This window comes from Mauremys reevesii, linkage group 1, assembly GCF_016161935.1.
Source record: "Mauremys reevesii isolate NIE-2019 linkage group 1, ASM1616193v1, whole genome shotgun sequence".
Classification (NCBI taxonomy): Eukaryota; Metazoa; Chordata; order Testudines; family Geoemydidae; genus Mauremys; species Mauremys reevesii.
This window is the reverse complement of record NC_052623.1, coordinates 157,373,874-157,445,962: the sequence shown is the minus strand read 5'-3', so window position 1 is coordinate 157,445,962 and position 72,089 is coordinate 157,373,874.

The following is a 72,089-nucleotide window of genomic DNA, read 5'->3' as shown; positions in this document are numbered from 1 at the left end:
GACTGGTTCCTGCTGAACTAGTAGCCTTCTCATATCTGCTCTTAGCTGGGCTCTCCACCATTCCTCTTTCTGGCCGATTTCTCCATGCAGGCACTCACTGCAGTGCCACATACTTGTAGCAGGTCTTGAGGCTGTCACTGAGTGAGTCCTGAAGGCAGAGCAGAGCAGACATGGGCTGATGGAAGTGGAGCGAGGCTGGCCAGGCCCCTGCAGGGCCAAGGAGTGCTGGTAAAGAAGCTGGTCCCACAGCAGTGGTGAGGAGGAGCTGTGCCGGCTGATGCACTTTCCACTTGAGTTTGGCCCGGCTGCCCCTCCGTCATGATGGAGGAGGTGGCCAGGCCAAATCTGAGTGAGTGACATTGTGACCTGGCACACAGAATTGCTGTGCCAATCAGGTTGGGCCCCACACTAATTTGGGACCTAGGTATGTGCCTAGTTTGCCTGTGCATTAATCTGGCCCTGGGTTGGGTCTTCTGCAAGACATTATAGCTCGGAATTTAACACAAATAGACCACATATTGTTTCTGCCCTCCCATCCTATTCAAGTTCATTGACTTTGTGGGGGAAGAATTTAGTCCAAACTGAACTGCCATGACTCTCCAGATCTAAATCCAGATAGATGACAGCCTTACCTTGGTGGCAAGAGGCAATTCATTAGCAGAAGGAAATAACGTTGGGGGGAGGGGGCAACCATTGTGCTTAGCCCCTGCCATTTCAAACTAAGGCTGATTTTAAAAATGTAGTTGTTTAGACTAAAAGCCAATGAATGTATTAAGCTGTAACTGGCAGCCCACTAAAAATATATTTCTGTATAAAAAGATAGAATCATGAAAAAAAAGTTCTAGTTTCTTCAGCCTGGAAAATCCACAGGAGCACTGTATAAATAATCACAAATCTGCCTGAGCACTTTCTGGAGGAGCCTCTTGCCCCAGCCTGACTCATCACAGACAAATGCTTAATAGGTTGTGGCTGGAAAATCCCAGGGAAAGCTAGCGATTTTTATGAGATGAGCACTGATTGTACAGGACCCTGCAGCTGTTGCTGACCTGTCTCTTCCAGAGAAGTAGGATTATTACATAAGAGACAATGCTAGAGACATTGTATGAAAAGTTGCATTTTAATATTTTTCCCTGTAAAAGAAAAAGATTTGCAAGAGAAATGACATGGGTAATTGTCAGTTCGCTCCTTCCGTAGCTTGTTTGGGAGGGATTCATTTTTATTATTTTCAAAATATTGTATATAGGGTCTTTACGTATACACCCCATACCCACACATGTATATATGGCTGCATTCCCCCCTCAGTTCCTCTCCTCCTATCCCACCCTCTTTGTCCTTAAAATGGACTGTCCTAACTGAGACTATTTGTCTTCTAAATGCTTCCTGTGTGTATCTGCAGCGGCTCTTCTCTTGTTAATTGTCTAAGCTTTTTGTTTCTTCAATATCCAAGGGTAGCATCCCTTCAGAGCGTGTGTTGAAGAGTGTGAATGTAATACCATAATCCCTTAATGCTTTTGTTTGCTAAGTATTGCTTTTTCTCTCACTCCCCTGGTGATGTCAGCTGCTTCTGCTCTCTATTTTTGTCTGATTTCTCCATAAAATCCCCCCTATAGCTGATGCGGCGCACTGAGCAGCTTGTTCGTCGGTAACCATGACAACCAGAATGACGCCAGCAAGAGGATTCAACATCACAGCGAGGACTCCAATCTAATGAAATGCTACTAATCCCTTTTAAGTGTAGTTAAAATATTTCTGATACAAAAAAGAGGGTGTGTGTGGTGGGGGGGTGGGAGGGGGAGGGAAAGTTCGCTTTTCATTTTGACTGTCTGTGCAGTGATAATACCAGGTTTTCCCCAGGCTCTGTAGGAGTGTCAGTTTCTATCAGAAAGCATTCTCTCCTAGCCCCAAAGCATTCATCTGCACCTGCCTCTCTGCAAGAACCAGCTGCAGATGTCTGGGTGGTCACTAATTGACTTGCAGCTGTGGGATAATAGTGGGACTCACCTATCCCAATTCAGTCTCAAAAGGAAGCACAGCTCACTTTTATGTCATCATTCAATCCAGATTTACCTCTCCATGTCCTGTCATCCCTCATGCATGGAGCAAGGGTTGCTCTGCTCCAGGTCACTAGGAGTGTAGAATGTCACATTTCATTTCACTTCCAAAATGCGCTAATGTGGAGTAAAGGTCAGAGGAAGCAGAGTGGGAAAATGGGACGAGCATTCCCTGGCTCCTGGTAAACAAAGGGTTAATGTACTCAGCTTCCCCTGTTCCCTTGCACAGGTACTCAGGGGAAAGGCTATATACTGCTTTGAGAAAGTGGGGCTTGTGGGACCGGGCTGAATTGCCAACTGAGGAATTAGTCTGTTGCCATGAAATTATTGGATTCTCTCTTTGTAAACCTTCCCCTCCCCATGCTGCATCATTCCACCAATTTACAGGGACTGTTGCCAATTCCCAAGTAGCATTGCTCCCATATAGAGGGCAAAAAATGAACTAAATTTACTGTTCAGTCCATCTCGAGCTCCTGCCAAGCCATATCCTTTCCCTTGTGCTAGGTGGAATGGAAAACCTGTCTTATGAAAGCAGCAAAGAGTCCTGTGGCACCTTATAGACTAACAGAAGTTTTGGAGCATGAGCTTTCGTGGGTCACCCACGAAAGCTCATGCTCCAAAACTTCTGTTAGTCTATAAGGTGCCACAGGACTCTTTGCTGCTTTTACAGATCCAGACTAACACGGCTACCCCTCTGATACTTGTCTTATGAAAGGAGACTCAAAGAGCTTGGCTTGTTTAGCCTAACCAAACGAAGGCTGAGGGGAGATATGATTGCTCTTTATAAATATATCAGAGGAATAAATATCAGGGAGGGAGAGGAATTATTTAAGCTTAGTACCAATGTGGACACAAGAACAAATGGATATAAACTGAACACTAGGAAGTTTAGACTTGAAATTAGACGAAGGTTTCTAGCCATTAGAGGAGTGAAGTTTTGGAACAGCCTTCCAAGGGGAGTAGTGGGGGCAAAAGAAATATCTGGCTTCAAGACTAAGCTTGATAAATTTATGGAGGGGATGGTATGATGGGATAGCCTAATTTTGGCAATTAATTGGTCTTTGATTATTAGCAGGTAAATATGCCCAATGGTCTGTGATGGGATGTTAGATGGGGTGGGATCTGAGTTACTGCAGAGAATTCTTTCCTGGGTGCTGGCTGGTGAGTCTTGCCCACATGCTCAGGGTTTAACTGATCGCTAAAGGAATTTTCCTCCAGGGCAGATTGGCAGAGGCCCTGAAGGTTTTTCGCCTTCCTCTGCAACATGGGGCATGGGTCACTTGCTGGAGGATTCTCTGCACCTTGAGGTCTTTAAACCACGATTTGAGGACTTCAATAACTCAGACATAGGTTAGGGGTTTGTTACAGGAGTGGGTGGGTGAGATTCTGTGGCCTGCGTTGTGTAGGAGGTCAGACTAGATGATCATAATGGTCCCTTCTGACCTTAAGTCTATGAACTGATCCACTGCTCGGCTCCAGCAAAAGAGGGGCACCTTTATCTCTTCCTTCCATTTTGCTGGGGATCAAGCAGAAGAAGGAAGTGTTGCTTTGATTGGGTTCTCCTTTCTCTGCCTGAGCCCATGCAGAATGAGCAAGGCACCAGTCAGCATGCTCAGACCTTGTGGTGTGGCAGCTCTGGTACCATGGGGAAGGTCAGGTTAATAATAAAGCGGTAAACAACTGGACTGGACTTTAAAATCTGGATCTGGCAGATGATAACCTTCCCTACCAGAACAGAGGCAATTCACTCACTAAGAAAGAAAAACAGGCAGTGCCTACCACCCAGGCTTGCAGAGTACTGGCCCCTCTTCCCCACATAACAATTCATGTCTTTGACACAATAAACAAATACAGGACAACATCAGTTATCCCAAATGCTGGTGGGACCTCCCAAATATTCATATAAGGGCAGCCAGCTCAGCAGACAGTGAAGTCCACGAGTGCTCATGTTCTTCCAATCCTAAGCACCGACTTCAAAGTCTGCTATTCAAGTTTCCTTCGTTCTGAGGAGCCAGACAACTTCCTCTAGGCTGGTCAGTTCAGCCGCCCTTTAGTGCACTGGCCTTTGGGCACTGCAGGCAGACTTCAGTGCATGAAGACCAATGTGCTGCTGAGCCAGCTGGCCTAGGGGAAGCCAGCCAGCTCTCTGTAATGGAAGGAACCCTGCTGCTCTTTCTGCTGGAAGCAGCTAGCTGGGATGACTTTGAGATGAGTGGGTGCTGCCACAATTATCTGAACTCACTTATCTGTAGCCCTCAGGGAACACGACCCTTTTATGGATAACAGGAATTTTCAGATAAAGGATGTTACATTTCCTATAGAACTCTGAAATGAGCTGGAGTAGATAGTAGGGTGAAGTGAGTGGTGCGGGTAGAGTTGACATCCTTTGGCCATATTACTAAGTTTTGGGTTCCTTTCTTAGCTGTCTGTGACAGATCGGTCAGCACTTGCAGCATTCCATCTCCTCACGGGCACCAGTCACAGGGGTGCCAGGCTGGCATAGGTGCTGGAACTAGGAGTGCTGGGGGTGCTGCAGCGCCCCCTGGCTTGAAGTGGTTTTCATCATATACAGGGTTTACAATTTGGTTCAATGGCTCTCAGCACCCCCACTATACAAATTGTTCCAGCACCCCTGCATGCTGGCTCCCCATATATTACTGGGTAAAGTTCCAAGTTGCTGTCCTGGTTTTCAAGTCCCTCCATGAAACTGGCCCTATATATCTTAGAGCAGGGGTGGGCCCAGGGGCCGCATCCAGCCCTCCAAACATTTAATCCGGTCCTTGAGCGCCCATGTAGGGGCAGCCAGGGGGCTCTGCACATTGCCCCTGCCCCAAGCACTGCTCCCACAGCTCCCATTGGCCAGGAAACACAGCCAATGGGAGCTGTGGGGTGGCGCCTGCAGCCAGGGCAACACACAGAGCCACCTGGCTGCGCCTCTTCATATAAGCTGGAGTGGGGACATGCTGCTGCTTCTGGGAGCTGCTTGAAGTAAGCAAGCGCCACCCGGAGTCTGCACCCCTGATCCCCTCCCATGCCCCAACCCCCTGCCCCAGTCCTGATCCCCCTCCCACCCTCTGAACCCCTCAGTCCCAGCCTGGAGCGCCCTCCTGCACCCCCCAACCCCTCATTCTCAGCCCCACCCCAGAGCCTGCACTCCCAGCTGGAGCCTTCACCTCCTCCTGCACCCCAACCCCCAATTTTGTGAGCATTCATGGCCCGCCATACAATTTCCATACCCAGATGTGGCCCTCGGGCCAAAAAGTTGGCCACCTTTCTTAGAGGATACTTCCCTCTCTGTGGTAATGACCTCCCTTGACAGCTATGTTTTTTTTCAAAAACTATCTGAAGTAGTCAGTCTCAGGGGTGAAGTGCATGAAAGCAAGCAACACAGCTTTCTCAAAAGTAAGACCAAGACTCATTACCGAAGGAGATCAGACACACCACAAATCTCACTGCTCTCAGTATGAAGTGAAAACCCACATCTTTGGCATGGCTTTCCTCCAGCCCCACCAACAAATATCAAAAGAGGGAAAGATGAAGAGAAGGGAAAAAAGAACTGAAGAGAGAGAAAATAGGAGAAACAGGATAAGGAAAGGCAAAAATATCACCCAATTGCCCTCGGGAAAAGAAGGGAGGAAAATTAGATCTTGGGCCACTCCTGAATTTGGTTTTCAGTTCTTTCAGGAGGCACTAAAATCGACAAGAATGGACACCTTTATAAAAACATAGATTGGTCTAGTAATCCATTCTATCTTTATATCTCTTCCGCAAATTTACCAGAGTCAAACATTTCTAGAGATGCTGCTGGAAACCTATTCCATGGTTTGATGTAGTTATTATCTTTCATCTTTCTAAGTAAGATGTCTAGCCATTTATCACTAACATCGCTTGTTATAGTTCAGTTAGATTTCTGACAGGAGCTGAGATATTGAACCACTCACTCATAATATAATGGAAGTTATTTTTTTTTATCCTACTGGGAAAGTAGCAAATTCATTTTACAATCCTTAATGTTAATTTACAAGGATTTACCTTGCTCAGCTCCATCTTATTTGTATGAACTCCTGTTTCTTATTATAAGGGTATCTGCACCTCTTGGCTTACAATGGGCTTTTATCTGCTCCATGAAATAATTTTAAATGAGTACTTAAACTTGTTTCTCCCTTGTGTTAGTGGGCCAATTACAGAAAAAATGAGTGTGCACAGCTCCTTTGCTGGTTTGTTTCTTCCCTTTGTAATCATTCTTCCATCAGATGATCTATTCAAGTGTTTGCATTTGTGGCTATATTATTGGGTTTGTTGGTAGGTTTTTTTGTGTGTGATAAACTACAATTAAACAGCACCCATCCAATATTCTGGGTGTCCCTGAAAATCTTTTACAACATACCAATAAATAGAGATCTGTTGGAAGCTGGTCAGGAATTTTTTTTCCCATGAAAAATTTAGATGAAGTGGGGGGGTTGCTTTCTGTGACTCTTTTCTTGGAATTTTTTCAGGTTTGCATTGCATTGGGGGGTAATTAATTGTTTGATGCCACATTTCCAACTAATTCTATTCATCAGTTACCCAAGATCAAATTAAATAACCCAATGACAACATGAATATAACAACAATTAATCAGCCTCCTCACACAATCGTCACAAAAATCCCACAGCACTGCTATGCAGTCCTGACCCAAGACCTGACTCCTCAGGGAGAAAAGATATGCCTTGCAATCCTTTCTCAAGCCTACCAAACTCAGGCTGTTGTGGATCAGGCAGGGAGAAGGGAGTTTCATAGGCCCACTTTAGAAGTTCAGATGTTATGAGTGGGCTCTACAAGTCTATGATTCTGTGACTCACCCTAACACTAAGAAACTCTGGGCAGTTTTAAAAAATCAACCTGTTTGATAAATGTTTTCTCTTTTACCCCAAAGGTGGTAATCATGCCAACAATTGCTCTGGCCAGAGGTGCAGTATGGTCAGTTTTCAGTCCTGAACCAGTGACAGGTTTAAAGGCCAATATCTCACAATCCTGCAGAACTAGATATGGGAGGTCCATGCCCTTGGGAGGAGGAGATTTGTAGCTCTTACTTCTCAACATGGAATGTCCCAAGATGTTGAACTTTAAAGCCATAACATTTTTATGCATAGAGAAGATATTTTAGGTCTCTGACTTAGAGATGTTTTAAATGCATTAGTTATAATTTCTTTCCTTCTGAGCTATGTACATTTGGACTCTTTGTGACCAAGATACATGGGTTTGATAGTACTGCCATACAAAAACAGTCCCAAAATGTTATTTTAAAAAACTCTTTATCATAGTCCTAAAATAACACTATACAGGAAAGATTACCTGCCTATAAGCCTCCTTGCCATTTGGGGGTTTGAGTAAAACAGCTTCCAGCAGTTCCCACACACAGCAGCACAGAGGCTGGGAGAACTGAACATGAAACTGCCTCCCTAGTTTTTGCTTGATCCACAAAAACTGCCTGAGGGGGCTGAAAAAAGAGCTCATCTGACCAGGGGCGGCTCTAGACATTTCGCCGCCCCAAGCACGGCGTTATGCCGCGGGGGGGCGCTCTGCCGCTCGCCGGTCCCGCGGCTCTGGTGGACCTCCCGCAGGCATGCCGCTGAAGGCACCCTGCCTGCCGCCCTCTTGGCGACCGGCAGAGCGCCTCCCGCGGAATGCCGCCCCAAGCACGCTCTTGGCGTGCTGGGGCCTGGAGCCGCCCCTGCATCTGACAAGCAGGGAAACCAACTGCAGGCCCCAGAGAGCCTCAGTTTTGTCATCTCTTGTATATTTTACCACGAGTCTTGCGATATTTTGAATTAAGGGATTATGTGAGAAAACAATTTTTTAGCCCTCATGATTGCAGTGAAAAGCTTGAAAATGTGAGGCGAGTTTACCCTAAAGGCTCAGAAACTAAATTGGGGGGGGGGAATCCCCAAACATATTAATTTTTAAAATAAAATCATGATTGTTAAGCCAATCTCATGATTTTTTGGGGCCTAGCTCATGGTTTTTGAATGGTTGAAGTTCATGTGGCAGACACGACCTGAACCTGTGACCTGAACCTGGACAGATCCTATATTTGGGAGGAAGAGAAGGAGTTACCAAGCCAGACCACGACCGATAGGTCTGAGTGATCGGCAGAAGGGACAGGTGTTCGGAGAGAGAGTGTTGGCTGCAAGGAGTTGGGTTACTGCAGCAGGTGAGGATGCAGCTGCTGAGTTGCTGTCTGCCACAGAGAACCAGACATTCCATTTTGTTTTTCTTGACCTGAAAGGGCTGCCTGTCAGCTGAGTCCAGGAGGCTTCTCCTGCACTGGGATTGAGGGTTCAGTTCAGACTTGAGACACCCGGGGAACCACTCAGCCTATACGGAGAGTTATTGGCTTCCCTCTCATCAACCTGGAACTCCACCCACCAGCTAATGCCTATGGAGGGCCATTCTTGTTATTATTACCTCGTTGTTTGCTTTTGAGTATTTAAGGGAGGGAGTGTTTGGTTATAGCTATGTGACTGGATAGTCACTCATTTCTTATTGCTAACTCTGCGACCGTTTCCTTTTGTCCCTAGTTCCTGCCCTTCCCCCTTTATTTTACCCCTTTCTTTTCCTGGAATAAATATTTGTTTAGCTGTAAAATCTGTTAGTCCCCTGTCATTCTGATCTGTAATGTCCTGTAACTCATAGGAGTTGTGTAACCCTTCTGCCCCTCTGAGTTGGCAGCAACAAGGGCCGGGTTCAGTATCCAGGGGTTCCGTTTCAATAACACAATGCAAAACCGTCTCGAGCCCCCACCCAGTGACCTGGGACAATTACATACCACCACCCTGGGCGCCTCTAGGAGGCAATACTTCCCCTCTCGCAAGCACAGAGTCTGAGTGTAGCAAAATCCTTTTAATAAAGGAGGGAAACAATGTGGCATCATATTGGAGAAACACCACAAACAGGATTCATAACATAAACCATGAGCAAAAGACCCACCAAGTAAGTTTTGGCAATGTCCTTTTCCCCTTAGAGTCTTAAGTCCAATCACCCCAAAGTCCAACAACCCAAAAGTCTCTGTCCCTGTTCAGTGCCACCCCAGAGTTCAAAAGTTTATCTGCAGAGTTTTACGCCCCCCAGCCTGGGTGGAAATGGGGGGGGCACACAGGGTGTTAAGGGGCACCTTACATGGGACGGGGCCGACTGCCCCGCCTCTCCGTGGAGTTCTGCTGCAGCCTTCACCACGACCGGCTAGACTCCACCAGCTGTGCCGCTCCTCCAGCCGACCCATGAGCCGCTCCAACCATCCCACAAACCGCTCCACTCTGCTCCACTCACTGTTCCGTGGGCCACTCCAACCGTCCCGCAAACTGCTCAGCTCAGCTCCGCTCACTGTTCCATGGGCTGCTCCGACCGTGCTGCAAACTGCTCCACTCTGCCAGCTACTTAGCGATAGATCTTCAGGCTCCCCCACTAGTTAACACAGCACTCAGTGAGCTCAGCTCAGCAAGTTTAGCTCTTTTAGTGATTTCAGCTCTTAGTGATTTCAGCTTGTAGTAGGGGAGCCCCAGTTCTGGTGCACTACTGGCCCAAAGTGAATTCAGCCCAGCAGCTTCTAGATGGACTCCTAATGCAATCAAAATTAGCTCTGCTCTTCAACAGTGGAGAGAGGAGGAGGTGCAATTGGTGTTCCAGGCCCTAAAAAGGGGCCCATACCATCAAGTACACACCAATCTCTCTCAATTCACTGGGTTTTGGCACCCATGTCCCTTGTCTAGCGAGTGCTACTTAGTTAATGGTGAGATCCTCTGTCTTAAAACAGGTTCATAGTCTCTCATTCACATAATCAGGGTGACAACACTTTATTCCTCCTGCCCCAATAACAAAGAAATTGGGGATCCCATAGCTGTGAAAGTAACCATTTTAGGCTGCCATGGCCTATGCTAGGCGGGGTGGGTGTGCCTATGCAAACACAATCAGCCTCTGAAATTCTTTTCCACACTCGCCATAATTCACCACCAGATGTCAGGGTAGAGCTCATCCTGACGATGCTTACAGTTGTTATCGATGTATGTGCTAGGTGGAGTCACTGAGCACCAAGAGCCCACGGCCCATTGTTCCTAAGGTAGGACACTGAGCTCCTGAGGAGGGAGGAATACAAGGCCCTAATCATCCTAGGGGATCATGGCTACCCCAGGAAGGGGCTACTCACATAAAGCTTTAAGTGAAATAAAGGGTCCCCTGGCTGCTTGGCTCCCCAGCTGTCCACCTGGCAGGCTCCTCAGATCCCTGGGATCCCCAACTGTCCACTAAGGTTTTTTGCAATTTTTTTCTGCAGAATGGAAGTTCCAGTTCCAGCACACATCTAAGAGATCAGTTAAATGCAAAATTAACATCCCTTCCACTTAGCTCCTAAAAGAAGCAGAGCGAAGAATGAACTAGCCTGGGTAATGGCAGTTCCTGTAGGTCTGGACCGATGTGAATCAGCTCATTGTTCTGGGTCTGGCTTACAGATAGATTAAAAACATCTAGTCTCCAGCTTTACCAGTTTGTCATTTTCCTGAACTGCATTTATAGCTTGTGTTTGAACTTCAGTCACACATTTCCTCCCTCCTCCATTCACCCACTCCCCAGTATTTATTAGCAAGTGCTTGGAATAGAGTATATTGTTCTGACAAGCATTTTTATCAGGGTAAATTGGCACACACTAACTGCTTTAATTGAACAGAGGAGTACAGGTTAATATGCAGATGTCTCTAATGGTTTACAAACACACGCATTTCCCTGCTGAAGGGTGAAAATATTTCACAGTGTTAAAGAGGAGACTTATTGATTCACAATGTAAAAAGGAGAAGAATGAGTTGTACCCACTACCCCCACAGGACATTCTTGAAAACCAGATGGTTGCGTTTTGCAGACGCTTTTAAAGAAAACTTTAAAGAAATATGCAAATCATGCCATTGCTTTTTAGCTTGCATATTTCCTTCTCATTCTCCCTCTCCATCACACGATTACAAATCTGTTTCCACCTATAAACAGAATATTTATTGTGAGCTTGTTTATCAGTAAATCTGTGAGCTTGGCTTTGTAATACCAAGATGCACATTTCACAGACTGAGTACTGTTGTTTATCATTTATATAGTGCCAGAAGGTGTTCACAATGCTTTACATTAGGTCAATGTGTCAGACAAAGAACATAATCCCTGTCCTGAGTTTACAGATTGAAAAGAACACCATCAACCCGAAAACCACATTTCTGTCTCAAAAGGTTTAGCTACTGTTGTCACAAGTAACACCCATAACTGAAAGAAGATACTATATATATGTATATAGGGTGTCTATATGTAAAGGAGACACCCTCCTAATCCCGTGTTGAGCAACTGCAGCAGCAATTCTGTTGTTCTGTTATTGGTAAACACCCTCTTGCAGGGCCTGAGGAACATTGTGTACATAAGCTTACTCCAGATCAGTGTATGAAGGTGCATGAAACAGGAAGTGCAACCGATCATCAATAATAATGTAAAATTTACTATGCACAGAGTGCTGGCAAATGCATACAGACACTGAAAAAAGGGAAAATCTATATCTGTATCTATATGTTTTCTCTCTCTCTCTCTACATATATGGCTGTTGTTGAGCATGGGCTAGGAAGTTGTCTCCTTTTCCTGCATAGAACAACAAGAGCTGAAGGGAGGTGGCGGGAGGAACTTCTCCATCTTCACTCCCCAAATCCATTCATAGTGCTGGGGAGCAATAGGAGCCACAGAGTCCCCTTTACTCTCCAGATCCCTGTACAGGTGCAAGCATAGGTGCTGGAACTAGAGGTGCTGGGGGTACTTCCACACCCCCTGGCTTGAAGTGGTTTCCATTATATACAGGGTTTACAGTTTGGTTCAATGACTCTCAGCACCCCCACTATGAAAATTATTCCAGCACCCCTGGGTGCAAGTGAAACTTTATCAGGCATAGGGACCCTTTCTTCGCTCCAGATCTCTGCATTGGGCTAGGAAGCAATGGCAGTTTGTCTGGTGGGGGAGGCACTGTATTTCGGAAAGTCCTCTGCAGCTGCCAATACATTGAGTCACAACTGGGAATGTCCATTTTACGTGACGTTTTGACATTCCAAAAATCTGTTTTTGATTCAATTCCAAAGTGAAAACAAATATTTTCCAAATTTCCCATGAAACAAAATTTCCAAAATGTTTTGTTTTGGAAAAATTAACAATTTAAGATATTTTAAACATTTTGTTTCAATTTTGATTTTATGTCCCCCCCTCCCATTTCTATACTACTTTGATTTTTTCTACCTCATTACATGATATATGAGTCGTGCACAACAGGACATAATATAGTTGAAATATTCTATTGTAATTTAATTTAATTTTTAAATGCGGGAGGGGGTGAGGCAGGGTGCAGGCTCTGGGGTGGGGCTGGGGATGAGGGGTTGGGGGTGCAAGATGGTGCTCCAGGCTGGGACTGAGGGGTTCAGAGGGTGGGAGGGAGATCAGGACTGGGGCAGGGGGTTGGGGTGCAGGAGGGGCTGAGGGATGCATGCTCTGGGTGGCGTTTACCTCAAGCAGCTCCCAGAAACAGCGGCATGTGCCTCCTCCGGCTCCTACACAGAGGCGCTACCAGGCAGCTCTGCGTGCTTCCCTGTCCACAGGTGCCACCCCACAGCTCCCATTGGCTGGGATTCCTAGTCAATGGGAGCTGCAGGGGCAGTGCTTGGGCAGGGGCACTGTGTGGAGCCCCCTGGCTGCCCCTACGTGTAGGAGCGCCAGAGCGGGGCAAAACCTGGACCCCACTCCCTGGTGGGAGCTCGAGGGCCAAATTAAAATGTTTGGAGGGCTTGATGTGGCCCCCGGGCTGTAGTTTGCCCACCCCTGACATAGGGTCTAACATTCTGCTGATGTGCAGCTCTTCTCCAAACATTTGTGTGAGCAGAAGCCAGAAGCCAGTTATATGAATGTTCATGGAAAAGCAAACAATAACAACAACAACAAAAAGGAAAACATATAGTTAGATCTAATCACAAATTGGATGTAGTGAACATGTATGTAAAAAAGTTTCTTACCAGATGCACAGCTCTGATCTTAAACTACCCCTGAGATGTTATTAATTTGCAATCCGTAAATGTCTCCCAGTATCTATGCAATATTTGAGACAAAGAATACATTGGTATGGGCACACACATAGAGAAATCTGTGTGCCAAAAAAAAATTCTTGGTGCCAAAGGTATCAGTGCAAACAAATCCTGATATAATCTAGCAAAAGAGAATCAAGGTTAAAATATCATGTGAATTAAACAGAGATCATGAAGAGGTGTACAACACCCTACTGATATGTATGATAAATCCAGGTAAGCACTCTTGAAACTCTGACCTCAAATTCTCTTCCTCAGAATCAGGTTGATTAGTCATAACTTAGCAAGTCTAGCAATCAGGAAATAGATAGCCATAATACCATTTTTAAATTGTTTAAACCCCTTGGTGGAAAACGTAATTTAAGAAAACTTAGAATAATCATCTCAATTTTAACCCCCCCTAAAATTTGTGTTTTAGGTGATGTAGAGGGCACACTTTATATTAAGGTTCCATTTATAAATGGTTCATAAAGTGTTAATAGATGTTTTAATAGATAGTTTGTCAATTTATATAGAGACCAAAAGATCAACAGGCAATTTACATCCATGGCTTAGAGCCATTTGAAACACCGTCTACTGATGAGTTTATTTCCATACATATCATATACTACTCATGTCTGTAAAGTGCTTATAACAGCTATTAATAATTTATTAACCCTTTATAAACAGAATCAACTGTTGGGAATGGGCCACATCCACCCTGACTGAATTGGCCTCGTTAGCACTGCCCTCCCACCCCAACTTGGTAAGGCACCTCCCATCTTTTCATGTGGTATATATTTATACCCGCCTACTGTATTTTTCACTCCATACATTTGATGAAGTGGGTTATAGCCCATGAAAGCTTATGCCCAAATACTTTTGTTAGTCTCTAAGGAGCCACAAGGACTCCTCGTTGTTTTTGCTGATAGAGACTAACACGGTTACCACTCTGAAATCTGTCACCATGTTAGGTGTATCTGGCTTTCTCGCTCCCTGTTTGCTGCTCCTGTTTGCTAGCTCCTTTGGTCACTTAGGAGCTGGCTTTTTAAATCCCTGTTCTCTCTGAATAGCTCCACCCTCTGGTTAAGGGCTGCTAAAAGAATTAGGGATCAAAGCCTCATTAAAAAGGTCTCAGCTTTGCCTAGTAGGCTACTAGGTTCAGCCACGCCCCCACAAACAGATCACTCCATAAACTTCTGTCAAGCAGGTACACAGCAAGCAAAAAGCACACAACAAACAAACAGACAACAAACTTATCCCAAGGGTCATTTAGTCACTCCTCCTTCACCCAGAGAACTCCCTCGCAAAACTCCCGTTTGGTACATCTGTTTGCTAGCTCCTCTACAGTGCTGGTGAACACTCAGTCACTGTAGACATGATCACAAAAGCTCATAGGTATGTAATTCATTTTGGAGTGTCAGTGATAGTGTTTTGATCTGAGGCGCTTCCATAAACCTGGGACACAACAAGGGCCATTTCCAAAGAGGGCCTTTTACAAGTGTTCGAAGGCTGAAAATATCAAAGGAGCCTTCATTGCTTGAGTCATTTTGAACTAGACTATACAAAGCATCTGAGAGTACAGTGTAGAGAACAATCCTATACTGACAGGATGGAGAGCAAAGGTGATTTAGGAGGCCTTCCTATGTTAGGTCCAGGATACTACAAATATGACATCTTTCCAAGACAGTGGACTGCTATTCAAGAGTAGGGTCATGAATTCATACATCTTAATCTTCAGACACAGTTTCCTGTGCTTCTTCTAATGATAACAGAGATCATCAATGCCTGCAGGGCTTTGCTTATTGACATCAAGGTAGGGTTGAGGGTGAGAGTGACTGATGACAGTGGCTGCTAACAGTGTACAGGAGAAATTCATTTTTGGCTTGGAACTGAACAGATGTTCTTGCCAGACTTGGTAAAATAATACAAGTGTAGCTGGAGATAAATTGGTATGGTAGGACATGTATCAAAAGCCCTTAGGAGTTCTCTTAAGTCAAGAATTGATAGGTCTTATAGGGGGCTAAGCAGCTTGCCAAGGCCACAGGAGGACTTAATGTTAGAGTCAGGGTTTAAATTCTGCAGTTCTTTGCTCTCAGTTTGGTATTCAGGCCATTAGATGATGCCTTTCCTGCCAATGGATAAGTCAATAATTAATGAATGTCCCTACTATAGGATTACTTAAGGTTCAGAGCTAGAGCACAAGAGGATTAACTAGCATTTACAATGGAAAATACAGATAAAGCCATACCTTACCTGCATAACTTAACCCTCAGTCCAATCCAAATAGTGACTATACATTTTAACTTTGACCTACAAAACTGTGCCCCATTCCATCTATAACTGATTTACATGACTTGCTTCTTCCGCAAAGTTAAACGACTTCTTGTATAAAAGAGGCTCAATCCACATGAATTGCTTATAGGCCATAAGCAAATCCTCGTCCTTATCGCCAAGCCATGACCTCTTGTATTTGTTTTAAGACATTAGCCTTTTTTTTTTTTTTTGCTGTGCTCTGGAATCCTTCTTGGACCCAGTGCCTTTTCAACCTTTAATAGTCCTTATTGCCTAATTATCTGTTCTAGTGTAATCATAAAGCCTTTTAACATTTTACTTTCTCCCTCAGGAAAATATATCTCAATCTCTGCAATATGACCTTCAGCTTCTATTGTGAACGCAGAGACAAAAAGCATATTCAGGCTCTTAGCAATATCAGCTTCATCTGTACTTTCCAACTGTCATCACTTACTGACTCACTACTTGCTTGTGGCTTCTTATGTATTTAAAGAACTTCTTGCTGTTTATCTTTATTTCTTTGGCTATTTCTATTCTGTTTATTAATTTAACAGCCCTTATCAACCTAATTTTTTCATTATCTTTTATCCTCCTCCACTGTTTTTAATGTCCCAGCAAGCCCTGTTCCTATCATAAGGTAATAATTGGAGATTTACCAATCTCCTAGAACTGGAAGGGACCTTGAAAGGTCATTGAGTCCAGCCCCCTGCCTTTACTAGCAGGACCAATTTTTGCCCCAGATCCCTAAGTGGCCTCCTCAAGGATTGAACTCACAACCCTGGGTTTAGCAGGCCAATGCTCAAACCACTGAGCTATCCCTCCACCTTGAAGGGACTCTTTAATCCTGAGACTCTTTATTCATTTACATTAATTCCCTCAGTTCCCACTGCTTGAACAGTCACTGGCACGTGCAGACTTTGCACACACGTACATTCGTGGAGGGGACACTTCATTTATCCTCCTGTGACATGGTATAAAGGCATTCCTTAGCCCTAGCACGTAAAGGGTTACAAGGAGAACCCAGGCTCCCTGCTTATTGCATGGGTGATCTGGTGTGAGGTTACACCAACACACAGAAAGATGCTGCTGGGGCAGCCAGTTAGGGGAAATCTTGCTGAAAGTTGTGAAGGCTTCTGGTAGCTGTAACCAAATGTTCTGAGCTGCTTGGCTCTTGATTTGGATCATTTTGTGTTAATAAAGCCACACCTGAGATAAGGCCCTTAGACCGAACTGTAGTTTAGGGCTTTATTTTACCCTCCCCAGCTTGGGTATCTGTCCATCAGTTTATACTTCCTCTTCCCGGTGCTGATTGTCGAGGGGACTTGCATTTTCCCTTATCCTATCTACCTTAGCTAAAGTAGATTTTAAGGGATTTTGCCCTTCGAGTTAGAGACAGGATGTTTTATCAGTCTGAGTGAGAATCACATGCATTCTAGACCCACCTTTTTGCCTATATTCTGCATCCTCCCTCATAAAAGAGACACTATGAGTTCTGTTTGTCAGAGACTCTGGCAGCTGGAAATACAATACCCTGCACCAAGACTGCACATTACCTTTGCCACCCATTAACAGGTGAAAAACTGCAGTGCAGACTCCACCACTTTGTAACAATCTATGTCCTTGTCGGCCTAAAGACAAAGACAGTGAGGTAACTTGGAAGCCAGGGTGTCTCAAACGGCTGCTTATTGTTCTGTCCCTTGAGCCATTTCCATCTCCGTTAATCTGATCAAAGTGACCCTTCAAATTCAATTCTTTTGACTTTTCTCTTTGCTTTTCATTTTTATTTAATTTCCAAACTTAATAAAATTGTAATTATGGCTCCCTGGCCATTTTCTCCTTTACCTCTCTTTCCTCTCTTTTAACAGCTTCCTAATCCTCAGCAGTTAAAAGACTTCCATATTTATGTTCCTGGTTGTCACTTTTACCGTTATTTTTGTTACAGTCACTGTATTAAATTAATTGTTTGGTGAAATGACCATTTCATTTGGCATTTGGAGAACAAACAATTAAGTCTTTGAGGCATTTGATAAAGTATGATCATGATTCTAGACAGATTCCTGAGCAATTTCTATAAAATAATCAAAGCGAAGTAGATTCACTTTCAACATAACTTACATTTTGTTGGCTGCAGTCTTCATTTCATCCTTTCCCAATAATTTTGTTTTATATTCACTTGGGACACGTAAATTAATACCCATTTAAACAGAAAGTTCAAATCTGAAGAGCTCATAGAGTTCTAGAAGAGAGTTCCTTTTGAAAAATAGTTCAATTCATTCCTGAGCATCCTTTAAGATCAAACCTATAGAAAGGAAAATCAGAACCACTATAATGATATATCCTTTATAACCCTTAAGCTAAACCTCTTTACCCCAGTTTACCAGTGTGGAGTTACTTTTATATTATTCCAACCTCATTGTGATTCTGGGTGATAAAAACTGGAGACTCGAGGCATCTTGAATATGGAATTTTGAAAAGAAAGAATTTTTTTTTCTTAAGTATTTTATGTTCTTTTCAACTAGCACCTCTTAGGAGCTCCCAGGATGACACTCGATTAAAAAATGTTTTGTTTAAATATTGGAGTTTCATATAACCAGGCATGATCCTACATATATGGATTTTGTTAGAGAATCAATTACCATTGGCTAATATAGATTTATATTCAAATTACAGCAGCATCCTCTACCACAAAATGGTGATCAATCATATAATTTGCATTCATGGACAGGTAGCTCTCACAATTCACACAAATATAGGATTTCAGTGAGTTTGCAGTATTCATAGCATAATTTTAAGGGAGGATCTATAAATGGAGATTCCCTATGTCCTAATAAGGAGGAGAAGCTGGAAGATGATAAAATATAGGTAGGATCTGATGAGAAACAGTCAAATGAAAAAAAGTCTCATTCAGTTACATCATGTAATGGCAGACAGCTAAAACGTGACAACTTTTAAAGTGCTTATAGAAGTCTAAATAATAAGATGGGTGAACTAGAATGCCTGGTATTAAATGAGGATTAAATGAGGATATTGATATAATATATTACCTCTATGGATAATAATTCCATGCTTGAATAATAAGAAAATAGCAGTAGGGATATATTACTGACCACCTGACCAGGATGGTGATAGTGACTGTGAAATGCTCAGGAAGATTAGAGAGGGTATTAAAATAAAAAACTCAGTAATAATGGGGAATTTCCACTACCCCCATATTGACTGGGTATATGTCACCTCAGGACAGGATGCAGCGACTGCTTCTTGGAGCAGCTAGTTCTGGAACCCATAAGAGGAGAGGAAATTCTTGATTTAGTCCTAAGTGGAGCACAGGATCAGATCCAAAAGCTGGATCACTTGGTAATAATAACCATAATATAATTAAATTTAACATCCCTGTGGTAGGGAAAACATCACAGCAGCCCAACACGGTAGCATTTAATTTCAGAAAGGGGAACTACACAAAAATGAGGAGATTAGTTAAACAAAAATTAAAAGGAACAGCACCAAAAGTAAAATCTCTGCAAGCTGCATGGAAACTTTTTGAAGTTTAGAGGCTCAACTTAAATGTATACCTCAAATAAAAAAAATAGTAAGAGAACAAAAAAAGAGCCACCGTGGCTAAATAACTAAGTAAAAGAAGCAGTGAGAGGCAAAAAGGCATCCTTTAATAAGTGGAAGTTAAATCCTAGTGAGGAAAACAGAAAAGGGCATAAACTCTGGCAAATGAAGTGTAAAAATATAATTAGGAAGGCTGAAAAAGAATTTGAAGAACAGCTAGCCGAAAGACTCAAAAAGTAATAGCAATTTTTTTTTAAGTACATCAGAAGCAGCAATCCTGCTAAACAACCAGTGGGGCCACTGGACGATTGGGATGCTAAAGGAGCACTTACGGATGATAAGGCCATAGCGGAGAAACTACATGAATTCTTTGCATCAGTCTTCACAGTTGAGGATCTGAAGGAGATTCCCAAACCAGAGCCAATCTTTTTAGGTGACAGATCTGAGGAACTGTCCCAGATTGAGGTGTCATTAGAGGAAGTTTTGGAACAAATTGATAAACCAAAGAGTAATAAATGTGAAATTACAGAACTAGTAACTGTAGTCTGTAGCCTATCATTTACATCAGCTTCTGTACCAAATGACTGGAGGATAGCTAATGTGATGCCAGTTTTTAAAAAGGGCTCCAAAGGTGACCCTGGCAATTACAGGCCAGTAAGCTTGATTTCAATACCGAGCAAACTGATTGAAACTATAACAAAGAACAAAATTGTCAGACACATAGATGAACATAACTTGTTGGGGAAGAATCAACATGGTTTTTATAAAGGGAAATCATGCCTCACCAATCTACTAGAATTCTTTGAGGGGGTCAACAAGCATGTGAACACCGGGGATCCAGTGGATATAGTTTACTTAGATTTTCAGAAAGCCTTTGACAAGGTCCCTCGCCAAAGGCTCTTAAGCAAAGTAAACTGTCATGCGATAAGAGGGAAAGTCCTCTCATGCATTGGTAACTGGTTAAAAGATAGGAAACAAAAGGTAGGAATAAATGGTCAGTTTTCAGAATGGAGAGAGGTAAATAGTGGTGTCCCCCAGGGGTCTGTTCTGGGACTAGTCCTATTCAACATATTCATAAATGATCTGGAAAAAGGGGTAAACAGTGAGGTGGCAAAATCTGCAGATGATACAAAACTACTCAAGATAGTTAAATCCCAGGCAGACTGTGAAGAGCTACAAAAGGATCTCTCAAAACTGGGTGACTTGGCAACAAAATGTCAAATGAAATTCACTGTTGATAAATGCAAAGTAATGCACATTGGAAAGCATAATCCCAACTATACAAATAAAAGGATGGGATCTAAGTTAGCTGTTACCACTCAAGAAAGAGATCTTGGAGTCATTGTGGACATCCACTGAATGTGCAGTGGCAGTCAAAAAAGTGAACTCAGTGTTGGGGATCATTAAGAAAGGGATAGATAATAAGACAGAAAATATCATATTGCCTCTATATAAATCCATGGTACACCCACATCTTGAATACTGCCTGTAGATGTGGTTGTCTCATCTCAAAAAAGGTATATTGGAATTAGAAAAGGTTGAGAAAAAGGCAACAAAAATGATTAGTGGTATGGAATGGCTTCCATATGAGGAGAGATTAATAAGACTGGGACTTTTCAGCTTGGAAAAGAGACAACTAAAGGGGGATATGACAGAGGTCTATAATATCATGACTGCTGTGGAGAAAGTAAATAGGAAGTTTTATTTACTCCTTCTCATAACACAAGAACTAGGGGCCAATAAATGAAGTTAATAGGCAGCAGGTTTAAAACAAACAAAAGGAAATATTTCTTCACACAATGCACAGTCAACCTGTGGAACTCTTTGCCAGAGGATGTTGTGAAGGCCAAGACTATAACACAGTGCAAAAAAGAACTAGATAAATTAATGGAGGATAAGTCCATCAATGGCTATTAGCCAGGATGGGCAGGGATGGTGTCCCTAGCCTTTGTTTGCCAGAAGCTGGGAATGGGCAACAGGGAATGGATCACTTGATGATTACCTGTTCTGTTCATTCCCTCTGGGGCACCTGGTATAGGTTGCTGTCGGAAGATAGGATACTGGGCTGGATGGACCTTTGGTCTGACCCAGTATGGCCATTCCTACATTCTTATGTTCTTCACTGTTCATCAAAGGGTTAACTATTCTGGATAGATTGAATGTTCAGAAATTCATTTCTTTTCTACTTGCTACTATTCAAAAGGAGAAAATTAAGAATAATTATATGATAATAATTAGTAATCACCTTTCGGAATGTATAGAAAACTGGATAATCTGTAACAGCACAATTCCATATTTGTTACGTGCCAGTTATCTGTAAAAGTGGAATTTCTAAAATGGACAGCAACATTTAGTGGGAAAGCTTTGGAAATAACCACCAAGGTCTGGCTTGATGGTGTAGCAGCAGGATAACATGTTACCCCTTGGGAGTTCAGTTTTTGAACCCTGGGATCGCTGCAAAAAGAGTATGTTCCGCTCTGGGGACAAGGGTTAGAAGACAGGCACTTCATACTGCTCTCACCTACCCCATCTGCAGTACCATTGATGAGGCCTAAGGGGCTCTGTCCAAACTTCTTCATCAGAAGGGATAGCCATGAAAGAGCAGAGTAAAAAAGGGAGAGGGAAATATGAAGATTCCACAGTATGTCTGGGAGAAAAGAAGCAGTAACACTTTATGACGACTGCTGCAGCCACCATGCATATCAAAGCAGCTTTACCCATGGAGTCACAGATCCTCAAAGGTATTTAGGCACCTAACTTCCATTGAAATCAATCGGAGTTACACAGAATAAAATGATATTTTTAGTTTAACAGAAAAGTGAATGTGTAAAAAAAAAAAAGATCCAGAATGCAGTACATTTACATATAGGGAAATTGTATTTATATCACTATTCATGCTTCTTCTTTCTCCAGTTTCGAATCAAAGTAGTCAAAGCAAGTAAAGGGAATAACTAATACCTCAAAAGTCCTGCTTTGTCAAAACAGTTAAAAGTAAATATGCATTGATGCCTTGTTGGGAAACAAATGATGTTCATAAATTTGTTTAAAAAGTAAGAAATGAGGGATTTGAGATCACTTATTGATTAAAGGAAATGAGGAATGAATATAAGACAGTAATAAATGGCTGTGATTTGGTCACAGCAAAGTCATGTAGGCAGTTGATATCCTCTAGCAATGCAGCTCATCTGGTGATCCAGCTGTAATTGGGAATAAAACCAACTCACATTTTAAAGCAGTACTGTGCCTTTGGAGACTTATTGTAGGCTCTGTTTCAAGAGGCATTTAAAAAAAATCCATTATATCCTTCCCAAACGTATCTTAATAATTTTCGACTTTGGCTATTTCTTTGAACCCAGATTTGCTTTGAAACACTAGTTGACCTTTCACTTTCAGTCACAATACAATTATGATAAGGAGGAGCTACATAATATCTAGCAACATTAAACAAATCTGGGGACACAGCACACAAAATTAGCACCTAGACAAAGATCACTTTTCAAATTAGTTTTTGGGCTCTCCTTGTTCATAGTTGTTCTATCATGCCTATTCGGCACTGGTCCATATTGGGGTGGTGTAGAGCTGTACCACCCCGGGGGTTCCCAGAATTCTATGGCACCTCCCATGTGATGGTCCCACACCCCAGCCATGGGCAAAGGGAGGAGGCCTATTACCCTGCCCTTCTGCATTTGCTATGTATTGTGGTGCTTCCCCAGAGGTGCATGATGGGACTTTAAGAAAAAGTAAAAATGCCAGACCAGTTACTCTAAGGCAGTGTTTCCCAAACTTGGGATGCCGCTTGTTTAGGGAAAGCCCCTGGCGGGCCAGGCTGGTTTGTTTACCTGCTGCGTCCTCAGGTCCGGCTGATTGCTGCTCTAGGCCAATGGGAGCGGCGCAGGCCGAGGGACATGCTGGCTGCCGCTTCCCACAGCCCCCATTGGCCTGGAGCAGCAAACCGCGGCCAGTGGGAGCTGCGATCGGCCGGACCTGCTGAGGGGGCAGGTAAACGAACCGGCCCGGCCCGCCAGGGACTTTCCCTAAACAAGCAGCGTCCCAAGTTTGGGAAACACTGCTCTAAGGTCTTTAAGGATTTTATGCTGCTCAGTTGGCCTGAGAGTAGCTGGTCTGGCATTTTTAGTTCCCCATAAGGCCTTTTATTAACACACTGCTAGGAGCCTATATCTAATGGTACTAATATAGCATATTAGTGATCATATTGTGTGTCATGTCCACCTGTGGACATTATGGTTACACTGCAATCAAGAAGGTAACAGATGGTCCCACTTCTACTCTGGTTTCTTCCATTTCCCCCTTTCTCCATAATGGTCCTGTTGCCACTGCTATTTTTAGGTAAAAGCTGGGCAAAACTTTCTTTGAAACTCTTTTCTTTAATTAGCTTGTAGAGGTCACTACAGGGTGATATGATGTTCACCTCCTGCCCCTTACTCCTAGGACTAGGGTTGGCTGAATACTGTCTAAGGTAGTAGTCACAAATCTCTGTTAGAATAAGAGCATCTGCACCCTCTTCATTTTCCTGGAGCAGTCACACGAAAATGTTTGTGTGAAGAGAAAAAGTTGTACTAATGAAAATGTGATGAATATTCAACCCAGAAAGCTTTGCCTGGCTGTCTTGAAAGTATTTGTGCACTTGGGAGTCATCCAATCAGGAAACAGGAAAATACTTAAGTGAAAAAAATGCATAGGTTCATAGAGAATTGTGACTAGCATATCTCAAGTTCTGTGGCAGGTAGATCAGGAGGCATCCATAGCCTGAAACAGGTTCACAAAAACCATTCATTGAATAGTTCTGAACAACAGACATTTTTCTGAGTATTCTCATTGATGATTTGTAAAGATAAAAAGGAGGTAAATCAAACAAATAGTTTACCAAGCTCTTCCCAGACCCCTCCACTATTCACATATTACTTCCGATTTTTAAAGAATTATGTTCTTTTTTCTCAGGGATTATTTCTCATCTTTTACTGTGCCTGTTTGTCTGTAAATATTTCATTTCCAGCACAGAAGTTGCTTGCAGCTGATTATTACTTTGGAATGGTTCCCAATACGTAAAAGATTGACAAATAACCGCTTTTAAAATCTCCTCCAGTTTCACAGAAGACCAAGGAAGATGAAAATGGATAAACAGTCAGTCTAATTTTCACTGAGAGGGCAACCTTCTTTCTTAGTCAGTGAATAGATCCCTGACATTCTTTCCTGACAGCCTCGGGATTGGGCCTTTAGTATTAATGCCAATGCTGTGATTTAAAGCTTTAGGACAAAATTCTCCTCTTGCTTGCAGGGGTGTAAATCTTTAATTTCAAGGAAGGAATTAGATAGACTTCAGTGGCGTTTCCTGGGATTTACTGTGGTGCAAATGAGATCAGACTATGGCCCCTGATCCTTGAAGCTCTAACACCACTGCTCACTGAATCACTGCCCCGCTTTTTTCATGTTTACGGTTATACCCTTTTCAGACCGAATGTCGCTGTCATATAAAGAAAAACTCCACCCATCTGCCTGGAAATCTAGAAGCTCAAATAATCAGGAAGCACTGTGGAGTCTTCCTAATAAACTGTGTTGTGTATTTGAAAATAAAGGAGTTTGTTTTGAGTTATAATTGGCATTTCCGCCTGGTGAGGGCATTCATCTGGCTGAAAAGTGGTATAATTTTACCATTGCCACAATGAGAGCTCAGTGGGAGAGATGGTAAGCAAACCTATCAGTGGATTTCAGACTTGTTGGACCATTAGATTGCAAAATGGAATGCTTAGGAGTTAGATTGTGTCTGACCCATTCGAGTGTGTCCAAAGGAGAGAGAAAGTAAGTATCAGGAACTCTTTCCCACCAGGAACTTCTGGCCCAGGGCCTGGGCACAATAGGAATCCTTGATCTGAAAGAGCATGATGCCTCCAAGAAGTCTCCTTAGGGTACTGTATTTCTGCAGTGCCCCCAATACAGAGCTGGCCATCTAGCAGATCAAAGAATCTGGTCCTATGTCCACTTCACAGCAGTCCCTGAGGGAATGCTGTGCTCTTCAGCAGCTCTAACGTACTCTGGGACTGGGTTATACAGGATCAGGGAGCCACAACCAGCTCCTTGTGTCCTCCTCCCCCACCCTCCCCGCCACACACACACCAGAGCATCCATGTGTGCTTGGGAAGGTGGAAAATATTGTAATAGAAAATGATTATACACTGAAATGAAAAGAGAGCAATGGCACCATCAGTTATCAGAAACAGAGTTCTATATTGATGGTATTGTCTGGTTCACCAATGTAAAAGCTCACAGTGTAAGTACGAATTAGCTGAAGTGATGGTTTCTCATATTAAGGCATGGTGTCATAATATTAGCATTATAATTCAGGAAACACAGTATGAATACTGCAAAGCAAGCAGATGATTCATGTGCATTAGTCACCGTCTCCTGTCATAACAATCTCTGGTCCATGGAGGTGCTCGTCATGTTCTAACTCTCAGTAGCTACTATGGTAACTTGTCACAGCTTTACCTTGCTGGGGGAACCTGTAGGTTGTAACAGAACATCATATTCCAGTTCAGCAAGAGAATCAGGGCTGAGAATCTGCTGATGCAAGCTGCATATCATTTCCTTTCTGCTAATGCATGCCTCAAATGACCTTTCTCTTACCTAATCTAAGCTGCATCACTAATGTTAAAAAACTGTTGTTTGTGGTATTTTAGAGAGTTGTCAAGCTATATAAAAGTCTTCACATCCCAGGCAATTTGAAATAATTTGTCAAGTAAAATTTTGTGAGACACAGATACACAATGCTTTATTGAAACCCAAATATAGTGCATCTACCACGATCTCTTCATCCAGCTACTAATTTTGTAATTCTGTCAGAAGACACTAGTTTGGTCTGGTAACATTAGATGGATTTGTTACAAATCTGTTCTGCTCATCACTTGTGGCTCCCTCACTTCTTCCTCCACCTTTTAGTTTATGCTAAAATGCAGTAATGGGCCTCTTTACTCAACTAATCTGTTACTTCTGAGTATTCAGGGTAATATCTGCTGACTTTATTGACTGAAATACATTTTTCTTACACCTCACTACTGTTTGCTCTTCTGAGCTAACACAAATGAGCTGCTATTCTTGCTGCAGAACATTGATTAAGTTCTGATGTCAGGATATTTATTGTAGTGATGGCTGAGACAGGAAGAAACCAGTTTGATCTTCAGGTGCCAGGTTGAGTTTGCGGATTAAAACCCTCATCCTGTTCCATGTAAACTGTGCAGAACTGATCTGGAGAGAGAATAAGTATGGAACTCCATGATTTTTACAGTCATTTTTTGCAGGAGAAATTTCCTTTGACTCCTTATAGGTCTGGAGCACTAAAATGGTCAGTTCTAAGGACCAGAGTGTGGGCTTCAATTTTCAGTGGGAGTTGAACACCTAACTCCCTTAGGCTCCTTTGAAAATTCAGCCATTCTGTACAGTAGAGAACACTTCAGACACACGACTGTCATGCATAAGTAGTAGGGCTGGCCAGAAAACGAGGATTCCATTTTGCAGAAAATATTGAGGTTTCAGCATTCTGTTTCACTCTGCATCTGAGGGAGAGGAAGGGTCTACACTGCAATTGGACACCCACAGCTGGCCTGTGCCAGGTGACTTGGACTCACAGGGCTCAGGCTAAGGGGCTCTTTAATTTCAGAATAGACATTCAGGCTCAGGCTGGAGCCTCGGCTCTAGGACCCTGCAAGGTGGGAGGGTCTCAGAGCTTGGGTTCCAGTCTAAGCCCAAACATCTACACTGCAATTAAACAGCTCCTTAGCCTGAGCCCCATGAGCCTGAGACAGCTGGCATGGGCCAGCCACAGGTATCTAATTGCAATGTACACATACCAGAAGAGAGACTTACCCCAGAATAGCCAATAACCTAGCATTTAGGGCAGTCACCTGGGATGTGGGAAATGACCCAGGTTCATGTCCCTGATCTGCCTGATTCAAAGCAGAGCCTGGGTTTCCCACATACCAGGTGAGAGCCCTAACAAACCCATTTGTGTATTGGCTATTCTAGGGTAGCTGGAGCTGTAGCTCTCTAATCTGGCAAGTAATTCCATCCAGGAGCCAAGAAACCTTCCTGATGAACGTTTCATCAAAACTGAATCATTTCTGCAAAAAATTTTGGTTTCAATGAATTGACATTTCTCGACAAAAAAAGCTTTCTTGAAAAATTCCCATCCAGCTCTACTAACTAGTACTTCAGGGCAGCCAAGCACAGAGATTTCTTCCTTCTAGTAAGTCATCAAACATAGCTTCAGAGTTGTAAGCTGTGTGATTAGGAAACATTTTAGGTAAATTGATTCATGCAGAATTTATACAGGTAAAACAGTACATAGCATCAATTCAGGTGGAGTGTGATTGTTCTCTAGAGATGTAAATGTCAACACAGCAAAGCAGTTTATGAGGAGATTAAGCCACAAAAAATAGTGGCCATAACTTTGAATAGAAATTTGAGGAATGAGAAAGTTTGCATTATTGAAAAATCAATTCCAGTACTTTGCCTTCTCCTGAGTCTTGCCCCGGGAGTTGGCACAACCTTTCTCTAGCCTTTATTCTGTCCACTTAAGCAATACAACAACGAGCACCAGCTACAACCACAGCAGCACTACATTTCTCCTTTACTCTCCACATTAACATTAAACCTTCCTAACAAGAATAGCACTCTGCAGAAAAAATGCCCTCCGTCATCAGATCTGTCAAGATTCAGTAACTATCTGTTCTATGGCAAACCATGCAACTGACACAGAAAGACTCCAGGCATTATTTTGCTGAGACTACTCGTATCATACAAAGATCTGCTGGAGGCTTCAATTGCCTTAACTTACCATAGTAAGAGATGATCTGGCTTGGTTTTCTGTGGAACAGCCAGAAAACCCTGAGGAGGAAAAGAAACAAGCAGGATGTAGGAGTCATAGTCTGAATGTATATAATGCAATATTCAGAGCCTTCTGGCTAAAGATGTTCTGATGGCTTGAGGGGAGCACTAATCATATTATTAAGAAAGGATTTGGGATGGGCTATATTGATGGACAAAACCAGCTATTTTCCAAGACAGAAACCTCTGAAGACACACTGCACATTTCCAGTGTGGTAATGGTTAAATAAAAGCTTTTCTGGCACCATAAAGTCCACAGCAATTTAAGCTGCAGACAGCCACATAAACAGCAATGAGCTAAATGTAATAAATGGTACAGTAGAACTGGGGTCAGATGCATAGCTTATGGGCATGGTATCTTATCATTTCAGAAACCCACACACTGGAGTTGGAAAGTAAATATCCTATATCCAGTTTCAAAGCAGAAAATAATATTTTCAACTACTACAGGACAAAGTCAGGATTTTTATGTGAGAGATAAAAAATATGCCCTAGTATGGCAAAAAAGAGAGATTATTCCTTCATGGAGAAATCAATTTTGAAGTTATACCTATTTTAGCTGTTCCCAGGAGAAAGGAGGTAAAAGGAGTGAGGCATTATAGAAAGTCAGTCCAAGCTAGGAGGTAAGGCTGGGCAAGATGTTCCCAGAAAATATATAGTGCATCAAAAGCAGCCAGTGAAATGGATTTGCGTCATAGCCAGATTAAGGGAGAGGTTCCCCCTTTTATGTAACTGTGGGGATTACCTTCTTTCCAAGTTCCTTCAAGACACAAGGGAAGAGAAACAGAAAGCTAGGCACAGAACTGACTAGGTTTCACAGGCTATTTTTGGGAGCAGGGTGAAGATATGTTTTGTGTTGAAAGAACATAGAAAAAGGCATATTTTAAGCATCCACATGCAGCAAAGGGCAGTTGGAAGTTTCAGTTTGGATTATCACCCAGCAGTATGAATGTTTATTTGAACACCATGCAAACTATCCAAAGCTACCGAGTCTACCAAATTATGCTGGAAATCTCACACGACCATGTTCTCTCATGAGATGTTTCGTTCACTCTATAATAGTATTTTGTCTCTTGTGCCTCCAGTTCTAGCTGGAGCCTGGAAGCAGAGGATGGAAATTGAAAAACAAAGTAGAAAAGGTACAGATACGTATATAACTAGCTATAGCAAGCATCCAACAAGATACAGCTTTGAGCTGATTCAGATAAAGGTCCAGGTTAGTTTTATTTTATTTGGATGTTTGCTCATCCCTTATCACAAAAGCAAATGAATATTTATTGATTACTTCCATCCACACCACTGGATTCAATGTTTCTGCTGTACCATTGCACTGATCTCTTCTGCCTAAACCACTGTATTGATTTCTTCTGCTCCTGTTACATGCTTTCTCTGATTCTCTTGTCCACCCACTTCATTTAGCCAGGAAGTTATAGGATTAGGCCTGATCCTGCTAACATTTATGCACACAATGAATTTACACACATGAGTACTCCTGTGATTGCAAATCTGTCATACGATTGCTCACGTGTAATGTTACATGTATAATTGTTTGCAGGAGAGGGGCCTAATATTAGGATTACTCACACGTGTAAAGGTTTTCATACATAATCTCTTGCAAAGTCAAGGTCCTAATGGGCTTCATCAAGGCAGTCACAGCCAATTCAAAACCTGTGATGGGCTTTCAGTCATTCGGTCAAAATGATATTCGGTAGCAATCTATAGTTATCAGTGATGGTAAATGGACTTTCTCTCCCTTAAATTTCAAAAGAAGTCAGAACTCACAATCCTGGCCTGCTTTTCAAAAGAGCTCATGTTGGATGCACGTTGGGTGCTGAGGTTTTTTGAAAATCTGACTTTTAACTATTGCCTAGCCAGGAGCTGGGCTCTTTGGGAAATCTTACCCTAGTTAAGAGTGCTGAACTCTTGAAAATCTGCCACTGTGAAAAGAATATTCATTCCAGCTGTCTCATATAGATTTGGTCAAAAATGTTCCATCTAAACTTCTTACTATGGAAAATTGGGCCTTCAGTTAAACAAGCATTTGATTTCTTCGGAATTTTCAGTTTTTCAATGGCAAATGAAACATTTGTGGCTGAAAATATTTTTTTACTATTTCTGGCAGTTTTTAGTTTCTGACTGTTGTTTTTTTAATGTCAAATTGACATTTTCTATGGAGAAAAAGAATTCCAGCTGTAATGTTTAATAAAATTGCACTGAAAATAAATGTCCTCATGTTGTTCCAGACATGGGGTTTTAAATAAAAAACACCAAGTGTCATACCAGTAAATTCTAAATATTTTTAAATAATAGTCCGAATATATTTTTGAAACACATCATTAATGTTGACCATTAATGACCATATATATTAGTTTTTTATATGAGGATGACGTCTTCACAGATAAAATCCTGGGATATATTAAAAATTGTATATGATAATAGCTTTGTCTGTTTCCATCTAGAAGGGGGAATATAGAGAGCTATAATACCCGTACTAAAACAGAAAGAGAAAAAAATTATGCATGGAGAACCTGTGCTGCCTGATTATTATTACTATACTGTTTTGTGCGTCCTCTGGGTGTTATTTCCACTCACCTTTATGGCTCTTTCATCCAAAAAAACCAAGAATTTGTAAGAAAATTCTATAACCACAGGAGATAGATTTTCTTCTTCATATAAAAACACTCGCAGCCCCGTGGTGACACTGAAAGAATGGTATTGTTTAGGTAGGGTTATGCGCTGATGTGCATTTGACACACATGATCAGAGCAACTCTGTTTATGCATATTGCTTTTTTAAAGGAATGGGTGTAAGAGCCATATGGACGTTGTGTCTTTTTAAACAAGGGATCCATTGGCACTGACAAATAACCAGAAATGTGGTGAATTCAGCATGTTTTGTGCTCCCAGAACGTATTAAAGCAGATAGCAATTTTTCTTAAATGTGTTTGTCACTCACATATGTAAACAGAGCCTATCGTTTGGTCCTGGACAGTTCACTGCAAGTGCCTGGGTCCTGATTCTGCAAATACTTATATGCACATGCTTAACTATAATGCATGTGAATAGTCTCACTGAAGCCCATGGAACAACTCACATGAATAAAGCTGTGTGTGTGTGTGTGTGTGTGTGTTTCCAGGACTGGGCCCTTAGGTGGCATGTTCTTTGGGACAGGTATTATCTTTTTGTTATATACCGGTATTTGTGCAGCACCTCACCCAATGGGGCTGGGACCTGTAGATGCTACCACAGCACAAATAAATAAAATCATAATAAGTATTACATAGTCAAAACTTGAGAAGCGTGACTGGTCACCTATTTCTCATTGAATTGTTTCTGCTCCCTGTTTGGAGGCCATAGCTGTTCACGGGCGGCAGGCCTGAGTAAACCCCAGGGCTTTGCTTTTCTCACGATGAAGGTGGGAGCTGGAGATAAGCAGGCTGAGGGAAATTTAGGAGATTTAAAACTTTTTCCTTTCTTTACCATCGTGGCCTTGGCCTGAAGCATCACTCTTAGGAGAATAAGGCCTCTGTAAAGTGACGGTTCCCATACCATATAAGAGATGCAACATTTATTCTATGGAGTGGTCCATCATTTTCTGCCTACAGAAACAGTCCCACCACAGTGACTGGCATGTTGTTACTGTGTGTGTGAACACACAGCATTGGAGTTAGATTCAGACCCCTCTAATAAACTCCCTATCCAAGGCTCTGGCCAGGGTTTTAAAAAGCATTACAGCTATGTCCTGCTACAGGATATAGCTAGCCTATATCCATTCACTATAAGTGCACTGTGCAGCAGGGTGGATCCTGAAGGTATCCGCCCTGCTGGGAGTAACTGTGCTGTAGCTGAAGCAGCTGCTTCTTGCCAGTATGTAGGGAGAGCAAAGATGATAAGCAGCCTTTCCCTGTTAATGCTAGTTCTGGTGATGCAGCAGGAGGATGTACTTTTGTCACAAGTGCAGGAATGACCACGGCTTTTCTCTTTATACGTACTCTGGTCAGTATTGGCCAACACGCCTCCATGGTTCTCTTTCATTTCCCACATTGGTACTTCATTTGGGAGCTAGGTCCAAGGTGGGACAAAGATGAAGACCAGTGAGGGTTATAGCAATGTGGTCTCAGGTGAAATAGCACCAATTACAGACAGTGGCTGAGTAGTGTAGGGATAACCTGCCGGGAAGAAAAAGACACAGTGGGGTGGGTATGTTAAAACCAAACCTTTTATACATTAAGGAGATTACCGCTATCACCTAAAAGGTCAGAGCCTGTGGTCTGCTGGGTGCTCAAGGAAGCAGATGCCACCAGAAGGAGAAAAATCACATGCAGCTGGCTAAATAAAGCTACCTGGCTGGGCAAGGTATCAAAACCCTCCTCAGTTATTTTGAAGGAAACTTTTCCTATGGGTGGCAAAAAAAACCTAGGTGGGAAGCCAAACAGAACAAGGCCCTATACCTCTCCACAGCATGTCTGTTGCTTGTCACCTATCAGCCAACTAATGATGGCAAGGCTGAGTGACAGTTGGGAAGAGACTGGAATGTTTTTAATTTTTATTTATTCAGACTGAGATTTTCCAAGCTGCTTAAGGAATTTGGACTAGAATTAATAGGGATTGGGCGTCCATCTCTTCCAGGCAGTTGTGAAAGTCAAACCCTTAATTTATAAAAGCGAGAAAAAATGAAGGATAATATTTTCAAAAGCCCCTAAATCCCATTAAAAGTCACTGGGACTTAGGCTCCCTAGTGATTTAGGTGGTTGTGAAAATAGGATTTAGGGGGCAGATTTTTAAAAGTATTCAAGTGCCTAAACATGCAGTAAGGCACCTACTGTGATTTTCAAAATCAGTTAGGCAACTAGGCGTCTTTGAAACTCCTACTAGGTGTCTATCTGCATTTTGAGGTCCCTAAATAACTAAAAATATGACCCTAGATTCCTAAGTCACTTAGTCATTTTGAACATTTTACCTTAAATGATCTGGAACCATAAAACTGTGCTCATAGGTTAGCTGTGCAGCTGCATGATATTATCTGTATCCTTTCTCTCCTTCCCCCTTGCCCTCCAGCTGTGTGTTATCCTCACTTACTGCACTTTTTTCAGAATTAAAGTGCAGATATTGATGCAGCAGCACCACAAAGAATGAAGGGGGAGCGGTCATGGGTGCCAATTCATAATATATGTTGGTACAGGTGTACGTGAAATGTTTTGGGTTTTGTTTCACTCAGTCTATTTACTTAACTGAACCTGTACTTCAACAGGTGAACACTGTTGACCCTAGAAAGGTGTTGAAAGAGAAAGGGGTGAGAATGGTTGTATAAGTGTGTGTTTATACTAGAAATGACTTCACTTTGTTCTTTTCTTTTTTCTCCCAAAGGAAATCAAGCAGGATCCCTTTAATGGTGAAGCATGATGGGATCCCTGTCCAGAAAATGAAAAGCATCTATTCCAGAGCCCCTTTTCTTTGATGTGTGCTCAGGTAGTGTAAATATCTGAAAGAGTGAGATGCGATAAAACAAGAATTCAATTGAAACATTAGGTCAGCAGTGTAGTACATGGTAATAATTGATGGGGTTTTTTGGTTTTGCAGTGGGGAGGAGGGAGGAATTAAGGGGAAATGGAAGCTGGGTTTGATATTATCTTTAATAAATCAAAAGTATTCCCTTAATGTGAAAAGGCTACGTTAATTACATCTTGGGCAGGATTCTATGTTGCAGACTGGAAATGGGAAAACAACTGTACCTATCTTGAGAAAGATCCCACGGGTCTATGCACTAGCAAATGCACACTGTACTCATCTATACACAATGTGGGTCTAATTCAATTAAGTTAATGGAGTTGCACCCATTCACAGAGGGCTGAGTTTGACTCCATCTATGGATGTATACACTTGTGTGTGTGAAGGGAAAGTACTAGATACTGCTTTATTTTTTGCTGGGGAGATGGAAAGAAAAGAAAGTATAATGGAAACAGAGAAAACAACATACGCAAACATGGTCTAATACAGGGGTCGGCAACCTTTCAGAAGTGGTGTGCCGATTCTTCATTTGTTCACACTAATTTAAGCTTTTGTGTGCCAGTAATACATTTTAATGTTTTTAGAAGGTCTCTTTCTATAAGTCTATAATATATAACTAAACTATTGTTGTATGTAAAGTAAATAAGGTTTTTAAAATGTTTAAGAAGCTTCATTTAAAATTAAATCAAAATGCAGAGGCCCCGGACCGGTGGCCAGGACCAGGGCAGTGAGAGTGCCATTGAAAATCAGCTCATGTGCCACCTTCGGCACGTGTGCCATAGGTTGCCTACCCCTGGTCTAATGTATAATATATGTGCTGCAATCAGAAAATCTCCCCTCACTCAGGACTTCGAAATACTATAGGTAATATATGTGGCACTTCAGTTGAGATGAAGTACATATCTCCAAAGGCGAAAACAGTCTCTGTTCGTGCACACTGATTTTTTTTTCTTTTTCTTCTCTGGCTTTGCAATTTGAAAATAGCTTTCACGTGGAAAGTTTTTCAATAAGCTTCATCCAGCCAAGAGAATTCTGGGTCTGTTAACAGGATATTTACTTTGAGGTAAATGCCAACTTTGGTCAAGGTTTATTGCAGTTAGTTACCTGTGGCTATTAAAAATGTACCATGTGGAAAGAGAGACTGAAATTATGGCTATTTCCTGCCTGCTCACTCTCCCCAGGAAAGCTCTGTCTTTTGAGGCCCTCTGCACCAGGAAACCTAGTGGAATACTGGAGGGGAAATTTAGCTCTCTCTTCATCCTTTCACCCTATTACTTCCTCCTCCCTCCCAATAGCTGTGAGCATGCCTGTCAATTGTCTGTCATTTTGAGGAATGTCACTCATTTTAGTCCTAAAGATAACTACATTCCAGACAGATTGCATGCTCCCTTCACTTCTATTGTTGAGATTTATTGATGTTATCAGTAGCCATACAACCAAGTTTACACTCAAGGGGCAAATTCCTCAGCAAGTTTCCTACATGAATGTTTTGTGCCCCTTATTTTGTGTCTTTGACGCATGTTGTCTCCAAGTTGGGCCTTGCCAGGTTGAAGGGTATGTCTGTGAGGATTAAGGTAAGATACATTGCTGGTGTTCAAGAAAGCTGTCACAGCCACTCACCATTCAGTGCTCTAGAGATGTGCACATCCTCAAATGACTGAAGACCTGTAGTGCTGTCATTGAGGAGAAAGAGTAGAATAGGGTGAAGTGGTGAATTAATATGCTTGTCTTTCACCTCTAGAGGCCTTGACCTGTTTCAGACTTGGATTAGAGTTCACAGGTGAAATGAGTATTATAATCTTGACTTAGTCTCTGGTTGACATAAGTCCCCATCAAAAATTGACACACAATTTGTTTCCAATAGAACTGCTGCCCCTGGAAAGTTGTCAGTGCCAAAGAGGTGCCAAAGGTATTTCAGTTCAGCAGTAAAAGAAGCTGACAAGTTGGTGAAAGGATTTGCACTGCAACTGCCTGTGCTATATGTTACTGTGGTCCATGACAAGAACTTCCCTGTCTCTGCAAAATTCAAGGCCATGTGGTCACGAATTGCCATGCAGAAGACTTAGCTCAGTTCCCTGTTCTGGTCTCTTGATCCCTAGCCTAGCCAGGAAGGCTGCAGAGGCAATGGCCCAGATCCTCAAAGGTATTTAGGCACCTAACTTCAATTGAGTTCATGATTATCCCCCAAGTGGAAGGGAATATTGTGCATCATGTACTAGAAAATGTTTTGACTCGTAAGCAGCGGTGTTTTGGGAATGCTGTCCAGTTGTTCTTGGGCAGAAGGATATTGCTGTTATGTGGGCTTTAAGGAGGAAGAGCATAAAGATGAGAAAGTGGAAGACTCCTCAGTGGAATGGAAGACTCCCCTTGCCCCATTCCCAAGAAAAAAAAACAAAGCAGTGCTTACAAACTGTAAACATGACTACAAATTATCAAACCATCCAATCATGTCAAGTGCTTTATAGTGCAAAGCCCCTTCCTAATAACAGATGGGTTAAGCCATGTTCTATGTTAGGAACACTGCTCCTAATGAACAATAAACAGGTAATTGTCCAAACAGACAGATAGTCATGACAAGGAATACCCCACTGTTTTTTAGCAATATCATTTCTCAGCTAGTTAGGGGCTAGAATGTTGTAACCTTGCAAACTGCGCTGCCCCAAAAGCATGCTAGGGACTGCCTCTGACAGTCACAATTTGTTCTCCCCTTGTTCCTGGGAAAAGTAACTCACTATTGCCCATGGCCAACAGAAGATTACTTCCCTTCAGAGGTGACTTACTAAGGTGACTTAACTCTGCTGGCCATTGCATTGGGGAAGAAGAGGGAGTGAAACTTCAGGTAGTTCACACAGGTAGTTCAATCAGACACCTTTCTTCCCTGAGCAGGCTCCATGGAAAATTAACAGTACTGACCTATGTAGTTAAAATATATCACAGATTAAAACTTCTCTTCTGGAGAAAAAATGGAGAAAGGGCAATGACCAAATTTACACTCTCTATGTGAAATCTGGAGACTCAGATAGTGCTTAGGTATTGTGCCTTTATGGATTCAGCAGATCCTGGATACAGATCTGAAGTCACCTGTGTGCCTCTTATCCGAAGTACTGTAACACAGTGGAACCCACCATTTAAACAAAGACCTGCTAGAAGAATAGCATTTTGGTGGAGCAAAGGTTATCTGCCTAGCAGGTTTGTGCTGTTTCTCTGTGACTCCATTGTTTATGGATATAGCCATCAGTGGCTTTGTCAGGCTTGGGGAGCTCTCTCACCCAAACAGCTTGTAAACCACTCTTGCCTGCTCCCTTATTTCCCAGGAAAATGAATTTCAGTGCATGTATCATGCAATGTGCTGTGTCTCAAATGGCAGAGGTCAACAAGTCTCTCCTTCTCCACAAACTGATTTCTTGCTGAGTCTCAAATATCCATTTGTAATGCACATTGGAACCAGAGCTAAGTATCAGTGAGGTTCTAGCCAGAGAAGTGACTTAAAAATGATAGTGTGTAGTCCTGGTCCCATTTTTATTGCCTCTTGGGTGATTTCTGTAGCCTTCCAGTTTGTTCTGTGCACCAATGACACTATTTTTCTGTCATTCCCATAAACTCAACCTCTGATCTGAAAAATCAATCTTTGCTCTTTCTGCCTCTTACATTATAAAAAAGGAATCAAAGATTCTGTAACCAGAATTTAGCTGACAGTTTTGCCGATGACACAGAAGAAAGCCTTTTATATCTCCAAGGGATCTCTAGTTAACTATTGAAAACATTAAGTTTTAGTCACTAAGATAAGCAGATATAAGTCAGAGACAAACAGAGAGTAAATGCAAGGCCAAACCTGGCCCCCACTGCATTTGTTTTGTGCCACTCTGCCAAAGCATAGCAACAACAGAGCCAGTTACCCAAGGATTCCCCTAGCACTGGGCAATCCCCAGATCACAGAGGTGCAGCATAGGCTGGTGTAGTGCTGGCTTTCTTGAACCTCTGGTGTTAGGGCCATGTAGGGGGTTCTTTGGGAGTGTGAGTGGAACGTGTTGTGCTCCAGAGAACCTCAGTTTGCATAACAGCCCATGGGGAGGGGAAGGAAGTATCTACAACTAGCATAACATAGAGCAGTGCTGAAGCCAAACTCGACGCCAGCATACTTCAAAGGCATCATGGAAGTGCCAAGTGTCTCAAAGACACTTCTGTTCCCCACTCTGTGGCTGCACTGTACAGACCTGGTGTAGCTCAGGATTGGGGCCTCTATTTTATTAAAATGCCTGTGTTATCAGTAGAGATGGGTGTAGCTGAACCTAGCACTCCTTCCATCTCCCCGCCTATGTGAGCTTATTTGGGGAGAGGAATCACAGTTCCCTTGCTTTTGGCTCCTGTTGCTTTCTGTCTGCCTAGAGTCTGCAAGAGATATTATCTCTGTTAGTATCTGAGCACCTGCCACATAAAATCAGTCAATATCAGCATAATCAGAGAAGACCCTAGTAGACTTCATGGCATCTCTAGCACTTCTCTCTCTTCAGGGTAAAAACTCTGCTTGGGGTAGTATTTTAGAGTGGCTGATCTCTATTAAGGAGAAATGGGGCTTTAGCCTCACCTTTGACAAGATCAGCTCACCTTCCCACCTGGGAAATAATGAATGAAGTAATGAAGTGATCTGATTAACTCAGGCCAGGCCTGGGGATACAAGGGAGGGAGGGACAGATTCCTGGGTTAGTCCTTGAGAAAAGGAGAGTGAGTGGGAGCTTAACACAGTAGCTAGGCAGTCCGGGAATGCTAGAAGCCTGGATAGCTGCAGCTGGGTGGAGAAAGCATCTGTAGGTGAGTGCTGTAGGGAATAAGGGCCAGTTTGAACAGAACCCAGCTACAGGAAGGAGAGCTTGGGGCTCCTGATTCCAGGAGAGTGAAGCGCTTGAGTGACAGGCAGATGCTGGGGCAAAGAGAAGCTAAAGAAGGCAGGACAGGTGTTGTCTCCAGCTGCTCAGAGAGCAGAAAGAAATAGTCCAGGGGTGGCCAACCTGTGGCTCCGGAGCCACATGCAACTCTTTAGGGGTTCATATGCGGCTTCTTGCCTAGGCGCCAACTACAGGGCTGGAGCTACAGGCACCAACTTTCCAATGTGCTACAGGGTGCTCACTGCTCAACCTAGGTCCTGGCCCCAGTCCATTCCTTCCCGTGAGGTCCCTGCCCCTTCCCCTGAGTCTGCTGTGCCCTTGCTCCTCCCGCCCCCGAGCCTCCTGCACAGCACAAAACAGCTGATCATAGTGGGTGGGAGGTGCAGGGATGGAGGGTTAGGTGCTGATCAGCAGTGCTGCTGGTGGGTGGGAAACACTGGGGAGTGGTGGGGGGAGAGAGCTGACCGGGGGCTGCTGATGTGTTACTGTGGCTCTTTGGCAATGCACGTTGGTAAATTCTGGCTCCTTCTCAGGCTCAGGTTGGTCATCCCTGAAATAGTCTCTCAGGGAAGGGGGCTGGGCCCAGCTGGAGTCAGGGTCGGAAAGACTTTATTTATGAGTTGATTTGAACTCAAAGTAGACTCTGAATAGGGGACTTTTGTTTCAGAGCTTTTGGATTATGTGGAGTTCTTTAGGGCTGAATAGAAGGGGAAACTGAGGCAAGGTGCTGCAAGCTGCCCCTGGTAGGGAATTACTTTTTTTTTAGATTTTTATGAACTTTCCCTCTTCTAATTATTGGTTGGTAGGGGTGTATTGAGTGAAAGGGGGTGTCAGTGTTGTGAGGCTTCTTTAAAGAGGAAGGATTTGCAACATTTCCTCTAGATAGCCTGATCCCCTTGACTGAGAATGCTTTGTCCTCACCTTTCATGTCTATAGTTCTGGACTTTGCGCTCTGCATTGCCCCAGAGGAATACAACTTCACAGCTCAAAATTCAGTCTTCAGTGTAGCTGGGGCTTAATCTGTTAATTGCTTTGAAACACTCAGCTCCCTTAAAGTCAGAAGTTCAGTTCCCTTTTTGAGTGGCCCTAAGGGTTAAATCAACTTAGAATTTTCTTCCTTATCTCCTTTGCTCCACCCAATCTTGGTCTAAATACTAGAGTTGGTTGGGAATTTTCTGTTGGAGAAGTATTCTGATGAAAAATGCCCTGGCTGCCTACTTGGAAAGCTTTGGTTAATTTTGCTTTGGACCTGTAGAGCGAAAGTACATTGACAAAAGCCACCTAGGTAGGGAAGCAGTGAGTTGAGAAATTCAATGTTAGCTCAGATCCTCAAAGGCATTTAGGCACCTATCTACCTTTTGAGGACCTGGGGCATTGGGTTTTAGGGTATGTCTACACTATGAACATAGATCAAATTTATAGAAGCTGATTTTTTTTTTTTAGGAAGTGATTTTATACAGCTGATTGTGTGTGTCCCCACTAAGCGCATTAAGTCGGTGGAGTGCGTCCACAGTACCGAGGCTAGTGTCAACTTTCGGAGCGTTGCACTGTGGGTAGCTATCCCACAGTCCCCACAGTCTCCGCCACCCATTGGAATTCAGGGTTGAGCTCCCACTGCCTGGTGGGGCAAAAACATTGTCGCGGGTGGTTTTGGGTACATGTCATCAGTTGCCCCTCCCTCTGTGAGAGCAACAGCAGACAACCATTTCGCGTCTTTTTTCCATGCAGACGCCATACCACAGCAATCGTGCAGCCTGCTCAGCTCAGCCGCTGCTGTTGTGTCCGGCGTGCTGCTGGCAGCAGACAGTACGATAGGGCTGCAAACCATCATCACGCTTCCGCTGTCACTCTGCTCTCCTGCAGACGCCATACCATGGCAAGCATGGAGCCCGCTCAGATCACCGTAGCAGTTATGAGCACTGTAAACACCTCGTGCTTTACCCTGCAGTATATGCAGCACCAGAACCTGCAAAAGCAGGCAAGGAGGAGATGGCAGCGCAGTGACGAGAGTGATGAGGACATGGACACAGACTTCTCTCAAATCATGGCAATTTGGTAATAGGGCAGGTTCATGCTGTGGAACGCCAATTCTGGGCCCGGGAAACAAGCACAGACTGGTGGGACTGCATAGTGTTGCAGGTCTGGGATGATTCCCAGTGACTGCGAAACTTTTGCATGTGTAAGGGCACTTTTGTGAAACTTTGTGACTTGCTTTCCCCTGCCCTGAAGTGCAAGAATACCACGATGAGACCAGCCCTCACAATTCACAAGTGAATGGCGATAACCCTGTGGAAGCTTGCAATGCCAGACAGCTACCGGTCAGTCGGGAATCAATTTGGAGTGGGCAAATCTACTGTGGGGGCTGCTGTGATCCAAGTAGCCAACACAATCACTGAGCTGCTGCTATCAAGGGTAGTGACTCTGGGAAATGTGCAGGTCATAGTGGATGGCTTTGCTGAAATGGGATTTCCTAACTGTGGTGGGGCGATAGATGGAACCCATATACCTATCTTGGGACCAGAGCACCAAGGCAGCCAGTACATAAACCGAAAGAGGTACTTTTCCATGGTGCTGCAAGCACTGGTGGATCACAAGAGACGTTTCACCAACATCAACGTGGGATGGCCGGGAAAGGTACATGACACTCGCATCTTCAGGAACTCTGGTCTGTCTGAACGGCTGAAGCAAGGGACTTCCTTTCCAGACCAGAAAATAACTGTTGGGGATGTTGAAATGCCTATAGTTATCCTTGGAGACCCAGCCTATCTCTTAATGCCATGGCTCATGAAGCCATACACAGGCACCCTGGACAATAGTCAGGAGCTGTTCAACTATAGGCTGAGCAAGTGCAGAATGGTGGTAGAACGTGCATTTGGATGTTTAAAATGCGCTGGTGCAGTTTACTGACTCAGTTAGACCTCAGCAAAACCAATATTCCCATCGTTATTACTACTTGCTGTGTGCTCCACAATATCTGTGAGAGTAAGGGGGAGATATTTATGGTGGGGTGGGAGGTTGAGGCAAATCTCCTGGTGGCTGATTATGCACAGCCAGATACCAGGGAAGTTAAAAGAGCACAGCAGGGCACACTGCATCAGAGAAGCTTTGAAAACCAGTTTCATGACTGGCCAGGCTACGGTGTGAAAGTTCTGTTTGTTTCTCCTGATGAAAACCCACCCCCTTGGTTCACTCTACTTCCCTGTAAGCTAAACACCCTCTCCTCCCACCTTCGATCACCGATCACCGCTTGCAGAGTCAATAAAGTCATTGTTGTTTCAAATTCATGAATTCTTTATTAATTAGTCACAGGAATAGGGGGATAACTGCCAAGGTAGCCCGGGGTGGTGGAGGAGGGAAGCACTGGGTGAGGTAGGGGAAGAGGGAAGGACAAGGCCACACTGCGCTTCAAAACATATTGAATGCCAGCCTTCTGTTGCTTGGGCAGTCCTCTGGGGTGGAGTGGTTGGGTGCCCGGAGGCCCCTCCCCGCTGCCCCTGCGTTCTTGGGCATCTGGGTGAGGAGGCAGTGGAACTTGGGGAGGAGGGCGGTTGGTTACGCAGGGGCTGCAGCAGCGGTCTGTACTCCTGCTGCCTTTCCTGCACCTCAACCATACACCAGAGCATATCAGTTTGATCATACAGTAGCTTCAGCATTGCCTCCTGCCTCCTCTCATCACACTCCCGCCACCTCTCTTCTTGATCCCACCACTTCTCATCTCACACATCCCTCCTGTCCTCGTGTTCATTTTGTGCTTTCCTGGACTCTGACATTGTTTGCCTCCATGTATTCTGCTGGTCTCTTTCAGTGCGGGAGGACTGCATGAGCTCAGAGAACATTTCACTGTGAGTGCATTGTTTTTGCCTTCTTATCGTCGCTAGCCTCTAGGATGGAGATAATCATGGTAGCGTTGAAACGTTTGCAGCTATGGGAGGAAAAAAGGGAGAGTTGGGTTGACCATTTAAAATGGGTTGGCCATTTAAAAGGAGGGGCTAAGGTTTTTGGGTTAATGTGCATCACAAACCCAACTGAACTCCCCCTCACACGCAATTCTCTGGGATGATCGCTTCACCCCTCCCCCCACCACATGGCTAACAGCGGGGATGATTTCTTTTCAGCCATAGGCACACAGCCCAGCAGGAATGGCCACCTCTGAATGTCCCCTTAATAAAAGTCCCCTATTTCAACCAGGTGACCATGAATGATATCACTCTCCTGAGGATAACACAGAGAGAGAAAGAATGGATGTTGCTTGACTGCATTCCAGTAGCTTTACTGGCTGTGAATACATCCCAAGTCTTCAGGGAAAATTAATTATTAAACACTCTTGCTTTTAAACCATGTATTATATTTACAAAGGTACACTCACCAGAGGGGCCTTCTCCGCCTTCAAGGTCCAGGAGCCCAGGTTGGGAGGGTAATGTCTCCAGGGTGATAAACAGTTAATGGCTGTTGGGGAGAATGGTTTCTCCGCTTGCCTGCTGTGCACTATCTTCAGCATCCTCCTCATTATCATCTTCCTCATCCCCAAAATCCTCATCCCTGTTGTGTGAGACTCCCTTGCAGGAGTCCACATACAGGGGTGGGGTCATTGTAGGGGCACCCCCTAGAATTGCATGCAGCTCATGATAGAAGTGGCATGTTTGGGGGTCTGACCCGGAGCGGCGGTTTGCCTCTTTATTTTTTTGGTAGGCTTGCCTGAGCTCCTTAAGTTTGACGTGGCACTGCTGTGGGTCCCTGTTATAACCTCTGTCCTTCATGCCCTTGGAGATTTTTTTCAAATATTTTGGCATTTCATCTTTTGGAATGGAGTTCTGATAGCACAGATTCATCTCCCCACACAGCAATTGGATCCAGTACCTCCCATTCAGTCCATGCTGGAATTCTGTTGCGATTCTGGGACTCCATGGTCACCTCTGCTAATGAGCTCTGCATGGTCACCTGTGCTGATCAGCTTGCCACTCTGGCCAAACAGGAAATAAAATTCAAAAGTTCGTGGGGCTTTTCCTGTCTACCTGGCCAGTGCATCTGAGTTGAGAGTGCTGTCCAGAGCAGTCACAATGGAGCACTCTGGGATAGCTCCTGGACACCGATACTGTCAAATTGCATCCAGACTACCCCAAATTCAACCCGGCAATGTCGATTTCAATGCTAATCCCCTTGTCAGGGAGGAGTACAGAAATCGATGTTAAGACCTTTAATTCGACAAAAATGGCTTCATCGTGTGGACAGGTGAGGGGTTAAATCAATCTAATGCTGCTAAATTTGACCTAAACTCATAGTGTAGACCAGGGCTTATTCTCTCTCTCACACCAACATAAGCGAATGGAGCGTAATCTCCATTAATGTCAGTGGAGCTACACCAGTGTACAGATAGCGTTCATGAGGGCACAATCCAGTTCAGTGTGCCAGATCCATTAGTGTATTCTGGCTGAATGCCTCCGGTGAGGCAAAGTAGCCGTAACGCTGATTAACTGAGCTGTTAAGCTAGACGCCTGGATCTTGCGCATCACTGGAGCAGCAGAAAGCAGCTGGAGAATTGTAGTGGCTCCATCCCTGAGGCCTGGTCCACATGCAGTTATTTCTACCCACATACTTATGGTGGTTAGGAGTGTGAGGTGTTTGTTTTGTTTTGTTTTTTTTAAACCAAAATAATTATATTGGTAAAACCACCGTTGTGGACTCAGTATAAGGCACCTTTATGATACTGTAGGGTGACCAGATGTCCTGATTTTATGGGGAGAGTCCCGATTTTTGGGTCTTTTTCTTATATAGGCTCCTATTACCCTCCACCCCCGTCCCGATTTTTCACACTTGCTGTCTGGTCACCCTATGATACTGGCATAAAGGTGCCATTTACTGGTATAGCTTATTCACCTTCTTGTATGGGAATGTCTATATGGGTATAACTGGCCCCACAGCAGGGGAGCTGTAATGCTCGAACTATACTGGTATAGTTCAAGTGGTGCATCTCTTTCATGTATATAAAGTCTTTGTTGTGGACAGACATGAGGGTGGCTTCAAGCTGTTTTGCTGAATGGAAAAAAAATATTGTGGCTCTGGAAGGAGGAAAAGAGGAAAATAAGAGATAGTTAACCCCTTCTTAATCTGTTTTTAGTAGGTCAGACAAAACTCTGGATTTCTGGAACTAGCATTCAGTTCTCTGATTAGCGGCTTTATCTCTGGCTGCAGCTTTTGAAAACATTTCCCTTTTCCATCTTTGCTTTCTGCAAAAACATTGTCTTCCTACTGCTCAAGGAGCTTATGGAACTGATTACTGTCTGAGACTGGGAGGAAGGGAGAGGAAGATAATAGTATGTAAGCTGATAAAAGCTACAGGAACATCTATAAACAATCATGCATGAATTATAGCTTCAAGAACAAATGGAATTACTGAGTGACTCAGAAAACGCAGATGGGTTTGAGCTTGACCATTTTTATTTCTCTTTCTTTCCGGTGTCTTGGATCCCTTTCAAGTGTCCCTGATTTTGCATGGAGAATTCTCCTTCTCCCCTTAACGTACATGGTGGTGTTTGTCAATAACAGAGCAGGGAGATCAGCAGAAAAGATCAATTAAGGTGGAGCAGGCTGCTCCACCCTTGTGCTCCAGCCTTACTCCATGTCCCAGTGTCCAGCAGAGGATGAGGCCATGACCCCGCCACCTTTCCATACTAATGTTCAGAGTCCTGCTCCATCACAAGCAGCCCTAGGACATCCCAGAATATAGGGAGCACAGCAGGGAGAAGCTACGCAAGGGAGGGAGAAACTTCTCTCACCCCAAAGCTCTGAGAGTCTCTGGCTTGCCCACACACTCGGAATTCATCAGACAACTACAGACCAACGGGTATGTTCATAAAAATCAAAGCTGTTTCTGGATAACTTGCACACAGAAAAAAAGATTAAAATTCAGCAGATAAATTTTTTCATTACTGCTCTCCCTGAGCAAGTCAATAAGGATTAGGTTTAAAAAGATCACATGGCACGCTGAGCATGATGAAGAATGTACGGCTATTATTTTGTTTAAGTTTTGCACCCATCAGGAAATGACCTCAGAGGTGAAAATCATTATTTCCGAGAGAGTCCTGAGGGAAATCAGTCAGGACTAGAACGAGCCACCAATGTTTGCATGCAGTGCTGTATTTATAACTACACATGAAGCACGGACTTCAAGATCATCATGACATACATGTATGACTGCAGACATGTGAAGGCTGAAAAGGTTAACTTCTCATTACACCAATGAATCAGGAAGGTTGTTACAAGCAGTGGAAGCTGAATCTTTGAAAGCTTTTTGGTCTGCATTTCTGCTCTAGCAGAGCTGTAACAATGTTGTCTTGATCAATGGTCATAACTGTTAACCACTCATGCTAGTAAATTTGACAGCCAATTTGGAATTTCAGTTATTAGATAGTGATACATAATATACAACCACATTCTTCCATTTTTCTAATGACATCATTAGCTTATTTTCTATTTAGTATAATATGCATTAAAGGAGCATCTAGCATTCCCAACTGAGAGATGAGCCCCTTGGTGCTTTGCCTTGTACAAATACACAGCGAGACATTCCCCACCCCAAAGAGCTGACAGTTGAAATAGACAAAGCATGTAAACCTTGCCCTAGGTTATACTGTATTGTTCTTTAGCTGTTATTGCCACTTTCAGGAATGGTACTTCCTGCGGTAACCTTGGTAGTGCCTTGTCTAAACTGAGACCAAGTGACTAGTGATTCAGCATTCTTCAATTTTTGGGTGCCCAACTTGAGACCGCTTAAGGGAACCTGAGTTTGAGAAAGCTCTAAGTTCTTGATTTTCCATCAATCAGGCCTCTTTAAGGTGTGTCAAGTTAAGCGCCCAAAAATGGAGGCAACCTAAAATCATCAGTACCTTTTTTAAAAACCTTGGTCTTGGTTTTAACCTGTCAGGGGGCCAAGGCCATTTAAAAGCGATGTATAAAAATAGTTTCTATAGTTTCCAAGAACACACCTGTTTAGCTAGAAGTATGTTTAAATTCAGTTTCAATGCAATCTCCTAGCATGGTTTAAAAGTTCAGTGTAGATGGGACTTAAAGATGCATTTAAGAGTCACTAAGGAAGAGTAGCAAATCAAAACACAAACCTAACCTACTTACAGGGGTGGCTCCAGGCCCCAGCACGCCACGCGTGTGCTTGGGGCAGCATGCCGCGGGGGGCGCTCTGCCGGTTGCCGGGAGGGCAGCAGGCAGGGTGCCTTCGGCAGCACGCCTGCGGGAGGTCCACCAGAGCCGGCAACCGGCAGAGCGCCCCCCTGCAGCATGACGCCGTGCTTGGGGCAGCGAAATGTCTAGAGCCGCCCCTGCCTACTTACTGACTTTTACACCCACCTCTGTATTGGAGGGGCCTTTCTGAATTATGTTGGCTCCCATCAAGGGCAATGGACTCCGTCCAACATGTATCTGCAGTTTGCTGGTCTACCTGTGAGAGCGGTAACACTTTCACTTGCATTTTTGTTTTTGTAAATTGAAGCTTATTTGGGGCCTGATCCTGTACCATTGACATCAAAGGGAGTTTAGCTATTGATTTCACTGAGAGCAGGATTAAACCCTTTCTGAGGAAAGACATAGAAAGACTGAAACTTTACTCATTTAGCTGATTTAATTTAGAAGAAGAAACAGTAGGAACCTGCATGGTGCCATTAACCTTACAGTAGTTCAGTTTGCCGAACATTAGCTGACAATCTTTTTCAGTCGCCTAATTCTTACTGTCATGAGGAAATCCATTTCCTGCTGGGACATGAACTAAGATCTAAGATCTAACCTGAATTAAAGGAAACTTTCCATTATCAGAGCTGGAGGAGTGCTGCAAAAATGTCAGTAAATATTTGTTTGCATATTCAAGAGAATTTACTTTTGTCTGCACCACCTCATTTGTTTTCTGTGAATATTCTGCCAGAGGAGTTTACTCACAGGGATATTGGTACAAAACATAAAGTGTAAGCCAGAGATGAGCAAACTATGGCCCGGGGGGGGGGGGTGGTGTGCCGCATCCCGTCCTCCAGACATTTTAATCTGGCCCTTAAGCTCTCACCGGGGAGCAGGGTCCGGGGCTTGCCCTGCTCCAGCGCTCCAGCTGGGGAGTGGAGTCAGGGCTTTGCCTCACTCTGTGCATGCCATGGCAACCCCTCAGCCCCATCCCGGAGCCCTCACCCCCTCCCGCACCCCAAACCCAATTTCATGAGCATTCATGGCCTGCCATACAATTTCCATACCCAGATGTGGCCCTCGGGCCAAAATTTTCCTACCCCTGGAGTAAGCAATACTGGAGAATATTAGCAGAAAACAACCAGTCAGGGATTAGAAACATACCAGGTAACCAGTAGCCAAATGTTTCAAAACTGAGTGCCTAAAGTTAGGCAGCAATATCTGATTGATAAAGTTAGGCACCTCTGCTTGATAATTGGCCTGTTTTTTTCTGGGAAGCTGAGCAACTGTAGCTCTTACATGAGGTATCATTTGTTCACATGCCTAAGTGTGGATCTTGCTACTTAATTCTAGGCACTGAAGTTGGAAATTTGGTGAGTGTGTTCACAACACAACTCAAATTCGACCAGATACTTGGAACAAACTGGCCACAAATAAACTCTAGACCATGAAGTGTTTGAGGAATTTATTCAACAAATAATTCTGAATGATAAATACAGCTAAGAAAATAATGATCTCCTCCCCAATGACTTGCAAACAGAAAGAGATCAAATTCATCCAGTAAGTTATTCATTACAAATTGTTTACTGAGGCTGATATTCACCCTATGCAGAGACCAGCACAAGGCTTATGCACCACTTAAGCCTCACCTAAATCCTGGGAGCTGAAAAATATGACTAACATAATTTAAGTGATGCATAGGCCTTTTGCTGACCTGTCGATACACATCCTTGTACACCCTCAGGTCTACTGTCCAATATCTTTGAAGTCACTTGTCACTAGCAGAAATTATATACTTTTTAAAAAAAAACAAAACACAAATCTCTCAAACAAGGGCCTGATTCAAACATAGTTGAATGGACTAATGAAGTCAGTTGAATTCAGTGAGCTTTGCGTCAGTTCTCAGATGCACAAACAAATATTTCCTGCCTCCCTTTTCAACATTGGCACCTGCTGGAATTTGAGTCAAGAATTTTCTGTCACCTTTTCTTTATTTACACAAGGAGGACAACGTTCCACTCAATTCCACAAGAAAGGTGGCACTGGCCCTTTAAGAGAGGCCAGCGAACCTGTGCCAGAGAAAATAACAGTTGGGGGATGTTGAAATGCCTGTCGTTATCCTGGGGACCCAGGCAGCCAGGTGGTCAGGGATCTGTTCAATTACAGGCTGAGCAAGTGCAGAATGGTGGTGGAATGTGCATTACAGTGTGACTGCTGTGTTTGTTGATGAACATTTAAAATCATGAATTCTTTATTAATTCATTATAAAAGTGCCTGCAGCTCTGGAGTTACAGATCTCACAGACACAGGTCAGGCCTCAGATTCAACTCTCATGCCATGGCCAAGCCACTGTCTTTCGGCTTCTGCAGTGATTTACCCCCCCTCCTGCATGGCTGCTACCACGCTAGCTCCCCCTACATCAACCCCCCCCCCCCACTGCATGGATGTAGCTGGGAAGAGATGCCGTGACCAAACACAAAAATGATAAAGCTGCTGGCTGCTGGGGCTCACGGTGTGTGTGTGCTGCTGCGGTCTCCTCTCCTTTTCTCCTCTCTTCTTCCCCCGTCTGCATAATCCTCAGACATGGCAGAGATTACAACCCCACCCTCGGAATCCACGGTCAGGACCGTTTTGCTGCTTTTTTTTTCTGGTAGGCTTCTGAGCTCCTTAACTTTCACTCTGCACTGCACTGAGTCCCTGCTGTGGCCTTTATCTTCTTTCAAACTTTTTTTTTTTTGTCTTTGGAACGCAGTTCTGTTAGCACTGAATCCTCTCCCCATATAGCGATCAGATCCAGTACCTCAATTCTTCTGAGACTGCCTGTGTGCAGATGAGCTGTGCGTGGTCACCTGCTGATGCTGCTGCGCTGCTCTCTCCACGCTGAAATGAAAAAAAAAAGTTCAAGGGCTTTTCCTGTCTACCCCTGGGTGCATCCCAAGTTCAGAATGCTGTCCAGAGCGGTCACAGTGGTGCACTGTGACTCATCAGCTGCCCCCCGATAGGGTTTAAGTGGGCCCATAAAATGGAGAGAGATGGAGACCAAGGGGTCAGTCATGAAAAGGGCATGTAAGAACCTTCATAGGAGTGAGATCAGGAGACTGTAGGAGGTGTCTGAAGGAAGATGAAAGTGGTTCCTGTGGAAGACTGAAGGCAGGACCATGGTAGAGAAGTTGGCGGCTGACCTCCCTGAGCCAGGGCTGGAGAGAGCGGATGGCAGAAGAGCAGCAGAGGGAGTTGCTTGCTGACTTCTAAGGTAGAGCTGAGGGCTGATGACAGGGAGGCATACCTGCCGAGGTATCCATGGAGGGGAGCTGGAAAAGGTTAACAGGACAGGGGGAAATATGGCTGCTCCTCTGGTGAGGATGCACTCCCTGTATAGGGGGTGGGAGGTTCCAACTAGGAAGCACTGGGTTGCACTCTAGCTGGAAGGGCTGGGGCAACTGTCCTGGCAATAAGACAGGAGAAGACTGAAAACGTGAGGTAAAAAATGCCAGAGAATGATATATGGGGTATTGAGAGATGAGATGTCTTTGGATTTTAGGACTACAGACACATAAATGGAATAAATAGACAGTCTTGGGGTGGTTATTTCAAAAATCATAATTCAAGTAGTCCATAATAAATTGGCCCCAAGGAGGGGTATTAGTGAGTCAAGAAACTTGGTGTAGAATTAATGGAGACTCTGAAGAATGGACACTGAGGCAGGCTCTCCTGTTGTGTGCTGGAGTGAGCACCAGGTGTTGAATGCCGTCCTCTTCTGGAGGACAGTCCTTGTCAATTTTGAGCCCTTCTTCCTTGAAATAATCCTTCTGTGCTTGAGAAGATGAGCAAAATGCAATGTGCAGATACCAAGAAGTACTTCTCAAAGAGTTTTTTGAAGATGTAGCTGCCCAACTCACAGTGATGTTAATAGGACTAAATCCTCATACTATATGTAACTTAAATAATTTAAGGACATGTCTTCCTTTATCTTATTATCTTCTGATCATTTTGTCTATCGCTTGGTGTTTCCTCTTAGGAAAAGAATTTGTTTTGCACTAATCTTTGTTAGTCATACTGCCGTCCTTATCACTAACTGCCTCCCTGATCTTACAGATAGGATGCTGGTTTTAAAATCTTCTCTCAGACTGTCCAGCTGTGATTCCAGACGCATAGGAACACAATTAGTGGGGCAGTGCTGGCACAAGGCCATAACGTTTTTTGTTGTAGAGAAATTGCCTTGAGTTACTTCCAGGACAGCCAGCTGCTTCTTAGCTTTGTCCGGTTGTACTAGTATAACCTGTTTGCCACAACCACTGCTGCTCTGCTGGCCAAAAGCTCAGTGGATAGCATAGTGTGGGGAACCCGGTCTAAAAGTAATCTCTGGCCCTAGGAGGGACCTAAATATCAAAAGTAGGGTGATTCTAGTTTCCACTGATGGGGAGAGAGAGGATGCCTCACTGATGCATTTGCCTAGCACATCGTTTGGGGAAGTGTTACTCTACTTGTTGATGGGTCCTTCTGTCCATGAACCTGTGAGATACAGCCATAGTGATGGTCTACATATAGTGAGATGGCAAACATCATGGCAGTGGCCCAGAACAAAGGGATGGCCCTATTGAAGTCAACAGGAGTCTTGTCATTGGGCTAGAATATCACGCTGTGACACCAATTTGGACTGGCTACAATTCTGAAATACCTTGCATAGGGAAGGGAGAACCCTTTGGTGTACTTCATGGCCAGGTTCAGGCCAGCTGAGGGACTGCTTATACCCAGATTCCTGGGAGCCATTGGCTGTGAGTATGATAAAGCTGCTCTAATCATTATGAAAATCAAGAATCTGAATGTTGGCATAAACATCCTAAGCTGTAGCTGAAGGAGAGAAGACAGGATTTTCTCTCCATATGGACAGCCATTAGCAGGTGATGCAGCATGTAGATTTTCAGAGAGATGGCTGAAAATTGCTATTCTCTGGACCCCACCTCAACAAAAGAAAAAGATTAATGGGAAATCTTCCATGGCTGCTCTATATATCCTACCATCTCATCTACAGGTTGCAAGCAGCTTCTTCAGTGGGTGGCCATTTCAAAAGGGCTAGTCACCTGTGGGCAGGGAGTGGGAGAAATTGGTGATAGTCTTATATTTTCTCTGTAAATAAACAATGTCATCAAAATCCCATTTCCCTGAACAACATACAAAACAAAATGCAGGAGAAAGTTCCTGTGTTTGCTGTTCCAAGCCCCTTGCCAACCAGCACTCTGTACCCAAAAAGCTTTTTCTCGGGTTACCAGCCTTCTGTGTCTGATGGACCACAGGGACAGAAGCAGCAAGAGAAAACCATGCAGGCATTGTGGGCTCTCTCTCTCAAACACATCTAGACAAAAGCAGTTCTGCCAATCCAAACCCTAGCTACTCCATTTGAAACCCCTTAGGCCTGGTGTACACTATGAGGTTAGGTCAAATTTAGCCCCATTAGGTCAATTTTATAATGAATGCGTCTATGCAACCAACCCCGTTCCGCTGACCTAAAGGGCTCTTAAAATTGACTGCTGTACTCCTCCCCGATGAGGGGAGTAGTGCTAAAATCGACCTTCCCGGGTCTAATTTGGGGTAGTGTAGACGCAGCACTGTGAAATTTGATGGTATTGGCCTCTGGGAGCTATCCCAGAGTGCTCCAATGTGACCGCTCTGGACAGCACTTTCAACTCTGATGCACTAGCCAGGTACACAGAAAAGCACTGGGAACTTTTTAATTTCTGTTTGGTCAGTGTGGCGAGCTCAGCAGCACAAGTGACCATGCAGTCCCAGAATCGCAAACGAGCTCCAGCATGGAGTAACTGGGAGTCACTGGATTTGATTGCAGTATGGAGAGAAGAATCTGTGCAGGCAGAACTCCAGTCAAAAAGAAGAAATGTTGATATATATATGCCAAAATCGCACAGGGCATAGTGGAGAGAGGCTACACCAGGGTTGCACAGGGGCTCAGGCAAGCCTACCAAAAGATAAAGGAGGCAAACAGTTACTCTGGGTCAGAGCCCCAGACATGCCGCTTCTATGCCATTCTAGGGGGGGGACCCTACCAGTACTCCAACACTCTCTGTGGACACCTGCATGGTGGCAGCCTCACGCAACATGGATGAGGATTTTGTGGATAAGGAAGAGTAGGAGGAGGAAGAGAATGCGCAGAGAATGCGCAGCAGGCAAGCTGAAAATATGTTCTCCCCGGCAGCCAGGACCTTTTCCTCACCCTGGAGCGAATAAACTCCCAGGGCCTATTGTTTCTGGATGCTGGAGGCAGAGAAGGCACCTCTGGTGAGTGCACATTTGTAACTACACTACAGGGGTTAAAAGCAATTGTGTTTAATGTTTGATTTGCCCTGAGCAATTGGGATGCATTCACGGCCACTATAGCTAATGGAAAAGTCTGTTAGCGTGTCTGGGGATGGAGAGGGAATCCGCCAGGGACATCTCCATGAAGCTGTCCTGAAGGTACTCAGAAAGTCTTTGAAGAAGGTTTCTGGGGAGGGCTGCCTTATTTCGTCCTTCATGGTAGGACACTTTACCACGCCAAGCCGGTAGCAAGTTCTCTGGAATCATTCCAGCACAAAGCATTGTGGCAAATGGTCCTGGGTTTTGGTAGCATTCATGCAACGTTCAGTCTTTATCTTTCTGTGTCAGCCTCAGGGGAGATATCGTTCATGGTCACCTGGTTGAAATAGGGGAAATTTTGTAAGGGAACAGTAATCCCCTCTGTTTGGTGATCCCCGACACATTAGACTCTGGGTATGCTTGACTGTTTGCACTTGGCTAAAAGGGATCATTCCAGAGAATAGCCACGCGAGGAGGGAGGGGTGTGCTGCACATCCACCCCAAAACCGCAGCCCCTCCTTTTAAATGGCAAACACAACCAGCATTGGTTGCTATGGGAAAAGAGGGTGCTGTAGTTTGAAACCTTTCACACATGTTTTGAACATGGAAGAAGCAAACCCCACGTACCCTTTGGCTTACCATGGCTGCCTGCAAACTGAATTCTGTTGCCCAGCCATGTGTGATGTGTCACCATACCGGCAGGTGCTCAATGTAAAAGGCAAAATGTGACCTTGTACCTAAAACATGTGCTGTGAATTGCTTGATTCACTGTGAAAGAGTCTCCCTTTTGTTCTCAGAAATGTATCTTCTTAAAAGTCTACTCTCCCTTTCTTCCCCCGCTGCTGCAAATGTTTCTATGCTCCCTGCATCATCTCCGTCCCTGAGGTTATCGCAGATTAGAACACGAAAAAAATGCACTCGTGATGACATGTTTTCAGAGCTTATGCAATCCTCCCGCACTGATAGGGCACAGCTGAATGCATGGAGGCATTCAGTGGCAGAGGCCAGGAAAGCCTTCAGTGAGCATGATCAGAACAGGCAGGAGGAGATGCTGAAGCTAATGGAAAAAACAAACATGATGAGGCATCTGGTGGAGCTGTAGGAAAAGCAACTAGAGTACAGACCACTGCTACAGCCATTGTGTAACTGCCTGCCCTCCTTGACAAGTTCCATATCCTCCTCACCCAGATGCCCAAGAATGTGGCGGGGTGGGGGGATCAGGGCGGGGAGGCTCCGGGCACCCTGCCACTCAACTCCAGGGGATGGCCCAAGCAACAGAAGGCTGTCATTCAAACAGCTTTGATTTGTAGTGTGGCTACAATAAGCAATGTGGCCTTGTCCTTCCCTTCTCCCCCATCCCACCCTGTTATTAAACCCTTTGTACACCCCAGCTTCCTTTTACTACACAGTGTTGTCAGTGATCAAGTATTTTTAATAAAGAAAGAATGAATGGATTCAGAACAATAGAGACTTTATTTCCTGTGCCAGCTGTGGTCAAAGGGGGGCTGGGGGATTGGCTTACAGGGAAGTACATTCACCAAAGGGGGTGGCTTTGCATCAAGGACAAACACACAACTGTCACACCATAGCCTGGTCAGTCATGAAACTGTTTTTCAAAGCCTCTCTGATGTGTGGTGTGCCTCGGTATGCTCTTCTAATTGCCCTGTTGTCTGGCTGTTCAAAATTGGCTGCCAGATGATCTGCCTCAACCTCCCACCCTGCCATAAACGTCTCCTCCCTACTTTTACAGATATTATGGAGCAAGCAGCAATAACGATGGCAATATTGCTTTCGCTGAGATCTAACCTACGCAGCAAACTGCGCCAGCACCCTTTTAAACATCCAAAGGCACATTCTACCACCATTCTGCACTTGCTCAGCCTATAGTTGAACTGCTCCTTACTGCTGTCCAGGCTGCCTGTGAACGGCTTCATGAGCCACGGGAGCAAGGGGTAGGCTGGGTCCCCAAGGATAACTATAGGCATTTCAACATCCCCAATGGTAATTTTCTGGTCTAGGAAGAAAGTCCCTTCTTGCAGTTTTCTGAACAGCCCAGAGTTCCGAAAGATGCGAGCGTCATGCACCTTTCCCAACCATCCCACGTTGATGTCAGTGAAATGGCCCTTGTGATCCACTAGTGCTTGCAACGCCATTGAGTTTATGTACTCTTTGGCAAAGTGGTCCAGTGCCAAGATAGGGATATGCGTTCTGTCTATCACCCCACCATAGTTAGGGAACCCCATTGCAGCAAAGCCATCCACTATTACCTGCACATTTCCCAGAGTCACTACCCTTCTTAGCAGAAGGGTATTGATTGCCCAAGCTACTTGGATCACAGCAGCCCCCACGGTAGATTTGCCCACTCTGAATTGATTACCGACTGATCGATAGCAGTCAGGTGTTGCAAGCTACCACAGGGCTATCGTCACTCTCTTCTCAACTGTCAGGGCAGGTCTCATCTTGGTATTCCTGTGCTTCAGGGCATGGGAAAGCAACCCACAAAGTTCCATGAAAGTGGTCTTAAACATGCAAAAGTTTCACAGCCAATGGGAATCATCCCATACCCACAACACTATGCAGTCCCACCAGTCTGTGCTTGTTTGCCGGGTCCAGAATTGGCATTCCACTGTATCAACCAGCCCCACTGCTGCCATGCTGTCCCAATTGCCACATCCCCGTGCTTTCAGGAACATCTATGTCCATGTTCTCATCACAATCTTCCTCGTGCTGGTGGCTCCTAGCTAGGCTCTGCACATACTTTAGGATAATGCACAAGGTGCTTGCTCATAAAAGCAGTGTCCAGCTGAGTGGGCTCCATGCTCGCTGTGCTATGGCGTCTGCACGGATAACCCAGGAAAAAAGGTGTGAAATGATTGTTTGCCGTTGCTTTCAAGGAGGGAGGGAAGGGAGACTGATGACTTGTACCCAAAACCACCCGCAACGATGTTTTTGCCCCATCACGCATTGGGAACTTAACCCAGAATTCCAATGGGCAGCAAGGACTGTGGGATAGCTACCCACAGTGCACCACTCCGTGAGTCGATGCTAGCCATGGTACTGAGGATGCACTCCACCGACTTAATGCGCTTAGTGGGGACACTCATGATCAACTGTATAAAATCAGTTACTAAAGATCGACTTCCATAAAATCGATCTTATATTGTAGCATAGGCGTGCCCTTAGACCACATGGCTCAGCTTCAACTCAAGTTTTTTCATGGTCCTGCGTTTTGGGTGCTGCTGCTGTGTTTCAACCACTTATTTACAATGGATTCTTTATGTTTATCCTGAAAGGAAGGCAACAACTATATCTGACCCATAACATTTAGTCCAACCCATAACTCTCATATTTATTCTATACTTATGGAAAGAGAGGGTCTTCTGTTAGGGATTTCTTTTAGGATCTCCAACAATGATCCTGGCCTTGCGGTGAAAATCATAAAGAAGTAAAGAGCATAAAATATGTAGACAGCTGAGATTTTAAAATTATTTTTGGCTGTTAAATTATTGTAGCCCAGGAATGTTTTGCCTGTGGCACTCTGTATACCACAAATAGTATATAGGATTATCCTGTTAGCACTAATAAGCCCCAAATTTCAAAACATAAAGCATTTGACAACAGTTCTGGGATTATTTTGGCTTCAGTGAAGAAATGTAACTTATAGCTCTAAAGCCATGAGATTTTATGATGGAGAATTTATAACCTATTCACCTTCCAACACTAATTATAAAAGAAAAGATCCCAGAAGTATCAGGTTGTAGAGTTCTAACACAACTTAATAAAAACACTTTACATTTTTTCCCGAAAGTCTTTTTCTTTTCTTTTTCTTTTTTTTTTTTTTTTTGGTGTGTAGTATAAATTATTTTTATGGCCCCAGACGAATTATCTGCAATAATTTGTCCTGCATACAATAACGCCTCTTGGTGAGGACAAGTCTAATCAACTATACTGAATCCCTTGTCATTGAATCCAACCAACTAACCTCCTGACTCCAAGAGATAGTTTATATTGTCTGAACAAAAGGCACAGCCTTGAGGGGCAAGTGTTTACTTCTTCCTAATAAATGGAGAATAATAGATCTGTAAATGTTTTCTGCTATTCTGCATCAAAATGAAATATTAAATTCAACATATAGCACCGGCACTATCACCACAATCATCAACAGCAAAAACATACCTTCAGTGTAGCAGCTGTAGCTACTTTAATGAGAAATCTACATAGAGAAAATAGGCAATCAAATTTCTGCAAAGTATGAAATTTTCCATTTAATTTCTCTTCCTTTTATATAACACAGCTGCAACAGTTCTCTATGGCTTTTCCTACAAATGCCTCCACTCAGATGACTCTTGGTAGCAGAATATCTTTGAAACAACTCATTTGAGATTCAGAAGATTTCCCCTAAAAGAAACTGGCCCTGACCCCAAAAATTTTAGCAAGCAAAAACCTGTATTATTTGCAGTAATAAGGCAGCAACTAGTTATCCAGAAACTGTTGTAAATGAAGAACATATTTCTGATAAGTGAAAATGGCTACAGATCTAATGAATTTCTATGTCATTTGCTTCCAAACAAATATCTGATAATTTTAGTCAAAGTATTAATCTTCAAAAGGCCTTTGATGTTGTGAGCTGTTTGTCTACTGAACTTTATAGTTTTGGTTTTAATGAGGAAGGGGTTCTGTGCTTTTCATCATATAAAGTCATTATTGGTGGGTTGAATTGCTTAGAATTTACTGTAAATTGCAATGTTTGCCTATTGCTGGAGCTCCTAAAATATTGGTCTTGACATGCTATTTTTTTCATATATTAATGATCATCTGAATCCTTGTTCTGTTTCTGAGACTTCTATATGTTGATGCTGGATTTTCTGTATACATGGCTTTGCCATGGCTCTTAAAGAAATAGTACAGCATGATTTGAATAATGAATGCATTTGTCTTTGGAAGATATTACTGAATGAATAAAAAACCCAAAGAATTTAATAGAAAATACTGTAACGGCTGGCTGTGAAGTAACATTTTGTTGTCTTTTTTTAAATTACTGCGATATCAAGTGAAGAAGTGGTGGATTGTGTTAAAATTGGGTCAAAACTAAATGATTTGCGTCCATTGATTTTTCACCACTCCCCTCCATGCAGAGGGGCAGCACAAGGCCTATGCTACACTTCAGTCCCTATTAAGTTCTATTCTGAAGATTTCAGTGGAACTTAAGCAGTGCATAGGCCCCTCGATACAGAAGGGTGAATTTCACCCTTTATGAATTGCTGTATATGAGTAGTTTATTAGGTAGCTACAGGTATAAAGAAGTCATTACCTGTATGAAATTTTAGTTTGTACTGACTTCACTCGTGCTTTTTATGTTGTGTGTTGTAAAACTAGGCAAATATCTAGATGATTTGATGTACTCCAGAAGACCTCTGCATATCCCCCAGGGTACATGTACCCCTGGTTGAGAATCACTGCAATAGATGACAGTAAAGTGGCTTCTCTCAAAACTGAGCCATTGTTTTATTAGTAAAGTGAAGAATAACAATATACGCAGTAACCATTTTAGTTCACCATGTCCCTGACATTGAGGGTTGTGTCCTGGAATTACGCATAAAAGTAAGAAAATAATTTATCAAGTATTTTTAATTGAAGAGTACACCAATTTGGCTTTAAATTATTTGCCAGTGTTTTCTCTCTAAATGTGGTATATTTTGCATCATCTCTTGCTTGCTAGAATGATGAAGGTAGGTGCTGAAACCTCATAGTAAATATTATTCATATGAAATGAGGCAATATTGCCTAGTAGATGGAGCACTAAGGTGGGATTCAGGAGACTGGAATGCAAGCCAAAGTAGGAAAAAACAGATTAAAGAATATTTAGATAGATGAGATGCATTCAAGTTGGTAGGGCCTGATTAAATTGATCCTAGCATACTTAAGGAACTAGCTGAAGCAAATTGTCTCCAAGAATTCATGGAGGATGGTTGCAGTCCCAAGGACTGGAGAAGGGCAAACATTGTTCCCCTTTTTCAAGGTGGGTGCTAAGAGGACAGTCAGCTTAACTTCAGTAGCTGGAAAAATACAGGAACACATTATTAAACAATCAATTTGTAATCATCTGGATGATAGGTGATATAGTCATCATGGGCTTGTCATCATGGATTTATCAAGAACAAAATCATGCCAAACCATCTTAATTTATTTCTTTGACAGAGTTAATCATAAAATATCAGGGTTGGAAGGGACCTCAAGAGGTCATCTAGTCCAACTCCCTGCTCAAAGCAGGACCAATTCCCAACTAAATCATCCCAGCCAGGGCTTTGTCAAGCCTGACCTTAAAAACCTCTAAGGAAGGAGATTCCACCACCTCCCTAGGTAACCCATTCCAGTGCTTCAACACCCTCCTAGTGAAAAAGTTTTTCCTAATATCCAACCTAAACCTCCCCCACTGCAACTTGAGACCATTACTCCTTGTTCTGTTATCATTTTGAGAACAGTCTAGATCCATCCTCTTTGGAACCTCCTTTCAGGTAGTTGAAAGCAGCTATCAAATCCCTCCTCATTCTTCTCTTCTGCAGACTAAACAATCCCAGTTCCCTCAGCCTCTCCTTATAAGTCATGTGCTCCAGCCCCCTAATCATTTTTGTTGCCCTCCGCTGGACTCTTTCCAATTTTTCCACATCCTTCTTGTAGTGTGGGGCCCAAAACTGGACACAGTACTCCAGATGAGGCCTCACCAATGTCAAATAGAGGGGAATGATCACGTCCCTCAATCTACTGGCAGTGCTCCTACTTATACAGCCCAAAATACCATTAGCCTTCTTGGCAATAAGGGCAAGGATGACTGCTGGAAACACCTAAGGAACAAGGACAAAGGGAAAGGAGGAGTTAGTACTGAACCCAGGCTGGAAAAGGGATCTAGTCTGTGAATAAGATACCTGAAGTTTTAAGCTGCAAGCAGGGTAGCTAACCTTCAAGAATTTCTGCAACCTGCCCCAAAAGGAACATTTAGGGCAAGAAATTACTTCTTGAAATCAGTTTCTTTAAGATCCTAAGCTTAGTATGCATGTTTTGTTTTGCTTGGTAATCTGCTTTGTTTTGTTTGCTACCCCTTATCATCACTTAAATTACCTTTTATAGTTAATACAATTATTCCTTATTTAATAACATAACCCAGTTTGTGTAATTAATATCTGGGGTGGGGAGGGGAGAAGCTGTGCATATCTGTCTTCACATTGAGGGAGAGGGTGAATTTTTATGAGCTTGTGCTGTGCAGATCTTTCTATACAGTGCAAGACAATATTATTTTGGGCTTATTCCCCAAAGGGGGTGTGCACTGGAGTGCTGGGAAATTTCCTAGCTGAATCTCCCCATAAAGAGTTGCTTGCAGACTCTGTGATTCTACAGCTGGTGCATCCCTACCCCTGTGTGTGTGTGTGTGTGTGTGCGCGCGTGCGTGCGTGCGTGCTCTGCCAGAGAGCCGGATTCAGCAAAACAGGGAGAGGGAGCCCAGGCTAGTGGAGCAGGTGGGCTCAGTGAAACCCCAGCACATCAAGTGGCATCCCAGACAGGGGGAGGGGTCCAACCTGTCACTGCTCCAATACAGGTGCTACTGTTGACAGCAGTTGCAGCAGTATCAGACAAGGAGTCAGGAGGGAATCACACAGAGGCAAGTCACAAGCTATTGTGGGCTCTATGCTTCAAAACCAAGCCCTTACCTTCCTTGCAGAAACTGATAGGCAGCCAGTGGACAACTGAAGGATGTTCAGGTGACACAGTACTGTAACTCCCTTGCTTACTGAGACTTAGAGTATAGTGCAGAGTGCTCACAGAGAGCAAGTACACAGCATTGGCCTGCATCTTTATTCAAAATATAACCCAAGAATCACCCCTTGGTTTATACCTCGCAGCTGTAAATGTTAAGATCTTTACTTTCTCGTTCATCTTATTTTATTTCCTTGAAGAGGCAGCCAGAACTGGTAGGAGAGATGATGACCCAGCTAGTTTACTAAGGTCTTGGAAATTGAAGTGGCTGATAAGTGGGGCCCACACCAACCAGCAAGGAGAGAATTGTCTCAGAGAACAGACATTTCCTCCCTGAAGCCCACGTTTCCTTGTTCACAACAGAAGATGTGTGGTTAAAACTCATTCTATTGTCCAATTCTGAATGATAGCTTTGTGCCCTGATCCTACAACTGCCTTCACATGAGTGGCCTAGCAGTAGGGCCTTGGGTTTTTTTGTTTTGTTGTTTTTTTGGTGAATAAGCTCTATTGCTATGTATGACAATAGAGCCTTTTCCTATGATGTGCTCAGTTGAGACCTTTTTTTGTGCTAATGGTCGGAACATTTTTCCCACAAACATTTGCTTGGATTTCCTATTTGGTTATCTTGGGAGATTCTTATTTGTGTGTGATCTGATTTTTATAAAAACAATAAAAAATACAAAAAGGTAAATGACTTACAGCTCATATATGTTTCCAAATACTGCACGCTTCACAGGCTCACCAATAGAACTATGCAACTCCTCAAAACTGCAAAACCAGAGAATACAAACTCCACCAACACTACATCATTAGGTTGGGGTTTACAGCAGTAAAATAGAACATATGTATATAAGGGAAGGAGATGACTAGGGATGGGAGGGAAAGGATATGGGGTTAGGTGGAACACAGGTCTGGCGTTCTTTGAGAAGTCTCAACATCTTTTATGCAAATATATCTAAAAAGGGGCTCCAAATTTCTTCAAACTCATTGAATCAGTCTCCACAGGTATAAGCTATTCTTTCTGTGGCTGCTGACTCAGGCAAGGCTGAATACTGTTACTTTAATCTGGGCATAACCCTACTCTTCCACTTTTGTAAAATCATGCACTTGATGATCACTGCAGTCCTCAAGAACCAAAGTCTTTGTGACAGAAATCAACCTAGCTTAGCAAGTAAATATACTGGGATATAACTTTCAGCAAAAGTTTGGCTGTTGAAGTTGATCACTGTTGTAACTTTTGTGTCCACCTCTTTCCATGGCTGCCTGTCTGTTGGACAGTCCCATAGCATATGCATCACGGAAACTTTATTTTGAAAATGGCAGCAAACCATAAAACACTGGTCAAAGTCACAAAGTCCTCAGCAGAACTGGGCAATGCTATCTTTGAATAACAGGATAACAGCTACTTATGAACAAACAGAACACAATATAAACTAATCTCGTATAACTTCCTCCTAGGTTAGAATAATTTTGTCTTCCAAAATTGCCTGCACAAACAAATTTTGGCCTTCGTGAATCAAACCATTGAAAAGTTCCTCTCTCCGTGACATCTGTTGCTTAAATGGCAAAATACAGGTTTCTCCAGCCTGACTCTGAGTTATTTAACCAGCTGTTTAGCTAAAATGTGGGAGATCATTTTGCAGTTTCAACAGATTTCTGCTGGGAAGGAGGAAATCTGTTACTTGAGCCCAAAAGTACTATAGATTGGTAATAAGTACCATGTTGAAGTCGTTCAGAAAATCTTATTCTCTCAATTCTCAGAGTTGCATGACTCCCGTTGATTTTTATTGGAAGTAGCAGTGAAAATCCCACATACTGTTTTACAAATGTTGGAATAAAGATCTGACTTGAGCCCATAACAACACAGCAACAGTCAGAATTAGGTTCCCCTTGGGGTGCTGATATGCAGTCTGGATACCATAGGGAGTCGCTAAGTGTTTAGAGACATCTGCAAAGTTTGAGCACACATGGGGGAGGAGGGGAAAAAATTGCGGCCTTGATCTTAAATTGTTTCGCTTCCCTGGAATGCAGTGTCACCATTATTATAATTTGACATTAGATTTGGTTTGGTTTGCAAAGCAAATAGAAGACTGAAGAGAAGAGAAATGCTCTTGTGGTTAAAGCATTGGGCAGCGACTCTGGCAGAGCTGGGAAATGAACCTTAGACTTCCTGTGTGACTTTGGGCAAGTCACTTAATCTCTCTCTCAGTTCTCCCTCTGTAAAACGGATAACAACACTTCCTTTCTCGGTCGATTTAGATTTTAATCTTTTTGGAGCAAGGGTTTTTACTGTGTATGTACTGCACCTAGCACAATGGGGGCCACAATTTGAGTTGGTTGGAACACTTTTCAAACTCAATGTATTTCGCTGAAATATGCTGTTTCATTGAATCCAAATGGTTTCACCAATACGGTGTCAATTAAGCTTTCCTCCAGAAGGACTTGCTCCTTACTTCTGATGAAAGACAGCAGAATCAAAAATCTGAGCATTATGAGTAGAAAACAATTTTTTGACACACATGTTTTGTAAAATGGTCTTTTTTTTTATTCTAATGTGAAACAAACGAATTTCACACCCCAAAACTTCTTGTGAAATTTTGTCTTATGGCCAGCCCTAGACACAATCTTTATTTCTACCTGTAGACTTTATCATAAAACAATTAAGTGCATGAGACTGTTTGTTTTTTCCACTCCTGAAATTATAGGGGATTTCTAAGGCACCCCCTCATTCTCAGTGACAGTGATGGATGCACAGACAACCTATCAAAGAATACACAGTTGACAAATTTGACTGTAATAGAGCAGTCAAGGTCCATTGTCTCAGAGCTCAGTTGGGAAATCTTTAATCTGAAGATTTCTGACTCATTAGCATGCAGATTATTGATATTATGGCCCCTAATGGCTCCATGTGAGCAGTTATGGTCCACTGGACCAGTAAATCTGCACTGTGATTCCTCATTTGATCAAACGCTAAATTCTATGTAGGTTTTTATACCAGGCTCACCACTGTGGTACCCAAGCTCAGTACAGTAGAGCATTAGTCCTATTGCTCAGCATCTGTCACATGTTGGCTGTTCTTTTTTCTTCTCTCTAGGGGAAAACTGTGTTGTTTTGGTAAGGTTTTGTTTGTTGATATTCTGCCTTTGACAAATCTTACACCATTTTTGGTGTAAAACAAAATTCTATATATGTGGGGTTTATTTGATTTTTTTTTCAGGATATTCAAATGCACTTTTCCATGGACAAATGAAAAAATGAAACAAACCCTAATCTTTTTTTAAATCATAGGCGCACAATAGATTTCTGAAGCTATTAACATACTTTTTTCCTTCCTATAATTGAAAGGAGCATGCCAAGATTCCATATATTGAATCTACTTTCTAACTTTATGGGTAGATTTTCAAAGGCACACATGGGAGTTAGGTTCCCAATTCTCACACACTTATGCCTTTGAAAATCTCCCCCTTTAAATAGTAACACTTTCTGCTTAGTGTTTAAAAAGGTACTTTACAGGACAAATATACAGACATTCTACCCTGAAAAATGTACAATCGAACTTTAGGTTTGATGTAACAAATGGTACAGGGGTAGGGTGACAAAAGACTTGCTTTTCAGCAATAAGATAATATGGCTATTCAATTTACTTCTACTTGATTTCTAGACAATTCAATTGAAACTTAAAAAAATGTGGTGGTGGTGTGATGATAGTGATTATAAATAGTGAAAAAGTGAATATGTAGTATTTGGAATTTTGTCACTATTTTTACAGGACCTACAAAAATGCAATTAAAATGTTTTTGCTGACTTTGTAGCAACAATAACATTGGGCCAGTTCCTTAGCTATTGATTGGTATAAGCAACACTGACTTCAGTGGAAATGCACTGATTCACATGAGCTACACCCAGTTAAAACAAGGATCATGTTGATGACAGTTACACAACTGAGACAAAGGTTTTTTTCCAGCTCATGAGATTCTTTTAAACTGCAGGATTGTTGTGAGTTCCTCCCACCCTCAACAAAAGAATCTCAGGCCATGTTGCACCAGTGATTATGAATAAAGTTACGCCACCCTCCGGGGCACAAGAGGAGGCATTCTCCTGCAGAGGGAGACTACCTTTTTGAGAGTGCAGTGGGAATGTGACCTTGCTCTGGATAGGCTGGTGGAGACGGAGGCAGGGCACAATGAAATGGTGGGGAAAAGAAGGATGATCCAGTGTCTAGGGCACTAGCCTAAAGCCTGGGACACCCAGATTCAATTCCCTGCTTTGCCACCACTTTGTAAGCTTGGGCAAGTCACCTAGTGTCTGTGACATACCAAGTTACAATCCAAACTATAGACCAGCTGTGTCACCCTGCCCAACAAACTTGGTTGCCTTACAATGCTTTCAGCATGCAAGCAACACCCTGAGTGTTTGTGTGTAGCTACAGCCAGCCAGCCACACTTGGGTTACACTCTGGCTCTCACCAGCCATGGTTATACCACAGGCAGGGGCAGCTCCAGGTGCGTGCTTGGGGCAGCATGCTGCGGGGGGCGTTCTGCCGGTCGCCGGAAGGGCGGCAGGCAGGGCTCCGGTGGACCTCCCGTAGGTGTGCCTGTGGAGGGTCCACTGGTCCCGCAGCTCCTCTGAAGCCGCGGGACCAGCGGGCCCTCCGCAGGCACACCTGCAGGAGGTCCACCGGAGCCGTGGGACCGGCGACCGGCAGAGCGCTCCCCGCGGCATGCTGCCGTGCTTGGGGCGGCGAAATGTCTAGAGCCGCCCCTGACCACAGGGTGAGCCCAACACACACCAGTCTTATGTTTTTTTGGGAAAATCTATGTCCTGTACTGACCAGCCCTCTCCTGGACAAGTTAAGTTATATAAAGTCTGTTTTCTTTGACAGAAATAATATACACACAACTTGCCACCCCAAATGAGTTTCCTAGCGACTTCAATTTAAACACACTGGATTAGATAAAACAAGTTTATTAACTACAGAGTGATTTTAAGTGAATACAAGTAATGAGGCATAAGTCAGAAATGGTGACAAGAAAAATAAAGATAAAATACTGCTGGTGCCTAACTTAACTTTGCTTCGAATTTAACATGTTTTTTTCTCACCATGTGCTTTCAGCAGCCTTACTGACAAAACCTCTTGGATCAGGACTCATTTTCCCACAGTCAAACGAAGGTTTTTCTTTGTTGCTTTTGGCACAGATAATGTGATAGGCAGTGAGAGAGAGATGGATGTTTGTCCCTCCTTTTTGTAGTTTGTCCCATTTTGAATAAAAATATATTTCCAGCTGGGTAGCAGGAGACAAAGTCGATGGGGAAGGAGGTTCCTTGCTGCTTTTTTCTTACCTGTTTGAGTACCCTTTGTTTCCCTTCCCGCTTGATGGATCTGTTTACTGCTTGAATGCAAATTAAGCAGAACACACATTCCTTTGTTTGAGACAGACCTGCTTGAGTTTGGAATGCTGTATTAACACCACACAGTGGAATCTTGTAACTTCACATGCAATGTTGCCACACACACTTTATCAGGACAATACTGATCAGTAAATCATTTGAAAACTAATAATACCTCACAATGTGTACTTTACACACTATTGTAATAATCCTTGTACAAGGTGTGAATACAGGGATACAGCCTGTCACAGTGTCTTTGTGCCTCCGTTCCCCATCTGTAAAATGGGGAAGGTGCTATTTCCTTACTCCACAGGGGTGTTGTGAGGATAATGCATGCAAGAGTGTGAGGGGCTCAGATACTACAATTCTGGGGGCACGTGTTACCTTATATAGGACCATGGTCACTGATTTCAGTAGAGTTATTCTGGATTTACAGCATTCCAAGTGAGGGCAGGATTTGGCCCTAGGACTTTGACAACCACAGTTTGACTGGAAGTAGGTTAAGCACAGAGCACCTACTTCTCTTTTCTCTTGCACCAGCTTTGCACTGATGTAACTCCATTGACTATGGTGAATTTGTTCCTGATTTACATCAGTGCAAGTGAGAAGAGAATTAGGCCCCTGACTTTTTGCTAGGGTACACCAGTATTGCCATCATCCTTGGGGTGTGGTTTTGCTTTGTTTTAAATCATGCATCTCATAATATTTGGTGGCTTTCTTAAAGCACCAGTTGGAGCCAGGTCATTTTGTGGGAAGTTCAGCATTCATTTATTTTAAATATACTTTTAGTCCTTGGGGGTGCTGAGGCGTTTGAAAATGTGACCCTTAATGGTCCAAAAGCCACCTCATCTTTTATTTTTAAATCTCCTGATTTTTCAGCAGGCCTGATTCCTGGGTTTTGAACACGTAGACATACAGTACTGCTAATCCCTGACCTCTGTAATGTAGGTCCAAATTCTGCCTGGCACCTATGTGTGTGCACAGTGGGATGGAGGGTGTGAGGAACACTCCCTCCCCTTGTTGAGGTTCTGTAATGGCCACATAAAATGGTAGTTCCTATACACAAGGAAGCAGAGAAGCTGATCCTTCCCTATTCTCTCTCCCTCCCTCCACACACACATGCATCCCTTGCAAAACAAGGTGACCCAAAGAGGTGGGGTCATGGCTCTGAATCCACCCCCCTTGCACTGACCAGCCTTGTGCGTGGGAATAAGGTGCACTCTCTAAAGCAGTGTCAAAGCTGGCAAGCATAGAGAAGTAGTATACCTTCCTCAGACTGAATAAGCCCTGGTACCACCCTGGGGCAGGATTGCTCTGCATCAGACCACAGGAGAGTGCTGTGCCTACAAAGTGCAGCTGAGCCCTGAGCTTTTACACACTTTTCTCTGCTTAATCAGTCTTTGCCTAGTATTCTCTTTATCTCTTTGCCTCAGGGTGGGTGTATTAATTTATGTCCTTTCTCAATCAAAGGATTTCTATTTAAAATGTCAGCTAATTATACTAAGGGAATTGTATTCAGTCTGTAACTTTCCACTACCCCAGCCCCCGGTTTGGGCTGTGTCTTTTCAAGAATGTGTACATGCCAACATACAAGTGTTTCCACAAACTGCAATTAATCAGCTAGGCAGCTGTAGACATTTTCAACCTTCTAGGGGGTTTACTGCACTGTAGTGCAGGTCAGACTTCTCTTCTGATTTCACCTGGAGTCTTTTCCAGCTCCCATTGAAATCAGTGCAAACATCCTTACTGACTTCAGTGTGAGCTGGATCAGGGTGTGGATGGATATATTAGAATTATTATTTGTATTACTATTCCACCAAGCAGCCCTAGTCATGAAGCAGGGTCCCATTGTGCTAGGCTCCGGACAAACACAGAACAAAAAGGCCAGAGAAAATGGATGGACAGAGGCAGAGTTTTATGTATGGCTAATTATGGGGAGCTGAAGTTCAAAAGTTAACTGCCATAAACGATGCCATAGTGTCAGTGTGACTATCACCCCACTGATCTGCAGTGCTCCCACTCTCCAGCCTTGGGGAAGGAGGATAGGTCTTGGAGCATAACTGGCATGACGCTAAATATTTTCTCTTCTGGTTAATACAATACATTTGATTTCCTAGTTTTCATTTTGGGCCTGCTCCTTTAGAGAGCTAAGGACTTCTGGTGGGAGTAGAGCCAGAGTGTAGATGGGAGTGGACGGTTCTCAGCACCTTGCAGGATTAGACCCTGGTGTGTTTTACTCAAAAGTGGGGGAAGGGTTTTGAATGGGGCCTGGGTTTGGTTTTCACTAGTTGACGGAGATAGCTGGGGTGGGAGCGAAGTAAGCAGAAGTGTTACAGAAAAGAAGTAAACAGCCAGTGCAGACAGGAGGAGGAGGAGGAAAAAGGGATGGTGGAAGAGTTTTTGAGGGAGAAAAGCTCAGAACAGCTTTGTTTTTAGTTTTGTGCCTCCCTCAGCACTAAATAGAAACAGCTTTTATGAAATACACCCATGAAAAATGTCTAAAAGAAAAATCACAAAATCATGAAAGCAGGAAACAAGTTACTGTCCCTGGCAGCATTCTCAAGAGTTCCTTCCTTCTCCCACACTTGCAGCACATTATTAAACCTCTCTGAGATGCCCTCAGCAGCACTGGGTATTTGAATAAGAGCACAGTTAGGTCCAGCAGCTAATCAAAGGGCCAAAACATCTTCCCAGCCTTCCTTTAGAGCACATTGTGTTCACTCCCACCCAGAAAGTAATTTGAAGGCTGGACAAACTATCTCCATGTTTGGAAACAAGTACCCGCACCAAAGGAGAACATCTTCCTGGTAGCTCTGCCAGAGAATGGTAAAGGAGTAAACTATACCAAACTATCGGATGGAAGAGAAAGGTGAAAAGACTCGCCCCACCTCAGTTCCAGAAAGCAGCCTAGAAAGGCAAATAGCACAGTGTCTATTGTGCCTTCCCCCCACCCCTACCCCTCTCTTAAAGACCCAGTGTAACTGTGGCAGGGATGCATAAAAATGGCAGAGAGTCGACAGAATCTTGCTTAGACAGAATACTTCAAACACATAATGTATTTAACATGTCCTTTAAGTCACACTGACTTCACTGGGACTTAAACATATGCAAATCAACAGAAGCTATATCTGGCCCTAAACAAGGGATCCCACTTGAAATACAGGACAGATGCTCACTCTATCACTGTCTTTCAGTCAGTGAGAAATGAAATCATAGGTGCAGTGCAGCACCTCCAGGTTTTATGTGGGGTCGCAGCAGCCGGCCCCATGCCTGGGGTCCCAGGTGCCAGCCCTGCACCTGCCCCCAGCTGTGGCCCCAGCCTGGCCCCCTTATGTCTGTCTGAGTCCCCCCTGCCCGGAGACACGGCCCTGCTCCCAGCTCTGGGGGGTGGGGACGGACAGGGGTAAAGGGGCTGGCTTTCAGCACCTCCACTATTAAAAGTGTTCCAGCGCCACTGAATGAGAACACCACTTTACCGTGGTGAGTTTCTGGTTTGTAGCATTCCCACAAAGAGAGGTCTTGATAGAATGATCTTTGTCCTCAGCATTACATCTCCATGATAGATATCCATTTTTGTGGCTATGATTGAAAATTGATTGCAAGTCACCGGTCACGTTCTATTTTTACTGTAATAATAGAGTAGAATCATTTACCCAGACAGATGTTTATGTGCTATGGGTCAGTGCTCCAATCTCTTCCTTCCTAGGGCATGAAAGTCAATCAGCATTCATGGTGTGGCTGGTGGTATTGGGGTCTCTATCTGTAGGGTCTCTAAGAACAAAGCCATCTTGTAACCTCACACACTTTTCCTGTTTGTCATTGCAAAGGTGCTCTCCTGGTGGGTTGGTGATTTACTGTCAGAGAAATGGCACCATATGATAAAGGGTTGTAAACTGTGATGCTGTAGGTAAGGTCATGTTAATCTTCTGACTATCAACCTCTATTCTGTAGGGGTTAATAAATGGGCTATAAACATGCAAGTGAAGCTTGGCATAAAACTTGAGGAGTGAAATGTCTGACTTAAAGGAGTTTGGAAAAAAAAACAAGTGGTTGATTTCAGATTTTGTTTTTCTCCTTTCACTTATATGACTCAAATCTAAATTTGATTTAAAAGATTAATGACTTAATAATTTCTGGGTAACCATTTGTTTCACAACAGAATGAAAATATATCTGTGATTATGTTAGTGTGTCTGGGTGCTTGGAGCACTGCATCAATATATTTTTTTAAAATTTGTATAATACATCTTTGGATGGAAAACTAAAAATGATTTTTAAACTCTGAGAAAAAAGCTCAGTTGCCTCAGAAACTCACTTTAAAGCTTATCTATGGGTTACAGATTGTATAGGTGCCAGTCAAGTGGCTTTACAAAGAGCTCCTGGAATCTAATGAATTCATCAATGGGAGACCAAAGGTGTAACTGAGGTGTAGCCTTTGAGTATTCATTGCTTAGTGTTTCACCCCTTATTGTATGCTGGCAGATCCAGTGTTTTTCAGCTATTCAACTTTCCATGGTGCATTTTAACAGGTAACACCACTATCATGGAATACACATACCACTGCCAAGCATCCAACCCATTCTGCTTCTGAGGGATAGGAGATTAGCCTTTCACTCAGGTCAGCATTGCCCCAGTGGCCAATATTTAATAAGAAGGACTCCTCTTCCCTTCCCTATATTTGTTTAATTGTTTATTTTTAACCCTGTGGAACATTGGAAATGCTCTAGCTGGAGTAATACTGGGTTGTCAGATTCTGAAATCACAAAAGAGGTACAACCACATTTGCTCCAACCCCTCAGACGGAGACCAACACCTACAAGATCTTCACCAAGCATTCTGAAAACTACGATACCTGCACGAGGAAATAAGGAAACAAATCAACAGAGCCAGATGTATGCCCAGAAGCCTCCTGCTACAAGACAAGCCCAAGAAAGAAACCAACAGAACTCCATTGGCCATCACCTACAGTCCTCAGCTAAAACCTCTCCAACGCATCATCAGTGATCTACAACCCATCCTGGACAATGACCCCTCACTTTCACAGACCTTGGATGGCAGGCCAGTCCTTTTCCCACAGACAACCCGCCAACCTTAAGCATATTCTCACCAGCAACCACATACCACACCATAACAACTCTTACTCAGAAACCAATCCATGCAACAAACCTCGATGCCAACTCTGCCCACATATCTACACCAGCGACACCATCACAGGACCTAACCAGATCAGCTACAACATCACTGTTTCATTCACCTGCACGTCCACCAATGTTATATACGCCATCATGTGCCAGCAATGCCCCTCTGCTATGTACATCGGCCAAACTGGACAGTCCCTACGTAAAAGGATAAATGGACCCAAGTCAGATATTAGGAATGGCAATATACAAAAACCTGTAGGAGAACACTTCAGCCTCCCTGGCCACACAATAGCAGATGTAAAGGTACCCATCTTACAGCAAAAAAACTTCAGGACCAGACTTCAAAGAGAAACTGCTGAGCTTCAGTTCATCTGCAAATTTGATACCATCAGCTCAGGATTAAACAAAGACTGTGAATGGCTTGCCAACTATAAAAGCGGTTTCTCCTCCCTTGGTGTTCACACTTCAACTGCTAGAAGAGGGCCTCACTCTCCCTGAATGAACTAACCTCATTATCTCCAGACTGATTCTTGCCTGCATATTTATACCTGCCTCTGGAAATTTCCATTACATCCATCTGACAAAGTGGGCATTCACCCATGAAAGCTTATGCTCCAATACATCTGTTAGTCTTTAAGGTGCCACAGGACTCTTTGTTGCTTTTTACAGATCCAGACTAACACAGCTACCCCTCTGATACTCAACAGACCCATACACTTTCATTTTTTTAAATCTATCTATGTATGGAAATTTGTGTCTTCTACATAAACAGCCCTCATCCTAGGGTCTAGGCACCCATCACAAACTTTAAATAACAGGTATGTATAATAGATGCTAACAACCAATGTCTTTTGTCCTCTTTAACATTCCACAATAGTCTGTCTGGTGTCAATAAACCAATGCTGGTGGGTAAGACATAAAACCTTCTGTTGGAAATCAGCACTTCACACTAGGTAATGTGTCTCTTTTCTCTGGTGATTTACAGAGGCTCACTATACATCCACTCA